The 72,089-nt window shown below is 37.9% G+C and overlaps 2 protein-coding genes and 1 pseudogene across 2 annotated transcripts; 2 read left to right on the top strand and 1 right to left on the bottom strand.

The window, feature by feature from the left end:
* The first annotated feature begins 21,222 nt into the window (after positions 1–21,222).
* CABS1 (calcium binding protein, spermatid associated 1) lies at positions 21,223–22,395 on the top strand. Its single transcript, XM_016207087.2, has one exon. The coding sequence runs from the start codon at positions 21,226–21,228 to the stop codon at positions 22,393–22,395; it is 1,170 nt and encodes a 389-aa protein (XP_016062573.1). The 5' UTR covers positions 21,223–21,225.
* A 12,654-nt stretch (positions 22,396–35,049) lies between these two features.
* LOC107532642 (large ribosomal subunit protein uL4 pseudogene) lies at positions 35,050–39,661 on the bottom strand (annotated as a pseudogene).
* Positions 39,662–51,455: 11,794 nt separating this feature from the next.
* On the top strand, positions 51,456–57,416 carry LOC148094476 (uncharacterized). Its single transcript, XM_087826671.1, has 2 exons — positions 51,456–51,509; positions 56,799–57,416. The coding sequence occupies exons 1-2, from the start codon at positions 51,456–51,458 to the stop codon at positions 57,414–57,416; spliced, it is 672 nt and encodes a 223-aa protein (XP_087682797.1).
* The last annotated feature ends 14,673 nt before the right edge of the window (positions 57,417–72,089 follow it).

The raw sequence follows: 72,089 nt of genomic DNA, 5'->3' as shown, positions 1-72,089 counted from the left end.
CCCACTAACATAATCTAAAATGTCCTTCCCATTTTACCTACTGTTAAGATCATGGAAAAAATATATTAAATTTTTGATACTGAGAAATTTTGAAGTATAATAAATATACTTTTAAATCTATAGCTGACTTTGGAAGGAAATAATACTAAGGGAAAACCACACAATACAAAATGGAAGTGAAATTGAGGGAGAAGATGTGGATGGACTCTAAGGCTTCCCTGAAGGACGCGGTTGCTCTTGGTAAATCAGGAGCTTGAATTTTAAAACCCAGGTGAGGAAAAAACAATGGGCGTTGAACTTATTGCAGAAAAATAATTTTGACTGAGCCTCTCCGCATAAACCTAGGACTCGCAGAAAGCCACATCCTTGAAATGGATACAAAAAATTTTGATCACCCATAAAGGGAGGTGAAAAACAATGTGCTGTACTCACTTGAGTCTGAAAGATGAAAGAAATTTAATGGTAATATTATATACAGCATAAGGAATCAATGACATCATAATAACTATGTACGGTGACAGAAGGTTACTAGACTTATTATGTTGATCACTCCGTGAAGTATCTTATAAATGTTGAATTACTACCTTAAAGTTAACAGGCACTCAATTAATACTAGGATGAAGAAATAAACAAATGGACATGGTTACCTGTACATTCCTTTCTTCCTAAAATAGATTATAGATTCTCTGAGAATAAGTGTTATATCTCTCTTCTGCTTCTGTTTTTCCACCAGTGCCTTTCACAGACACTCCATAAGTACCTGTTGAACCAACATATCCTCACCCATTAAATATACGGTACTAATAAACTTGGAGATTCCACAAAACAAAACAAGCATTCTGTAAAAATAAATTAGGGCTACGCCTTTAGGCTTCACTTCTGCCATGTGAGAATCACAGCTGCATGTGGAAACGAATAACCTGTTTTCTAATCTGTAGCTCCTGCTTCAATGTGATTATTTTTGTATACAGAAAAGCACTGGTGTTAGCCTACTTACTCATTATAGAGAATGAATTTCAGAAATAGTGAGTAGGTCACTAACTGGAAAGCGTGTGAAAAAATAAATGAACTATTCACCTGGAAGAAGAGGGACAATGGATTAGGACTTCTTGGAATACAGAAAAAGAATTTCAAAGATGAATTTTCTTAACAAACAAAGCTTTGATCCCATTGCTCCAGGTTCAGCCTTTAAAACTATGAGGCAGACAGCAATCTTAGATCTTATGAAGAGGAATTAGTGCCAACCAGGGATTCTGAATCTGAGTCTGGAGGCTTACTTGAAATGAAAAGACCTTCAAATATCAACTTTAACTAAGGAGTCCATCCTTAAGTCTGTAGTATTGCACAATCTTTCCAACAATTACGTACTTCATTTCACTTAAAGAGAGATATTCAGTGTCATGGGAATGGTATTTCCAAGCTACTAACGTGATAACATTATAATTGTTCAACTCATGGTACATTGCTTTTGATCTGAAGGTAATTTATAATGTACGTAGATGCTTTGTACATCAATACTCTGCCTATCAAAAGAACAATTCAGTGACAGTCTTGGACATAACTTTGGAAATTCAGTGTTTGTTCCAATGCATAATAAAAGAATGTCAACTACAGAAAAGTATTAGGATGAGGCCAGATAATTGGGAAATTAAGGAAACCTGAAGAACTAAAAACTGTAAGAACTGTGACTTTGTCTTTCTATCTAGTAAGACCTATTAAAACCCATATATCACAACCACTATTGAATTTTAAGGTTACATGATATGAAAAAAACAAGCAGGTGAAAAAAAGTTGTAATTGTCAGTAAGTAAATTTTTAGGTGTCTTCTGTGAAAAGTGATAGCAAGCCAATTAAGTTCAGAAGGACTCTATATTGTTTTATAGAGGTATTATTGCACCTGCCTTGCATAACATAAACTGGAAGTCAATAACAATTTAAGTTCAGATTTTTTATGGGTTTTGAATACAGTGTATACCACTACATTACCTTAGCAAGTGATACAGTAGGGATAATGTATTTTTGTGGATTCCACATAAATAGAAAATTAGCCTCAGAAACTGGAATTAACAGCTCTATTAACCAGTGTTGAGTTTACCAAAGGAAGCAGAGGCCTGAGGGGTCAGGGATCTATATAAATCATGCAGGAAAGATGGGAAAAAAGGTTGTTATAAACCTGTTATTTTTAAGTGTTTTATTTTTTTACTTTATTTTTATTGTTGACACTATTACAGATGTCCCCACCCCTCCTTTTCTCACCTCCACTCAGCTCCTGCCACAATCCCATCTGACCATCTCCACACTGTTTGTGTCCGTGGGTTATGCACATATGGTCATTAGCTAAACCCTTCACCTTCTTTCATTCAGTCCCTCCCTCTCCCTCTACCTCTGACAGTTGTCAGTCTGTTTCATCTATCCATGTCTCTGTTTCTGTTTAGTTCATCAGTTTATTTTGTCCATTAGATTCCACATATAAGTGAGATCATATTTGTCTTTCTCTGACTGGCTTCTTTCACTTAGCATAATATTCTCCAGGTCCATCCATGCTGTTGCAAAGGGTAAAATTTCCTTATTTTTTATGGCAGAGTAGTATTCCGTGGTGTAAATGTCCCACAGTTTTTTATCCACTCATCTACTGATGGGCAGTTGGGCTGTTTCCAAATCTTGGCTATTGTAAATAACGCTGCCATGAATTTTGGGGTGCATATATCCTAATTGGTATTTCGGGATTCTTAGGATATATTCCCAGAAGTAGGATTACTGGGTCAAAAGGCAGCTCCATTTTTAATTTTTTGAGGAAATGCCACACTCTTTCCCACAGCGGATACAATAGTCTACATTCCCACCAACAGTACAGTAGGGTCCCTTTTCTCCACATCCCTGCCAGCATTTAGTCTTTGTTGACTTATTGATGTCAGCCATTCTCGCAAGTGTGAGGTCATATCTCATTTTTGTTTTAATTTGCATCTTCTGATGATTAGTGACATTGACTATAAGCCTGTTGTTTTTTAAAATGTATTCTTCTGTATTATAAACATAATTTTCAGACACTCAACCAAATATAATACTGTCCTTACAAAAACCACAACCTTGCAAGGTGAATCCCAATGTAAACTAATAAATGGCAATACATGTTAAATGATATAATTAATCAAATTTTTGTGGTGGAAGCAAAGGAAGGAGCAATTTAAAAAACAACAGGGAAATAGGGAGGACATGGTACTAGAAGCTAGAGAGTTAATTTATAAAAGGCAGCTTCATAATATTTAAAACACGAGCCTTTCCCCTTTAAGTAGATAAGCTAATAGGGTCACTGTGTGCCTGAGAGATGCTTGTACAAAAGCCAACAACCACATCCTCACCTTTCTTTTGTTTTGGGATTAGGTCAGAAGCAATCCCTTATATGTGAAGCTTTTTCTCTCCCCATTGAAATAAAAAAGGTGGAAGAATGAGCAGCTTGTATTGCTTAGATTTAGACTTTCTGAGCAAGGATTTCATCTCCATGTATTGCTGAACCAGGCTGATTTGGTCAAGCATTAAAGCTAGAAGGCAGCTGAAAGGAAAGACTCGTGTGCAAGGTAAATGTTTTAATAAATCAGGTTTGGAGCCATTCTTTCCTCAAACTCCTATTCTTCCTTATAACCTTTTGTTTAAGGAATGTATGTACTTAGATGGATTTAAAACTCTGGCTGAGTATAGATTCAATAAATTAACTTTTGTCTAAATGGTCCTAAAAATGCAACAAATAGATAATTACTAACATGAGAACAAGGGTGAATTTATATGATGAAGTCCTCCCTGAAGTACTCTAACTAAATTTACTAGTTAGCTTGTTTACGCCTTGATTCTCTATAAGTTATAGAAAATAGCCAAAATTCTTCTAATTCACACTGATTGGTTTCAATAGTATTGGCCTTCGCAATTAGAATATTCTATCCCACATGTTATCATTTGTAATAAAGCATTAGAATTACTTGGGCACTGTGTTTATCTTATTAAGTAAGCCAGCATTTTAGTTAATGTCAGTAATATTAAAATAAAACAGAGATTAATTTTGATGTTTTTAAAATTGTCATTTATGTCAATGTGTTAATGTAACATAGGGCAATCTTGCACCTTAGTTGCAGGGAGTAGCAAGACAAGATGAAGATCCTAGTTCTGACTGTGACCACCTTGAATTTTGTGGCTTGCTTCCCGGTAAGTTTCAGTATTTTGGATAACAGTATCCTTGTGGAACTAAAAATTAGATGGAGGGAAAGAATGCAAGAATATTTTGCTAAACGAAATGTAATTATATATTTAAAATTCTATTTTCTATTTATAAATTTCCTTCTTTAAGATTAATCACATACATAATGAAGTAAAGATAACAGAAGATAAATGCACCATAGTATAGGATAGAAGTAAAGATAATGCACTATAGTATAGGATTTGAGTGGGGCTTTCTCTATATTTTTTATACTGTAAGAAATTTCTTACTGAATGTTTGCCATGGGATGCCTGGCTTTATATTTAAAGAGAGCACTAAACCCTAACATACTAGCTGTTCCTTTTTACATTGGTATTGGGTATTTCCAACTTGGCTAACTTAACAACCAATGGATAAAGAAGAAAGCAGAGACCTTCTGAATGCTTTATTGGGTCAATTTAATACAATAACTATTAATTTTAGGTTTTTAATGAAATATAATTTGCAAGGGGAACATCACAAAAATGTTTCACTTCTTTCCCTTTAGTATAATGGGAGTCAGGAAATACACAGACAAATCAGTGTTGGAAGAAATCTCTACACTCATAGATGATTTAAATAGCTACTCTGAGTCTACTGATAGAGTGCTGAGGTTCTCTGGATCTTTTTCAAAGACAATCTGCTCAGAGACTCTTCAAGCTAGCATATATAACTTTCCCCAGTTTGGGATTATGCACCAAGTAACCTTACAGCTAACCATATTTCAGCCAACTTTGCTTCTGCTGAGGGTATAAAAGGCTCCAAAGAGCAATGCTTCCCTTCATCTGCTGCCATGCAGGATACTTCTGCTGTCAGTACCCCAATTTCCATATTTGCACCCAACTCCAGAATAACACAGAGCAGAATAACTGTTTCTGGAGACAATAGCATCTCAGCTCCTGTATCCACGACCACCCACCAGTGTAAGTCTGATTCCATTGCAATTCCCCCTTTACAGAGAGACTCCAAAGCAGCTCAGAGCCTTGAACCATTCTTTCTATCCTCTGGAAGATCTAAACCATTTTTTGCCTCTAATCCTGCTGCATACATCCCTGCTTCTGCAGATGACAGTACCATTACCATGTCAAATGCAAACAATGTCCTTGAAACTTACACTACTACCCATGAGGAAGAAGCAGAGCCAGAAGAGCTATCCTTTATGGGTACCACAACCCTTACAAAAGAAGGCAATACAGAAAAAACTGATGCCACAGATATTCTAGAAAATGACACAACTCTGCTTGATGTTCCCGACATGAAGGACAAGGGCATAGTTAAGATTTATACTACTTATCTGGAAAGATATGGAAGGACTGAAAGCAATATTCCTGATCTTCCACAGAAAGACAATTCTACTGTAGTTGATGCTACAGACATGAAGAATGATGAAAGAACTACAGGTACTGAAACACCTAGCATTTCCTCTGCAAAAATTAGTAATGACTTTGAATCTATTCCTATTCTGAGTACTTACAACAAGGCTGATACCAAATCTATCATGATTGCCACTGACATTGATGAAGATATTTCCAGTATCAACCTTATTAATACTATTTCTAATATCAATCACATAAATCCAGTTCTTAATTATAGAATGTATAAGAAAAGCAATAATTTTATTAGTAATCCTGATGATACCAAAACAATGTTAGATATAGCTAAAAATATGATGCATGTGGGGGACTTAATTATTTTCAAAAGAAATGACATCACTTCTACAAAGCATCATGCTAACTCTGACCCCACAAAGCCATTGGCAAACACCAATATTAACTTCAAAATAACTTGGCCTTCAAAGAATGGTACAATAATAGAGGGCAGAGACACTGTTCAGATAGAAAACATCACAACACCAAACAATAACAATATTGCTGAAGCAACTGGATTTAAACTAGATGATTCAATAACTAAGTACCATTCTAATATTCCTGCCAATGCATATCTCAAAACTAATAGGAACAATTTTAAGTCTATGAACACTGATGAAACTGAGATTGTTATTCCTGTGGCCCAAAAAATTGCAAATACAGACCAAGCTGATGAAGTTATAGAGAACGTCATCTTCATTCACCCAGAAACTTCCACAACAGAAATTCAAAGAAAAGTTTACTCTCCTAACCCTGATGCAGATTATACCCAAATAGCAGGAAACAAAATGTTCATCCTTTCTGACATCCTTGGTATGTCCAATCCCTTATTCAAATATGAAGTAAAGCCCTTTGCAATGAGTAGTACAAGCCTCATGGACAACAGAGATGACCGCAGAACATCTACCACAATTATTACCAATGAAGCCAAAGCCGAAATGGATGTTGAAGGAACTACTGTGTTTAAAACAGCCAATTCCCAGAGCAATATCATCCCTATGGTTTCCATCAATCACCCTGGAACTGCTGACTCTGTTGACTTTAGAGAAGACAATGTAGCTGACATGGTCTCAACTTCAAAGTTCAGTATCACCCCTTCAAATAAATCTACTGACTCTGTGGATGAAACCATTAGTCTCTCTACTAATAACAACCACGCTGATGGTAGTCCTGGTCCTAACCCTAAAACAGACTTTCCTATGCACAAAGGACACACTCTTCTGTCACTAGCAGAATCACCTGTCCTAATGCCTAATGCTAGAAATGATCTAGCTCAAAATTCCATGCTAATTAAAGATGATTCCTTGACTGGTGCTTGGATTTCAGATCCTGTGACTAAAAATCTCCATCTCATTAATGATACCATTATACAAAAATGGAAAATCAATAAATTATCAGTAAATCCTTTGAACCTTCCACTGGAGTCTACTTTCGTTACAGCTGATTTCATTTCTCCCAGCTATTTATACAATGTCATTTCCAGGGCAAGTAAGCAAACCACAAATACAATTGACAGCTCTAATGTGATGATTAATAAGGCCACCATGCCAGAAGGAAGGCCCACTGCAACCACTACCTCTCTGTCTGCAAGGACAGCTGGTATTCTTACACCAAGAGAAAGATTTGGATATCTGATAGACAGAGAAATGGCTGATGAAGAAGAGTCAATTCCCTATGTGGAAGTAAAACCAGTAGTGGAAGATGATGCTGTTTTTCAGGTAAAAGAAGACCTTCCACCTGCACATAATTTCAAGTACTTTGAATCAGGAGACAGTGGCTTTGAAAGGAGTGGATCTGTGGCTGTTGATACCATAAACTCTCTTTCCCAATTAAATAGCATTATACCTATTGCTGAAGTAACACGTGAGAGAGACTTTACCACTTCTGGGGAAGAAAATGTTGATGTTCTTTATGATGTAACTAAACCTGCAAATGACAAAATACGTTTTAAGACAATGGCTACCAAAACAATAGTTAATGGTTGGGGTGAAAGTACAACTGCAAGACAGAATGTGAAAGCAGCAGAGGGCACTGAATTCCTTGCACCCAGTAATTCTGTCCTCCAAACTGGGAGAAAGGATCGCCATGTACTCCCTAATTTATACTACAATGTAATCATGGGTAATCCACTTACTATCACCAAAGAGAACCGAAATCTTGCTCAGAGCATCATGAATCATAAACTATCAGTCTCCACAATGGACAATGCCCACCTTATTGATTACAGGGATGGCTATCAAAGCCCTGCTGCTATCACTTCAAGCAATGGTAAGAAACTGGCCAACAAAGACAAAATGTCTCAGACTGAAATTACAAATAGCCCTCTTGGCATTGCCATTGTACCTGATGATATTCCCTATGTAGATAAAAACACTGAAGCTATAACAGATGTGGCTTCAATAGCTGCCATCTCACCAATAAAGAAAAGCATTCTGACCATGAATAAAGTTAATACATTTAACAATAAACCTAATAAACTAGGAGATGAATTTACCATTTCCAGAGAAGATTTCAATGTGCCTAGAGATGATGGCACTCTATTAACAGCTTATTCCTCTACCTTTATCACATCTGTGGCCCCTCCTCAAGCAACAAACCCTGTAAAAAAGACCTCTTTGGCAGATATTACAATACCAAAAACTTTTGATAGTATGTCTACCCAAGCAGCTTTGAGTGTAGCTGACACTACTGCTTCTCAAGGAGATGTTAACACCATGTTTTATATTCCAATATATGAACCTGAAAATTCTTTCAAGGAAGATATGACATTGAACTATGAAGCAGATCTTCCAAATGACATAGATATTAGGGCAGAGGAAGAAGATATACTTAAAGAAGAAAATGTGAGGGATCATATTTATGTTATACCTATTGCAGGTGGTAATGTCCCTAAAGGCAACAACTTGGCAGCTAAAGATTATTCTCTTAACTCTGATGTATATAACTCTATCAGATTCAAAAGAACAACCAAAACCACAGCTGACAAACTCAAATTTGAGAATCCTGCATCATCTTATATGGCTGAAACCTTAAAACCTCTACTTGGGAAATTTACTCCTAAATTTCGGGAAAATGTGGTTATAAGAAACAGTGATAGTGGTGCTGAGCATGATGCATTCTTTGGTGTTGATATTCTTGATCCAGTGATGAAAGAAAATGTCCCAAAAGGATATAGCTTTTCCCCTAAAAGAAGATCTACCTTTACAACATCAGATTTTAAGATTCCTATGAAAGATAATATAAACCCTACTCTGGAGAACACTCTGTTATTAGGTAAAGGAACTTTTAGCAAAAATTATGCATTCTATACTGATGAGCAAACTGATCCAGGAACAGAAAAAGACCAAACTGCTACAGGTAGCATAACAAATTTTCATACCTTCTCCACACCTGTCTCCTCTAAAGACATAAATATGGAAAGTTATTACCAGATATCTGAAACAGGTGCTCCTCTATCACTGAGATATGCAAATACACTGAGGGATGATTTCTTTATTCATAGGCCAGTCACCACTCTGGCAAAGGAAAACAAGGGAGATGCTATGGATTTGATCACCATTGAACCTGATAAAAGTGATTCTGAATATATTTTAAATAAGCACACCACTGACCCAGAGAGGAAAGAAAATGATTCTATTAAAAAATCTATTCAATTTACCAATGAACCCAATAGATTTGTATCTCATATACCCTTTTCTAAAGGTGAGACCTCAAAGAGTTTTTTGTATAGAATAACTCACCCTGAGTTTAAAAGTGAAGAAAAATATCAAACTATTCTCCAAGAAGAAAATTCTGACTTTGATATCCTTGCAAATTATTTCAAAGATTACACCAAAAACATCAACACTCAGCATCTGAAAATTATGGCGCTTTCTCTAACTGATGCAGATGAGACTTTTTCCCCTGAGCTTCAAGATAAATCATCTGCAGAAAAGGGCATGCTAAGTGAAAATGATGTCATCATTCTCCCTGAAGTTTCTGATTTGGAAAATAAAAAAATGAAGTATTTCTTTGTACCACACACAGAAACAAGTACCATGCGAAAGAGCAGAACATTTAACGGTGTTCCCCTTGACCATGCTGTGATCTCCATTCCCATAAAAAGGCAAGGCCATTTCTACAGGAAAGGCATTTCATCTGATATTCATAACACAGCTGGCCCAGAATTGGCAGGCTCCATCACATCAGAAAAATCAAAAGTCAATGAAAATAAAATGGACTTCTCTGAAGTAATGCCTTCTGAGGATTACATTAATCCCTTGGCTCAGGACATTGACTCCCAAGTTGAGAATATCTTCTATGTTGGTGAAGATACTAAAGGTATGATAAAAACAGCTTCAATACTTTCTCTAAATCCTGTTAATGCTAATAAAATGACAACAAATGCCACCACTATTTCACATAGTTCTTCTGCCTCTGACTCAAAGGAGACCAATAAAAATGGTGAATTCACAATGCCTGAAGTAGATGGTATCCTGTCCATAAAATTAAAATCTTTATTAATTCCCAATCAGAAAAGACCTAGAATTGCAACTGCTTTTAGTGAAAATGATGATTTTTTATCTGATAAAATAGTGGCACTCAAGGTATCACAGCCATTGGGTGAAGACTCTACTATTATTGACCAAGATAGGGAAGTTACCAGGTGGCAAAGTGACACTCAGCCCTTCTCTATGGTCTCCTTTGTTCCTCTGGAAGATCCTACTACTTTTTCAGAGAATCCTACGAATGAAGTCACTGGCATACCTACCAATGAAAATGTGGGCATTAATGATAAAACTGAGACTATGGACTTTGCACCTAATATAGCCCTTCAACCTATAATCCACAAAAAAGGGCAGATAAATAAAATTTCTGACCATGTTGTAAGTCACCATCTAGAAAAAGCAGTTATCAATCCATCTGCAGAAGAAATCACTACCTCAGAAACTGAGGTCAATGTGTTCCTCAGGAATGATACAGATATTTTAGAGAATAAATCTCATATTTCTGAAGCCAAAATTCCTGTGAACTTGGAAAACATAAATTCAGTGAACATCAATCCTTTCATTCTTAAGCCTGATGTTGCTGCTGCAGAACAGAAAGCACTTGGAACTTTAAAAGAAATATTTTTCCCTGATTCCACAATGAGCACAGCAAAGCTGAGAAAGGCCAGGGCTAGGAGTTCATCTTCTCTTGATAATGATAACTTAGAGATGTCTATTACAAACTCTTATAATAACTTATATCACATACCTTTGAAATCAACTCTTCCTCCTACTGATTTTGTTGCTGATTTTATTAAAATCAATCATTCTGAACTTAATCCAGCACTCAATATGAGAGAGAGCAACATAAAAATGACTGACGAGTCTATTATATCTAATGATGTAATTGTCCTACCTGATAAAGAAATCATTTCACCTGGCAATATTATCTTTATGGATGACATAAGAAATATTATAAATGAAAAAACATATGTAGAATCTACAGAAAAAGATAATGTAACTCAATACGAAGGCTCTTCAGCAGAGTCAGATGTGGTTTTTCTAGCAGGGGGAAAGAATCCAAATAATATGAATCCATTGACTGTTGGCCTTGATGACAGTATTTTTAAGTATGTGTCAGAGGAAAATACCTTTTATGCTGAAGAAGAAGGAAAAAGCCCCACAACACCTACTTTTATTCAAGAGCTTCATATATTTGAATCTCATGTTCCCTTCCCCACTGCACATGTCACTGAGAGTCTATCGAATGGAAATCCTACCGAACTCAAAACTAAACAAAAATACCGAACTCTTATCTCCAGAAAAGAAAACTCTGATTCTGACAAAGACGGCCACTTTCTCAAAGATTATACTGCCAAGTTCAAAAGTAAGTCACTTAGAACCATGACTCACTCCCCAACAGATGCAAATAAAAAAATCTTTCCCAAGTTTCCAAATGATTTAACTCTGGGAAGTAGTACTGTACATGGAAATGACATCGCCAACATTCTTTCAAAAGGCAAATGGATTGAGAAAATCAATGCTCCAGAGATAGAATCAGTGGAAACTGTAGGAGAAAGCAGGTCATTCTCAAATGAAATCACTGATCTCACCATAAGTACAACTCCAGTAATATGGAAAGGCCAGCTCTATAGGATATATGTCCCATATACTGCTTTTTATGACCAAAGGAAATCCACTATTTCACCCAAGTCAGAATATAATCAAGACAAAACTTTCAAGGCAGAAAATTACCATTCACAAGATGCCACTGCCCCTTTAGTTACATTCAATGTCAACCTTGATAATGAACTTCCCTTTGTTGATGAAGATTCTGAGAATACAAAAAACAGGCCTTCAATTTCTTCTGCTACTGCGAAGACAGCTCATACTATGGCTGATATCCCTGTCCCTTCCCTTCAGAACAGTTATGAAGGGGATGATTCTATGCAACCTCATGAAAATAATGCTAGGTCTAGAGAATTCACATTTCTACCACCAGCTGAAAGTGTCATTCTCATGCCTAACGTCTTAAATGAGGATTCTGTACTAATGAGTGATAACTCCTTAACTGACTCCTCAAAGTCAGTATCAGGAGTATCAGAGACAGTGACTGAATACCTTGATCTTATTCATGGAGCTGATATTTCAGAAAATCAGGACATTGAAATTCAAACAAACCTTCAGCCCCACTCCGTGGACTACATTATTTCTCCTATTGATTCAGTAACTTTTACCAGTAGTTCCACAGATGATGAGGCTGATTCAGCATCTACTGTGGAGAGAGACACTGTTAATTTTAAAGTTAAGGCAGATGCTCAACCTCTGAGCACAATAATGAGAGTCCTTTCACATAGTCAAAGAAGCCCTTTCCCTTCTGAAATAAGGAAAGTGGTTAAACTCTCTGCTGAGGAAGATACAGCTGCTAAACTCAATTCAGATCCCATTACAAATGCAACAGTACTCATTCCAACTTTGGAAAAAACACTTCTCTCAGACCCTGATCCTACTGCTCTCTACAAGAGTAATAACAACCAGGAGGAGGACCTCAGTATTTCTGGAGCAGGCAATTTTGTTTTAGGAGATTCAAGGACATTGAAAAATAATTTTTTAATTGATAAATTTAATATTTCTGCTAGACTTCAAGCTCCTCCCAATATAAAAAGAATATATTCAGCTGATTCCACCATGATTCTGGAAAAGACTGTAAAGTTTAAGGGTAAAAACTCTGCTTCTTCTGATGAAGATGCAGGCACAGCAGGCTTGCTTCATAATGTTCCCACTGGAACATATGAACTAAAATGGAAATCAACTCTTTCTCCTGATTTCACAACTTCTGTGAGTTCATCTAAATATTCTGAACTTGATCCAGTTGTCAAAATGAAAAAATATACTACAACAAAGACTAATAAGGAAAGACAGACTCCATCTCAGAGAGCCATTATTTCACCAAGTACCAATACTTTAACAAAAGACATGTTGAACACTATTCTTAATAAAAGATTTGTGCACAGATATTTTGTAGGGAAAGATATAATCTCTGAATATGAAGTGATTTCTATTACAGAAAACATTTCAGACATTACTTTAGATGGTGAAAATATTCCAAATAATGAATATGTAATAAGCACTGTTCTTGATGACAGAGTTCCTGAGTATGTTGCAAATGAATATGTCCTTGAACCACAGAAGGGAAAAAATAATCCTGTTATTAAAAGAACTACTGCCAATTATGGCCCCCAAAAAGTTGGGTCACATCCATTCTACTCCAGTGTTGATTCTTCTGAATATGTATCCCAAGGTACCCCAACTGAGATAAAAACTAAAGAAAGACTGCAAAATTTAATAACTAGAAAGGACCTTACCAGTTCTGAACTTGATGCTGTTGTTTCCAAAAGTTCCACTGACAATTTGAATTCTAGAGATCCCAAATCCATGAGTTACCCTTTAACTCATACAAGTGAGAATTTTCACAAATTTTTAGGTAAAACAACTCTGAAAAGTGACATTCTAGGAGAAAATGACACCATCATCATTCTCCCTGAAGACAGAAAGACAGACTCAGAAATAACAGTAACCATGGTAGAGGGAAGGATGTTCCCAGATGAACCCATTGATCCTATTGTAATTACCTCTCCATTGAAAAATAAGAATCAATTTTACAGGAAAGACATTTCATCTTCTATTAATAACACTGATGCCCAAGGTAAAGCAGAAAACATCTCATTATCAAGAGTAGAGAATGTTAAAGGTAAAACTAATATGGCAGAGACACAACACACATGGAATAGCATTATTCCTTTGGTTGACTTCAGTGTCATCCCTGATGGTAAATTTCCTTTTATCAATGAAGATACTAAAATTTTAAACAACAGGGCTTCAATTTCTTTCTCACCAATGAATACAGTCCACACTGTATATGATATCACTACTCTCTCCACTGATAGTAGCTATGAAGGGGGTGATTCTATGCTGTTAGATGAAAATAGTAAATTGAGAGGATTTCTAGCTCTACAAATCCCAGAAAAGCCCATATTCATTCCTTATGCCTTAACTAAAGATCTTGAAATCTCTGACCCAGTGACAAGTAACTTCCTGGCTAATTCTTCAATTGTATGGTCAAACAAGTTTGAATCAACAATTGAAGACCCTAATTCTATTCATGATGATGATAGTCCCATCAAAAATAAGACTGACCTCAAGCCTTATTCCTTGACCTCAACTGAATTTCCCATTGGTTCCACTACTTTTTCAGACAGTTCCACAAACAGTGAGTTTCATTCATTGTCCTTTGTAAACAGAGAAACTACTGATCTTTCTAAAATTGATACAGATCAAACATATTCTGAACCTCAGAGAACAATCATGAAAATTTTTTCTCCTACAAAAGTCTCTCAACATAGGGTTTACGAAGAAAGAAAAATAGCTAATTTTTCTGATCAAGATCTAGCTACTAAATTTGACTTAAGGCACAAAATAAATGCAACTGTTCTTAGTCCAGCTATGGAGAAAATATTTCCCTCAGTAACCAAACCTAATACTTTGTCCCAAAGTGACAACAGTGTGGAAGAAGTTCATATTTCTGAAGCAGGCAATTTTTTTCCAAAAGATGCAAGCTCATTGAAAGATAATTCTTTGACTCTTAAATTTGGTACTACTTTTACTAAATCTCAAGCACCCCTCAATTTAAAAGGAATATTTTCAATTGATTTCACATTAAGTCTTCCAGAAGCATCTAGGTCAAATGATCAAAGCTCTTCTCTTGAAGTCACTACTGGAGAAGGGACCATTGCAAGCGCTCCCGCTGGGACTTATGGCCTGCCACCATGGAAATCAACTCTTCTTTCTTCTGATTTCACAACATTCAGTTCATCTGAGTCTTCTGAACTTGATCCAGTTATCAAAATGGAAAAAGACACCACAACAAAGACTAATAATATTATTCCATCTGGAGAAAGAAATATTCCATCTGACAAAGCCATTATTTTACCTACTATCATTATTTCAACAAAAAATATGAAAAACATTATTAATATGATTAATAACAATAAATTTGGAGATAAGACTTTCATAAAGAAAGATATATCCCCTGAAGAAATTCCTTTTATAAAAACTATTTCAGAAGATGTACATAACATCTTTTTAGCAGGTGAAAGTATTCCAAACAATGAGGATATAATAACTATTATGCCCATTGACAATGCACTTGAATATGTTGAAAATAACTATGTTTTTGAAGTAGTGAAGGAAGAAAATGGTTCCCTTATAGAAAAGATCACATTCACTAATGACTCTAATGTATTTGAGTCTCATGCACCCTATGCCAGTGCTGCAATCTTAGGACATTCATCACAAGGGTCACCAATTGATATCAAAACTACCAAAAAACACCAAAGCTTAGTCCCCAAAGAAGAAAATCCTAATTCTGACACTGATGCTACTCTTCTAAAAGGTTCTGCTATCAATTTTAATACTGAGGCTCCCAGATCCATGATTTATTCTCTAACTGATTCAAGTTGGATTTTTTTACCTGAGTTTCTAGATGAAAAAATTATGGAACATAGTTCTCCAGTTGGAGACAACACAGTCACTATTCTCCCTAAAGACAAAAGAATTAAGTACCCATATATTCCAGACCCAGAATTAATAACAGGAATGGGAAAGAGTAGGATATTCATAACTGATCCCATTGATCCTGCTGTGATCAGCAGTCCTATCAAATTTGAAGACCAATTCAACAGGAAAGATGTCTCATTTGCTTTTTATAATAATGCTGTCCCAGATGAAGCAAAAATCACTGTATCAGCCAGATTTGATGCAATGAAACATAAGCCAAACTTGGCAGATATGCCCCATTCACAGAACAGTATTCCTTTGGCTGAGTTCAGTGTTATTACTGATGATCTTCCCTTCATTGGTAAAAATACTAAAGAAGAAAACAACATAGCTTCAATCTTTTCATCTATGAATAAGGCAGCCAGCACTATGAGTGATCCCATCATCCTTTCCACTGAAGGTAGTTATGAAGGTGGTGATTCTGTGTTACCTGGAGAAGATAATGTTAAATCTAGAAGATTCCCATCTCCACTAACATCTGCCATGCTTATTCCTAACTCCTTAACTGAAAATCCTGAAACCTCTGGCCTAATTACAGATAACTCTATGTCTGAATCTTTCATAACCAGGTCAGAAGTGTTAGAGAGGGCAACTGAATATGCTGATGCCATTAATGTGGGTGATGTCCTAGAGGGACAAATCATAATGAACCAAGCTGACATTAATTCCTATCCATTGGCCTGGAATGTTCCTCCAACTGGATCAACTTTTTCAGGTAGTACCAAAGATGGTGAAGTTGATTCATTTTTCTCTATGAGTAGAGATACTCCTGACAATTATAAGGCTAAGACTGACAAAATGTATTCCAAATCTGAAAAAGCGATGATGAAAGCCTTTTCCCCTAGAGAAGATTCTCAAAATAGTGTCTACAAGAGAAGAAAAATAGCTGTTTTCAATCAAGAAGATCCAGTTACTAAACTGGAACTAAGTCATTTTACAGATACATTAGTTTTCATCCCACCTACAGGGAAAATCCTTTCATCAACATCTGAGTCTAATCCTCTCTCCGAGGGTGACAACAATATGAACAATTATTTCACTGTTAAATTTGATACTAGTTCCTTCAGACCTCAAATACCTTCCAATTTAAAAAGGATCTTTTTAGCTGATTCCACATTAACTCTTCCAAAAACATCTAAGCCTGCCTCTCACGGTGAAGTCACTAATATAGGAGGGTCCATCACAAACACTCCAACTGGTTTTAATGGCCTACAAGGGAGGTTAATTTTTATTCCTTCTGATTTCAATACATCCATGGGAACTTCAAAACATTCTGTACTTTTTCCTGTTTCTATTATGGGAAAAGATACCACAAAAAAGATTGATTATAATATTCCACTTGAGAAAATAATTATTCTATCTGATAAAGTTATCCTTTCACCTATTATCATTTTCTCTGAAAAAGACATGGCAAGTACTTTTAAAAGGAGTATATGTGACCACAAATATCTAAGAGAAAGAAAGACAGTTGCTGAATAGGAAATCATTTATTTTACAGAAGACATTTCAGAAAGGGTAGATGACAATTATTCTGCAGGTGAAATCACCCCAGTATATGCGGACTATATAATTATTATGTCTGACAACAGTGGTTCTGAATAGATCTCAGATAAGCAAGCCTTTGAATTAGAGAACAGATCAAATAATTCCTTTTTTAAATGAATGTATTTTTATATGCCTCTAAGAACATGTGTGTCTCATGCACAATATGCCACAGTTTCTGCTTCAGACAATCTATCTAAAAAGGCACCCCCAAACTTTAAAGTTAAAGAAAATTGCCAAGATGTGATTCCTAGGCAGGAAAACAAGAATTCTGACACCAATGCTATTGCTCTCAATTTTTTTGATGCTAATGCCAATGCCCGAACACAGATCCCAACTCACTTCCTAGTTGATGCCAGTAATGATTTTCCTTCTAGTTTTTCTGACAAAATATCTGTGGGGGAAAAAGCACCATAAATGGTGATGATGACAACACAATTCTCTCTGAAGTCCTTGACTTAGGAAATAAAGTAATTGAGTATTCCCTTTTTGAAGACACAAAACCCATAGTTGATAGCAGGATATTAATTATACTTTTAAAAAACAGTGATAATATCCCCAGGAAAAATATATCACATACCATTTATAAGACATTTATACCCAGGAGAGTAAACACTACCATATCTAGTATATCTGATTTTACTAAAGATAAAACATGTATAGCTGCAGTAAATTTTTGTTTAGCTCAGCTTTCCAGTGATGACATCTCAATGTGAGTGAAAACACAGAAAGTGCAATCAACACAACTCTTACTTTCTTTTATCCTTTGAAAAAGATGTCTGCCAATATGTCAAATGCTCCTGTCATCTCCACTAAGAACAAAAATAACGTTGGCCATTATAGCCTTCCATCATCAGAGAGTGTCATGCCTCTAAGACATATCTATGGAACTACTTCAAACTCTTGTCCTAACTTCTAGTGCCCCTAGTAAAGAAACTGCAGCCCCAGACTTGTAAAAGGTACAAACCTATATTACCCAACAGTATTAATATTAGCAGCATCAAAGCCTGTGCCTACAGACTCACCTTACTTCAGTGAAGGAATTGTCTCAGAAGGGCAAAGTACTAAAAGTCAAAAGGGTCAAAGGCTCTCTGCCTTAGTCTATACTGTTTCCCAAGCTGATTCCATTTGTTCTTCAGACAATGTGGCCAATGTCAAACTTAAAACATCGGCTACTGTTGTCACCAAGAACAATTTTTTTTTATATTGATGCCTCTGGTAATCAAAATTTAGAACCCAAGGAAAGAACCATGAAGTTCTCTACACTTTTTCCTAATGAATATAGTAAACCAAATTTGTATTACACAAAGGAAATGACCAAAGCCTCTACAGTCAAAAACATAGCTACTGAATTCGAAATGAATCACCTTACAGATGTAAATGTAATAATAATGTTATCCAGGTAGAAACAAACTCTCCAAAAGATGTTGTCCTAAAGCCATATCTTGTAAAGAGAAATGTCATTGCTGATAATAAATCAATCAATAAAAATTATAACAGTGTCTTGTAACAGTTTATTCAACCTTTCACATACACAAGGATTCCCTCCCAGATGGATCTGTTCAGCCACTTTATGGCTGGAAACTCAAACTTGCTTAAAGAAGTAATCACCATTATTCCTACTGATGAAAAAGACTTCATCTTACATGGAGCTCATTTCTGTAGTAGAAGGAAATTCTTTGAAATTTAATGTAGCCAATCTCAGAGCAATAGATACCGAATTTCAAACTTCAGAAAGCACAAATGCTCCACATGAGTCCATTGTTGAGATAAAAAAAAATTACCAAGGTTTCAATAAATTTCTTTCATACCATAAGCTAGCAAGGAGGCTGAAGTCAGCCCATTCTTTAGGCCGGTATTCCTCAGTCACAGATAGAAAGAGTTACACCAAAGGATATCCCTGAGGAGCTTACCAACCACAAAGCAGGCATGAAGGTCATGACAGACCTGGCCATAAATGCCATCTTCCCTGAAAACAAAGAAGTCCTGACCCCAAAGGCCAACACATTCTTCAATGACAATCTCCTTACCCATGTACCCAGTATCCCAATCACCGAAGGGGAAGAAGACAAAAATGGGGATGTTGGTAGAACCATTTCTCAAACTGCAATTGCTCCTCTTACTTCCTTGGCTGTTTCTGAAGGTGGGAATTCTTTTGTGAATGAAGATACCAAACCTGAAACTTCCTCAGCAACTGCATTCCACTAGCAATCACAATCACTTCAATGAATGTTAATAACTGTTTTCTTCAATAAATTTGCAAAATCCAAAGCTATATAGACTCTTTCTAAAATAAGAATTCCAGTGTCCATAGGAGAAGATGATATCATTTCAACTGACACTTGTAAGCTGGGATTAAGTGCTCAAAAGATGAATGTTTTATTCCTTATTCTAGTTCTATTCAACATAAATATCAAGTATTCCAAGGTAACTTCTGGCAGCTATACATACAGCTAACACCTCCATCTTTTTCTCTTTTGTACAGAGAAAAATATTCCCTCTATAGGACAACAAGTCTTCTTTTCACATCATGCCTTATCCTGAAGTAAGATTTATAAACATGAGATGAGAAAAAAAAAATAGAAGTTAAAGAACCTGCCATTAAGTTAGTCGACCCAGATAATGCCTTTATTTTGAGATTTTCTTTACTACAGCCAGAACTAACAGTATTTCTATTTAGCAATAAAGAATCTGTGCCTATCATTAACTGGAGACCTCCCTATCCTGATGCTGACATCATTTCCTATATCAATAAAGATATTGGAGCCCTCAATAGTGACATCCCCTTGAAGCAAAAATATTTCTGGAGAAGTTGCCCATATCTTTAAAATGAAAAATGTCTATATTAAAATCTATCTGATATTACTACAGAGACTGGTAATATAGCTATAGGTGACCAATAACTAAGAGAAGACACTGTACATTTTGAGGCTGAGTTCATATCTAAGAAGAAAAAGCATTTGCCTTTGAGATGCAAAATCCACTACTCTCGGCTGATGTTGCTGTCCTTTTTCAGATTTAGTTGTGTCCAAGTCTAAAAACTCTCTATTCTAATGACACTGGGGGTAAAATAACACTAGACTACAATCTCCTTTCATCTAATTAGCTAAACAGTAAGGATGATAGTGAAACAAAATGATAATGACTGATATAACTAACATCATTAGAGAAAACCCTCCCTCTGAAATTGAGGATATAACTCCCAAGGCCAATACACTCATTCCAAATACTGATCTGTTTCTGGGTGATTTTTTACATACAATGCCAACTCTCTGCCAGAAAATTCTTTTGGGGTTGAAATAACACTCTAAAGAGAAACATTCCTAAAGAAATTAAAACTACAAACCCTGACATTCTCTCTGTTATTCAAGAAAAAGTAAGAATTACAATGAAGAAAAATCTTATTTTTTATTATCCCTACTGTAAAAGTGAGAATTCCCTCTCTGAAGAAGAGAACTGAAATTTCACTACCTAATTACCTCTGCACTTCACTCACTGCTAAACTGCCATTAATTTTTTAGACATTTAAATACATAAATCGCAAGAGAAGATGCTTCACCTCAAAAGACCCTTTTACTTACTTGAAAGAAAGGCAACTTGAAGCTCATGCTGACAATCTTGGGACTCCCAGAGTTGCCCCCATTTGATGCTAAACCCACAAAATACCTGGCAGACTCTGCGATGTCTGTTTCAAGTGACATTAACTCCGCATTGGAAGGCACACCCTTTCTAAGGGAAACTGTGAGTTCCTTGCTATTGAAATACTGGGCTGTGAACAAGGATTCCATAATCAGAGAGGACTCTGTCTTTTTATCTAATATCAATACTAGGTGCCCAATCAGAGCACAAAAACAACCTCCAAGGGAAGCCAGTGCCATTGGCCCTGTGGTTGATGCAACAATCCCTGTGATGACCAATGCTTCAGTCACTATAGTGAATACCACTCTCCTGCCTAGGGATACCTCTGGGCCCAGAGAAAGACCTGTGAGTGTGCATGTCACTTTGTCCCATGGCTGAAGATGGTTTGCCAAAAATTTATTCTCACCCTCCAACAGAAAGCAGTAAAACAGCTGAAGCAACCATTCTCTTTGGGACTGACAACACTATATCTAAATCAGAAACAACTATTACTTCAGAAGGAGACCACATTACTTCAGTAAGTGACTATCTGCTTGAATGTGATTTTTCAACGATAGACAACAACCTTCCATCTCCAAAGGAAAGACTAAATTCAGAAGATGATACAAAGCCCCATATTATTAAGTCATCAGACCAACTGGAAAAAGAAATTACCACTCTGACCGATGCTACAAACTCCATGGTTTATGACTCTATTACTGAAGATTTCCTTCCAGTGAAAATTAGTAATCTCTCATCACCAGTCACTTCTGTTTCTTTAATAGATTTTTCCACTGATTTGGCAAAAGAAGATATTCTCTTGGATACCATCGACCCAGGAGATAAAGATGTCTCTGGCTCACTAAAGAAAAGCACTGCCAGTGTTACTGGCACTCCAGCCCTTCCAGATAAGAAGGAAGAACCTGATAACAATTATAGCTCCGCAGTTAAATCCAACACCAGTCCTGATGAGGCTTTCCAGATCACTGACTCCTCTATTCCTGAGACTGAAATCTCTCCCCCTGCTGAAAAAACCTTCACCACTGTTCCAGACATAACTGCCCTTACAGAAGAGCAAATAGCTAAAATTGACTTAGTTCTTCCAGAAAATGACCCCAGTGCTGTGTCTAAACTGACTGACTCTGATGAGGAAAAGTTCATCACTGTGTTTGAACTTACTACCACTGCCAAAAGAGGCAAAGATAATCCAGAAGATATTCTGCTAACTGATGAAGAGTCTGTGGGTGGAGTTGATATTTGGGTGGAGAGAGGTTTTACCAATGAGGTAGAGAACCCTCCTGTTTTGCTTACTGCTATTGAATCCAGATATGACTTCGTTGTTTCTAAACCAGTAGCTATGAACCTCATGGAAGATTCATCTCCTACAGCAAAAGAAGATTTGACTGAAAATAATAGAATGGAATCTGTAACTAAGGCTACTGAGGAATCTTCCAAAACCACCCCTGATCCAGATGACCCAAGCCAAAAAGAAAACACTTTTACAACTGATATGGGTGTCTTTAAACTACTGAAAGAAGAACCAGATGAGTTCCTGATTTGAAAGCAATAGCCTAGACAGCCAGTTTAAATTTAAGAAGTTTGTCCAGCAAGCTAAAATCTTAATGAAAACAAGAATGTGGGCATTTAAGGCAAGTATTGGACTTAGAAAGTGCAGACGCTTAGGAATAGAGGTGATGCAGCAAAATATGTTTTTGGAAACTTGCAAAACTCGGCAGTACAAGAGTTCCCCTAGTATCACAAAGTTTAATTGAGTTATCCAATAATTAATTATTTTAATATAAAATCTTTAATCCTGGCCTTCAGGGGTATGAAGAAAGAGCAATGAAGAAAGCTCACTTTCTGCTTCATTTAATGATTTATGTCATTTTAGTTACTCCTCAATTGCATAATTTACTGTGACTTAGAGATGAAGAGAGTAGTATTAAAAGATCAAAAATGCCTATTCTAAACAGATTTTTTCATTAGTATGCAACCAATGATTGCTGTTTATTAAAAATAATAACAAAAATCCTCACTCATCTAAGAACTGAGGCTCTTCAGTAACTGTTTTGTACCCACGTGTAAGAAACATAACTATTGAAGGTTTCTAGAGTCTTGCTGTATGCAAATTACAGAAAAATGATATTTTGCAAATACGTACACTTGTCAAAAATACTATTGTATATAAATGTAGGAATCAATTTAATTTTCTTTCTTTAAAATGTCTTCCCTGAATTTTGTCAATTTTTTTCAGGTCTTACGCACTGATAGCACATTCTTCTCATGCTTTGGTTAGCAATTCAAGGACACATATCTTCACCCTTTTCTGACATAGACTTCTGAAAGTCTGTTTTCACTTTGCTAATTCTTCAATAAATCTTGGCAGCAACTGATTTACTGTGTGTAGGTGTGTTTTATATTCTAATACAGGATTCTCAAGTTAGGAGGGATGTAAGTAAGATGAAAATCTCCTGTTTGTTGAAAAAATAACCTAGCTTGGGACACCAAGAATAGAATTATTCTATACAGATTCATAATTTTATTGTATATTAAAAAAGCAAAATAAAAAATGCTGGGTAAATAGTAAATGGTACATATGGGGTAGTTGGGAGAGGCAAGGATTTACACCATTAGGAAGACTATAAACTAGAATAATTATAATAGTATGTTACAATGCAGAAACATTTTAACAAAAATTTAGTTATATGGTAAAGTGGACTTCAGAACCATGGGATAATGTAGTTAATTAATCTTGCTTTGACAATTGAGTATTAGGGAGGGGGGGCATCAAGCTAGAGTGCTATTTAAAACCATACTCTAAAATAAATTTTATATGAATCAAAAGCTTAAAAATAAAGCATACAAAAAGTTAGAAGGAAACCTATGTGTATACTTATCCAAGTGGAGTTGAGAAATCTAAGCACATAAGAAATGACCAAAAATATTAATAGATTTGACATCACAGTTAAAATTCTATACAAAAGAAAATTTATATAAAATTAAAAATTAAATGATAACTAGGGGGAAATAATTTCGTTATACAGGGCAGGGAAGTTGTCTCTGAGAAAGTGAGATTTGAGCTCAAGATTGGAAAATGCAGAGCTGGGAACACAACATATCCAAAGCCCCAAGGTTAAAAATGGCTCCTGAGTCACAAGATAACTCTACTCATAGTTCCCTCTAATACAAGATACCTCTGTCCAAAGTTCCCCTCTGTCCTAATGTAACCTAGTGTAATGCTCTCAGCCCACACTGTATCCCTTACCCACAACTACTCCTATGTTGACACATAAAACTCTCTTCCTAACTTAAGGAATACCTGATGTCAATATGAAAGAGAGGGAGAGGGAAAGGGAGGGAAAGGGAGCAAGAGAGCGAGAGAGAGAGGAGAGAGGAGAGAGACTGAGTGAAGTTTCAAGACAAAAGGACTCAAGAACACAAAGACAGTGTGTGGTATATGGGCATTGCTTAATTCTTCTACCTATTGCACATTGAAATAAATGATACATGAATTAAAATTTGAGTCCGCAGTCCATTTCCACAACACTACTGGTATGTTCTTTTGGATTTCTCACATATACCCCAAAGATAACAGAAGTCTTAAATGAAATTGGCACCCCCTTCACTAAACTTTCTTCTTTTCTAGTATTTTCCATCTTAGCAAAAGATACCATCTGCACAGTTGTTCAAGCAGAAACTGGTATTCTTCCTTTACACTTTTCTCTCATTCCCTACACCCAATGAAAACAAAGTTTTCACCTATGGGCCCTCAGGAATCCACTTGCCTCCATTCCCACTGCCCCTTCTTTATCCCAACTTTTATCAAGCAAGAGTCACATTTTATAGCAAAAACTAACCATGCCACTCCCATCTCCATACTCAAAATTCTCAGTGACTGTACCAACTTTAGGATAAAGTACAAAATCTTCATATTTGTCAGATTCTCCACAGTGGGGACACTGCTTACCTATAAAGTCTTAGGATATGCTGCTTCTGGTCATTTTTCACTCTTAAATCCCAACTATATAGATCTTTGTGTGTGTGTTTTTAAAGTATCAAGCTGTCTTCTCTCAGGATCATTAAACGTGCTATACTCTCCCTGAGTCATCCCCCTAAATGTCACTTCCTCCAACCATGTAGTCCCCTGTATTGTCTGTCCCATCACAATGCCCCGGGGAACACAATATCTTGGTGTTTTTTTTTCAAAATTGTCTGTTGTGGGGGGTATGGAGGGATTGAGCAAAAAAGAGAGTGAACTCATATACATGGACAGCAGTGTGGTGACTGCAGGGGTGGGGGGTGGAGGCAGTAGAGGGCATAGAGGGGATAAAAGGTGATGGGAAAAATTAAATTAAATTAAATTTTTTTTTAATTTGTCTCATATTAATTTCCTAGGACTAAGTTAACAATTACTACAAACTAGATGGCTTAAAACAATATAAATTGATTCTCTTTATAGTTCTGAAAGATGTAAGTCTGAAATTACAGTGTCAGTAGGGCCTTGTGCTCTTTGAAGTTTTGAGGAGAAGTCTTTCCTGGCTTCGCTCTACCTTCTAGTGGTTGCTGACAATCCTTGACATTCTTTGGTTTATAGACTCATCACCAAAATCTCTGCCTCCCTCATCACATGATGTTCTCTTTGTGTGTCTCTGTGTGCAAATTGCTCTCAATTTATAAGGACACCAGTTATGGTACATGGCCTCTTAATCCAGTATGATTTCTTTTTAACTTGGGTATATTGGCAAAGACCCATATCTGAATAAGGTCACATTCACAGGTTCTGGGAGTTGGGACTCTAATATGTTTTGGGGGTGATGGAAAAGATATAACTCAACCCATAACATCTGTTGAATACTTATCTTCCCTACTATATTTTATGTTTGGATAGTTAAGAAGATCCCATAATTTATCATCAAAACCAGAACACTTTTCAGACTAAAAAGAGGCACTATTAATAACAACTCTAAAACAACAGGAATAAAATAGGATGGCCTGAGTAAACATAGCTAATCATTTCATTCCAAGGGAAGGGATCATATTCCCCTTGTCCACTGCTCAACCCTGAGAGCTTTGAACATAGCAGATATTCAATAAGCATGTTAAATGAATGAATAAATGAAACTGAATAATGATTTTATTTATTAGGCTACAAATGCTCTCAGAGGAAGGATGGTATAAACTGGATACGTAAAGATAAATATGAGTTTACCAGGACAAGAAGGGGATAACTGGTTTCAAGCAGAGGGAAGAGAAGGGGCAAAGACCCAGAACATAAAAGTACTTGGTGTGCTCAGTATTGCCATAAGGTTGGAGCACAATGGGTCTGAGAGACAGTAGCAACAGATATATCAAATTGTGACTGACACTATAACCTTACAAAAGCAAAAACCCAATTGTGTCCGACCATGTGTATTAGTCAGGATTCTCTGGGGGGAGGGAAGAAAGGGGGGTCAATGATATAGATGATACATAGATAGATGGATGATAGATAGATGATAGATAGATATAGATAGATGATATAGATATAGATAGATAGATGATAGATAGATAGATGATAGATATAGATAGATGATGATAGATAGATGATAGATGATAGATGATAGATGATGATAGATAGATAGATAGATAGATAGATAGATAGATAGATAGATAGATGATAGATGATAGATAGATAGATGATAGATAGATAGATGATAGATAGATGATAGATAGATAGATAGATAGATAGATAGATAGATAGATAGATAGATGATAGATAGATGATAGATATAGATAGATGATAGATAGATGATAGATAGATGATAGATAGATAGATAGATGATATAGATAGATGATACATAAATAGATTATATAGATAGATGATAGATAGAAAAATATAGATATAGATATAGATTAGATAGATAGATGATAGATGATAGATGATAGATAGATGATAGATAGATGATAGATGATGATAGATAGATAGATGATAGATGATAGATAGATAGATGATAGATAGATAGATAGATAGATAGATGATAGATAGATGATAGATAGATAGATGATAGATAGATAGATAGATAGATAGATAGATAGATGATAGATAGATGATAGATGATAGATAGATAGATAGATGATAGATAGATAGATAGATAGATAGATAGATAGATAGATAGATAGATAGATAGATAGATAGATTAGATAGATAGATGATAGATAGATAGATAGATAGATGATAGATAGATAGATAGATAGATAGATAGATAGATAGATAGATGATAGATAGATAGATGATAGATAGATGATAGATGATAGATAGATAGATAGATAGATAGATAGATAGATAGATAGATAGATAGATAGATAGATGATAGATAGATGATAGATAGATAGATAGATAGATAGATGATAGATAGATAGATAGATAGATAGATAGATAGATAGATAGATAGATAGATAGATGATAGATAGATGATAGATGATAGATAGATGATAGATAGATAGATAGATAGATAGATAGATAGATAGATAGATAGATAGATAGATAGATAGATGATAGATGATAGATAGATAGATAGATAGATATAGATAGATAGATGAGAGAGAGAGAGAGAGAGAGAGAGAGAGAGAGAGAGAGAGAGATGATAGATAGAAATAGATATAGAGAGGTTTTCTTAAGAAATGGGCTCATGTACTTGGACAGACTGGCAAGCTCAAAATCCATATTCCAGGTTGGTTAGGCTAGAAATTCAGGTAAGAGTCAATATTGCAGCCTTAAATCCAAAATCCACAGGGCAAATCAGTAGGCTTAAAACTTAGACAGGGTTTCTATCCTCTTTTATAGAAAACTTCAGTCTTTGTTCTTAAGGCCTTCAACTGGCCATCATCCACATAATGAAAAGTAATCTGCTTTATGTAAAATCAACTGATTGTAAATGTAATCACGGGGAGGAATAAGCTGGCAGCCGTAGGTAGCAGCTGCACCCACCACCTCCCACAACCACATCAAAATCACAACTAAATACAGAACCACCGTCACTCAGAGCCTCCTGAGATCTGGCTGCACAGAAGCCCCACAGCCAGGGAGCTGAGGAAGCACCGAGACCAGTGGGAAGCGGGCAGGTCAGGGCTGAATCCCGGAGATGTGGCCTGGGGCCCACACCCAGTGCCACGGGTTAAACCCCGGAGGGAATCTCGGCGGCGGTGGGGGTTTCCCAGAGGGAGGGGTCCCAGCCCCACATCGGCCCCCATCCCAGGGCTCCAGGGCCGGGAAGAGACGTCCCCACAACTCCGGGCTGTGAAACCAGCGGGGACTGTCCCTGAGGGTCGCGGAGGCCGCGGGAGCCCCAGCAGCTCCTCTAAAGGGCCCGGCACGGACTCACTCGGACGCTCCCTCTGAGCCCAGCGCCGGGCAGCAGCCTGAAAGGACCCGGGACACTCGGGGGGGAACTAACCTGCCTGAGATCCGGGCGAGAGGCGGAGGGGCAGCTTCCTCCCAGGCAGAAGGGCTGGTGGAGGCCATGGCTCCTGTGGCGAGTCCTCCCCGCACACAGCCGGCAGGCAGGCGCCATGTTTGAGTCGCCAGCACCTGACTCCCACCTTCGGCCCCGCCCCCTGATTCCCGGAGGCCCCGCCCCTCCCCACCTGCAGCTCATCCGGGCCATTTCCAGGGGCTTTTCTGTGCAAGGGGCCTCTCGAGCCTCAAGCTTAGAACTTTCCTAAAATCTCTCAAACAAGCAGCAGCTGCCCCATGCGGCTTGATAAGTGGCCCCAGGCCTGACACTAGCGGCAGCTGCATTGGCTCATAGCTGGGCCTCTCCTGGGCACCTCCAAGCCCAGCACAAGGAGCAGCCAACTACGGTTTGCGTGTAGCTCATGCTGGGGGGCCCTGGGCAAGGCACTGGCACAGGGTGACTTTGCACCTCCCGGGAGGCCCCAGAGACAGTGCACCTGGTGGTCAGACTCGACCACGCTGGATTACAGCCCTGCCACATCCAGGAGTGACACACTCAAGGGGCACACTTGGTGAACACCAAAGCCCCACTGAAGTAAATCCTGCTCCACCGGGGTGTCTCCAGCACAGCAGCTCTCTGGCTGTAGCTGCAGCTGGTCCTCGTAGGTCATTGGCCTGGGGGTCAATTCCTCCCAGTGATGTCAACAGCAACCAAGTCTCAGCTACAACAGGACAACACACAGCCCACACAGGGGAGCACCTGGAAGGCCCAGCTCAGGTGACTGGGGAGGCTGAGCCACTGGGCCCTACAGGACACCTACTACACAAAGCCACTCTACCAGTCCCAGGAGACATAGCAGCTCTACCTAATACATAGAAACAAACACCTGGAAGCAGCCAAAATGTGGAGGCAAAGAAATATGTCACAAAGAAAAAAACAGAAGAAATTTCCAGAAAAGGAACTAAATGAAATAGAACCAAGCAAGCTAACTGATACAGAGTTCAGAATTTTGTTTATAAGGATGCTCAAGGATCTTAATAAGACTATTATGAAAACAAGTGAGACCGTGGCTGACCTAATAAGATACTTATCAGAAACGAAGGCTACACGAACTGAAATGAAGAATAATTTACAGGGAATCAACAGTAGAGGAGAGGATGCTGAGAATCAAATCAATTTGAACATGAGGAAACAAAAAACACCCAACCAGAAGAGCAAAATAAAAAAAAAAGAATCCAGAAATATGAAGATAGTATAAGGAGTCTCTGGGACAACCTCAAGCGGCCCAACATTTGTATTATTGGGGTACCAGAAGGGCAAGAAAGCAAGAAAAAATAATGACAGAAAACTTCCCCTACCTGGGGGAAGAAATATACTTACAAGTCCAGGAAGCACAGAGAGTCCCAACCAAGAGGAACCCAAAGAGGCCCACAGCAAGACACATCATAATTAAAATGCCAAAGGTTAAAGACAAAGAGAGAATCTTAAAAGCAGCAAGAGAAAAGTAATTAGTCACCTGCAAGGGAGCACCCATACGACTGTCAGCTGATTTCTCAACAGAAACTTTGCAGACCAGAAGGGAGTGGCAAGGAATATTCAAAGTGATGAAAAACAAGAACGTACAACCAAGATTACTCTACCCCGCAAAGCTATCATTTAGAACTGAAGGTCAAATAAAGAGCTTCTCAGACAAGGAAAAGCTAAAGGGGCTCATCACCATCAGACCAGTACTATGTGAAATGTTGAAGGGTCTTCTTTAAGAAGAAGCTAATGAACAAAAGAATCTGACAAACTAAGTGGATCCAGAGACATTGATGCATGCAACAGACGGTCATTTTTTTTTTTTTTAATATATCTTTATTGATTTCAGAGAGAGGAAAGGAGAGGGAGAGAGAGAGATAGAAACATCAATGATGAGAGAGTCATTGATTGAGCCCACAACCCAGGCATGTGCCCTGACTGGGAATCGAACCCCAATCGCCTGGATCCTAGGTTGATGCTCAACCGTTGAGCCACGCCCAGCTGGTCCAGATGGTCATATTTCAGAAGGAAGAGAGAAGGGGGTAGAGGGTGGGAGGAGATTGACCAAAGAAGTTATATGCATATGTGCATAACCCATGGACATGGACAATGATGGGGTGAAAGTCTGGGGAAGGGGTGGGAGCAAAGTGGAGGGGGTCAACTTGAGGGGGGGGGGAATAGGACACCTGTAGTGCTTTCAACAATAAAGATAAATTAAAAACAAAAACAAAACAAAAATAGTTATTCCTTTGCCCGGATGGTATGGCTCAGTGGACTGAGCATCATCCCATGCACCAAGAGTCACTGGTTCGATTCCCTGAGGGCACATGCCCAGGCTGCAGGCGCAATCCCCAGTCGGGGGTGTGCAGGAGGCAGCCCATTGATGTGACATCAATGTTTCTCTGTCCCTCTCCCTTCCTCTCAATAAAAATCTATAAAAACCTTTTTTTAAAAAAAATAAAAATAATGTTAATCACATCTACAGCAATATCTAAACTAGTGTCTGACCAAACAGCTAGGTACCATAACCTGGCCAAGTTAACGCAAAAAATTAGCCATCATCCATGTGTAGTAATTTGGGTTAAAATTTTGCCTAACAGCTCATATTTCCTCGCCTAGTTTCACACTTTTTTGTTTGTTTGGTTGGTTTGTTGTTATTTGTTGTTGTAGTTGTTTGAAGAAACTAAAAAGAATGTGAGGGAAAAATGCTTTGATAAAATGTTGGGATAAATTTTCTGGAATCTTCGAATGACAATATACATATAAAGTGTTCATGGAGTTCCGGGAACTCTAGGTACTAATGCTCTGGGTAACAAAAGTTTTAGGCAAGGGGTAAATATATTAATTGTGGCTTAGAAAGATTATTTTGATTAAAAAAAGTAAAAGTTGAATTGGGAAGGTAGAGAAAGTAAGGGGCAGAGAAACAAGAAACTAGTAGGAACCAATAAGAATAATTATCAATAGATTCCAATACTTATCAGTGTATTATATTTATACTATTAACTAGAATGAAAATAAAATAGGCACAAGCTCAGCTACATAGCCTCCTTAACAGGAAAATTTATGTAGAAATTTGAAAGTTCACATATCAACCCAATTCGTCATTGTTCCTAGCCAAGTTGGCTGCCTTTCTTTAATGAGAGGGAGCATCTTGTGATTAGGAATTCTCACATTTTCTCTCATTCTATAGAATTTTGGATTAGATTTAATTTACAACAAAGTCCGAAAAGGAAAGGAAGCTCATATATATTCACTTGGTCAAAAGCATTATTTTTCGCCTAAATTTATGCCAGGAAATCTAGTTGATAGGGACACAAAACTACCTAAGACAGAGTCTGTCTTCTTCACTATAATAATAAAAAATTCTCTTAACATAAGTTAAACATCCTTTAAAATATCTTGATCCAATGGAAAGGAAAAACTGGAGATAAATTTTGGTTAAAATGCTGGCTCTTGAAACTGTGAGCTAATTACTTATTTTCTCAAGTCTCATTCTCTTCATGTACAAAATTTCTTTGTATGTGAAAGCACACAGATCTAGGTCTGCAACTTAATCTAGATTTTAGGTTGTTTTCTTAAAAAATGTTTTAAAAAGAATATGAACAAACTGAAAAACAATAACCAAGGAGACACTGTGTCCAGTGCCCTCAAATTCACCTTCAGGATAAAAAATCTAGAGATCCTCATCTGATCTTCAATTCATCACCAAGTAAATTAATGCCAACATACATCACAGTTAACAGCTAACTGAAAGAAAAGCATCACAAATCCCGATTACCCACCTGTAGACCTTCCATATGTAAATACACAATGCTTTCCCATCTTGCTGGTGATAACATTTTCATGAAAAGTAAAACTTAATTAACATCAAAGTAAGTGTCAAACTACTACAATGCTCACATTTTGTATTGTTCAATAACTAACACACTTCTCCTGAGCAAGGTAATTACTGTGGTGCATAACATACCTTCTCTTACAATTTAAAGAGTTATTATTGGTCTAATGGTAACAAGCATATGAAAGGGGTCAAAATGGTTCATTAGTCATCTTTTTCCCATTTTTGTCTCGAAAAGTCAAGAAAGAATGCAACTTTTGCAGCTGCCTTCCAACTACTAATGTTTAAGTTGAGCTGATTTTATAATCTCTAAAATCTAATATTCAGGAATGAAGTAAAGTACTTCACCTTAAAAAGCTAAAAGTGAACACAAAAGAAGCTACCATCTTCAAATAGTTTCTGCCAGCATAGTCTACAACGTTCATACATACCAGCAAGGCAAATATAAACAGCAGTCTTAATTATGAAAATGTTCAATAGACCTAGAGTTTGTAGTCAAGTTTCACTAATTATTACTTTGTTAGTAAAATGTCAAGTTAGCCAAATGTTAAGTAATAAGCCTTCTCTTTTTCTGATGCACAGATAATTAGCCTTGATGTTTCTGAGAAAAATGAATGAACAAATGTCAATTCTTGAAGATTATACCACACCTTGTTTGTTTCAGGAAAGAGATGAATTAGCTCAGACTCAAATGCTAAAATAATAATAATATTTTGTTTAACAACAGGAACAACCTAGGATAAAGGAGAGGGGGGAAATCCTTTTATAAGGCGTGAATCACCTGTACTCGTCCAGGTTTCAGAAGCTGAGGCAAAGCAGACATTCCTGGACAAGCAGAGAGAGGATCCCAGTTATGGTATCATTTTTTAAATTTCAAAGACTTAAACCAATTTTCTTTAGACTTTGATTAAATCCAGTTTCTAATCAGTGTAATTACTATGACATCTCAATCTCTGTTTTCCACAGAGTTCTCAGACAATGCATTTGAAAGGAAATATACACTTAAAAAAATGGAAATGCTTTAACAAAGTCATCAGTCTTTGAGCTTTATCCACTTTTGTTAGTAAAATGTTAATAATTTCAGTAATCATAATAATAATAAAAATAGCTTGTACTCTGGAATACCAAATAGCTTTAAAGTGAACCTTTTAAATATAAATCAGTATTTTAGTTTTGTGATTATAAAAATGAAAATTTTTCAGCAGTAGAAACATCTATTGTACTAAATTATACAAGAAATAGGGCCTAATATTTTAATTAATCAATGTTTCCATTTAATGTATCTCTTTTATTACAAAGGGAAAGGCATATAAATATATAACTGTGTCTTATATTTTGCTTGAGATTATGACTGTTTCACATGATGAAAGAAATATTCTTCAAGCATTGGGGTGTGACAATTTCATCAAATAAATTAATCACTTAATTTTAAAATTAGAAAAATGGACCTCAGATAGGTTAAGTAATGTGATCAGAGTTTGACAACTGAATGAGGGTCAACTTTATGACTATTGATACAGTCTTTTTTTCTCTTAAAATCAAAAGGTGTCCTATTCAATAAAGGAATTGTTAAAACATAGTAATTCCCCATCAATTATGATGTGGTTATCACGTTTTTAATATTGTAACACAACGATTGGAAAAGCGGACACATTTGAAGTTGATATTTTATAAGTATAAATAACTAGCTATTAATTCCTCTACTTAGCTAGTTTTCTTGTTAGAGAGAGAAATTAGTTGAGTGAATAGTGGCCAAAAATATGGATTCATTACTGAAGTGTGATATATAAATGCAAAATTATGAATAAAAAATAATTGTATAATAACTGCAATTGAAGAGATTTAGGTTTGGTTTGGTTGGGTTTTTTCTCATTTCCTTTGGGTAAGAGAATTCAGCAATAATGATCATATCAAAAATGTTTAGCAGAAATTTCAAATTTCTAAAAGTTACTCATAAATAATAAAAATAATACTGATGACAAGATTAATAAAATATTTCGTCTAACTATACTCATTTTAAGTTATGTTAATATTTAAATTTCCTGTCTAGCGTATTTCCTTTATGTGTTGAAATTATAAAATCAACAAAACATCATTAAAAGGTATGCTTTTTTTCATGTTTCTCACTGCCTTTGATCAGGTTTTTATTCAAAATTAAAATCCAAAGTGATTTGGCCCTTACGAATAAACGAATTTAAGTTCATGCCACAGGCTTCTTTTCCTCTGTGGCTTCTTTTCCTCGGGCTCCTCAGCTGCCGGCTTCCTGGCAGCTGCAGCCCTTTGTCCCCCAGGGGCGCCTGCCTCACAAAGCAGCGCCTCTTTCCCTGCCCCGGGCTCCCGGCCCGGAGCCCCCCCATCTGATGTGGCCTCTGGCCCGCTGCTGCTTCAGCCCCGAGCCCCCCCCATCTGCTGTGGCCTCTGGCCCGCTGCTGCTTCAGCCCCGAGCCCCCCCCATCTGCTGTGGCCTCTGGCCCGCTGCTGCTTCAGCCCGGAGCCCCCCTCATCTGATGTGGCCTCTGGCCCGCTGCTGCTTCAGCCCGGAGCCCCCCCCCATCTGCTGTGGCCTCTGGCCCGCTGCTGCTTCAGCCCCGAGCCCCCACCATCTGCTGTGGCCTCTGGCCCGCTGCTGCTTCAGCCCCGAGCCCCCCCCATCTGCTGTGGCCTCTGGCCCGCTGCTGCTTCAGCCCCGAGCCCCCCCCATCTGCTGTGGCCTCTGGCCCGCTGCTGCTTCAGCCCCGAGCCCCCTCCATCTGATGTGGCCTCTGGCCCGCTGCTGCTTCAGCCCCGAGCCCCCCCCCATCTGCTGTGGCCTCTGGCCCGCTGCTGCTTCAGCCCCGAGCCCCCCCCATCTGCTGTGGCCTCTGGCCCGCTGCTGCTTCAGCCCCGAGCCCCCCCCATCTGCTGTGGCCTCTGGCCCGCTGCTGCTTCAGCCCCGAGCCCCCCCCATCTGCTGTGGCCTCTGGCCCGCTGCTGCTTCAGCCCCGAGCCGGTGGCCCTCGGCTGGGAACGGCGCTCCAGTTCTTGGTCTCGGCCTCCGGTTTAGCTTCACCACGGTTCTCAGGTTCTCCAGTGGACCCTTCTTCAGGACTCTGCGATGAACTGTCTCGTGTGGTGCTTGGAAGTCTCTGGATCTCTGGGCCTTTCAAGATTCTGCGAAGGTCTGTACTGAGCATCTTGTGCATGGGGAGGTTGTGGTTACTCTTGAGGGAGGCAGCTTCAGGCCAAGTGCCACACAGCTCCTCCAACTTGCAGAAAACCTTCAGTCCAAATGCGGCGCGGCCCCCGTGCCCACCGGGAGCTAGCTCCGAAACGTCCAGTTTGCTCGCATTAAGCAGAGCAACTCCGGGGATGTCTCGAAGGCTTTGATGATACCAGTGTCCTCATTGTAGTGATGCCAGGTCCCTGCGCTGGATACAGGACGGTCTCTCATTTTGCCCCTGCCAGCTCTCATCCACTGAGAGGCATGACCATACCGAGGCCATTCCAGGCCTCACGTTTCTTGAGGAGCAGAAGAGCCTCCTTGGCTTTCTCATACCCTTCAGCTTTAGCTTCAGCCTCTAAGGGGAGCTCAGGGACTTCCTCAGCACGATGACCTTAGACGTGACCGTGCCGTAAGGCGAGACAGCCAGGGCAGCGCCCATGGCGCGTCACCTCTGTGTTATGCTCAGTCTGCGGCGCCCATGGGACCAGGTTTCGGCTGGTGCGAACACGCGGCCCCACAGCATGTTCCCAAAGGCGCCTGGGCCGGAACCGTGAGCCCCACGGCCTCAGACTCTGGCCGTCGGGCCGCAGCTCTGCAAGACCCAGCGCTGGTTGGATGACCTGCCGGTTCATTGACAGGGTAGGATTATTTACTGTTTTTGAGCACGTTGGTGTGAACAAAGTTCACAGTGTCTGCTCACATGGGAGCCTTGAACACAGCAGACAAAGTGACATTTTTGCCAGGTGATCCCCCTTCTGGAGTACACTATGTCAGTGGATGAGCGCAGCCACGGCTTGGAGAGAAAGGCACGCTCCTCTCAGCCCGGTGGTTCCCACAGGAAAAGCCACAGAAATTTTAGTAACAGAAAATCCACACGTAAATTAAAACATCGTACCACACATTTTAACCTTTGCTTATGTTTTTCTGTTCTTATCTATTTGGGTCATTTAGATACAGTGTGGTATTAAACTTTCTTATTATAACACAAGCATTTTTCAAATTATCAGTATCCACATTTTTCATTTTAAATGTTTTTCCTTTGGTTAAAATTCAGCAAATACAAAATGGTATTTCTTTTATTTTCCCACACTAGTGAAGCACCTCCTGTTGCCTACTTCTAAGGTAAGACCCTAAGACAAGATGAAGGCTCTGATTGTACTTGCGATCATTTTGACTTTCACTACCTGCTTCTTGGTAAATATCATATATCTTACAAATATTTATTTTCGCATTTAGTTCTTAATCATAAAATGTACAACTATTTCATTGTTTTATGTAAACAAAGGTTTATACTGCACACATGTTATTTTAATTTGATTTTTGCCAAAGACCTTAATTTAACTTTCTCCGAGATCTTGTTTTGACCTTGGGATTCAAGCAATAATTTTCCCCCCACATATTGAAAGTCTCTAGAATTCGCAACATTTGTAAATGGGACACTGTAATGTCATGATTTTAAATTGTATGTTCTGATTCTATCTGTGCAGTAGTATTTCTGTTTAGTATTTAGTCTTTATTAGGCTCTCCCTAAAGAAAGATATGTGAAGAAAATAGATTATAAGGAACACTATAAAATACACTTGAAACCATATAAAGGATTTAACATAGATAAAATTAATTAAGAAATTATGAATCTGATCTATAACTTCCAGTCAAGAGCACGTGCTTGGCATCCTCTAACATTTTTTTACTTGTTTACCTAACACTTGCACCTAAATTACATTATCTAAGGGGTAAATTACGTTGACTAAGGTTTATTGCTACAAACATAATCCGGTATCATTTTGTGAACTGGCAATGTCTTACAGGCTCTGCTAACTATGGAAATTGCCTCTTCCCCTGTTCTCCCATGCTAAAATATAGCAAGGAGGGTTTTTATCCATTGAAAATCCCTGTTCTAGAGCTCTTTGGATCGCCGATTTTTCTCTCCCACAAAAGGCAGTCTGGTTTCTCCTTACACCAATTTATAAAGATGTTGGTTCCAAGTGGTCTCCAGGCTTGGCACCTGAGGGAACAGTAGTTATTATGATACAAGAAGCCAAATCTAGCACTACCTGGAAACTGGAGACTAGCTCAGCATACCCATGAGGGTGAGGGAGAGAAACCCTTCTGCTGAAAGATCTCCAGTAAAAACTGATCACCATCACCCCTTGCACTATGTACACTGTAAACTGACAGAAGTTCACTCCCATTTAATGGTGACACTCACAATTCTAAAACTGTGTTCAATTTCACTCATCCCAACCCAACCACATTTTATTCTCATAAGTAATTTATAAACAGTGTCCTTAAAATGCCAAATATGCTCTGAGTCTAATTTTTTAACATATATGTATTCTTCATCTCATTTTAGTCAGCTGTTCCATGTAAGAGAAAATTCCTCGGAGAAGTAAGTTTTATCTATATTTCTGGTGATCTTTTTACATTTTCATTCATAATCAAAAGTTATTTATTTCTGAAGAGTTGATAAGGTACAATATCTGTATTTTATTTGTTTTTATTCCCAACCTAAGAAAATGTTGAGGGAGCCAGGGTCACCCAATGGGAATAGCTCTGTTAGCACCAAAACCTTGCCTTCCGTTGCCTGCCTCTTAGATATGTATTAATCCACAATGGGAATAGGAGAGCTTAGCACATGAAAAGCAAAGTTTGCCCAGTCTTCAAAACTATCTACATTTGTTCAATGTAAATGTCTTTTGTTTTATAAATGTTAATGGCTTTTTAATAAGGATTGTTTCCTATGGTCTCACAAGATGTAAAAATTAGTTTCTTTTCTCAAAATGAATGCCTTTTAATAGAAAAGGAAAATTTCAGAATCATCTGGACTTTTCAAAATTACAAATCTCTATTTCCACTCTGCCATTTCCAATCGCCATGTCACAGTGGAGGCGGGGCGCACAGTAGGAGGTGCTGCCTGAAATGCTTGCGTACCATCCTGTTACATCCCCTGCTCTCTCTTTTCCCCATCCACGTACTAAAAATGAATCCTGAAGAACAAAACAAAAAAACGTACCCTGCTTCTTGTTGTTGTTGTTCTACCATTATCCTGCTTCTAATACAGGGGAATAGACATTGTGTAGGTGTAGTGACCCAAATTGTGCTGATATTTAGGGGGAAAAAAAATAATTCCAAACGTACCTTGAAAGTTTATGAAAATTTCAGCAACTTATTTCTGCTTCATTTTAAAGTCAGGTATCTGACTGTTTCTAGACTTTTTCACTTTGAGAACTAATGTTTCATAAAAAGGCGGGAAGAGTATCCTATTTAAAATCCCAGGATTAACTTCTGCCAGGAAAGATAAAATGAGAGGTCAGGGCCCAAATGGAAATTCTAATGGGATGTCATGTTGAAAATCTAAGTAACTAAAGCAAATTAAAGTTGCCCGTGGCGTTGCTGAAATGTCTTTCAAGGGGCAGATATGCAATGACTGATACAGGGTGCCACGTGGATTTATGGAATGCGCTGCCAATCTCATATTTAGGGGTCTATGAAAGAGAGCAATGCAAAACTTCTATACTCTCCTTTAACTCTCTTTATTGAGAGAAGTAAAGTGCATTATGCTCTTTTCCAGGATGGAAATTAGGACAGTATGTCCCAAAAAGTTCTTCGTGATACAGTGAAACACTAGTATGAAGAAATGCTACACAAACACACACGCATGCACACACTCACACACACACACATTTCCTTGGTGAAGTTTGGGAAATATTACATATCCTTTGGATATGCTAAAATATTCACTGGCATATTAACAACTCTAGTAAGTGCTGGAGTAAAAAAAATGTTTATTTTATCCAAATATTTTCCATAGTTGTTTGAGTACCAAATTTTTTTTCAATATTGTGCATGTATTTATAGAACACATTTTGGGAAAATCTATAATAAAATAATTAGGCTTTGAGAATAGCAGAGATAAAGCTTACTTCATATTTCCCTAAATGTCATAATTCAAAGCCCTCTACTTGGTGGGTACAGCCTTTAAATTACTTACGGATGAAGTTGGAATATTTGCACAAATTTAAGTGATAATATAGACATATATTTAAAGACTGACTGCAGGCTAGTTTATGCCTCTCATCTGTATACAAACAATTGTTTTATTTTGTCTCTCTTAAGCTTAGTGAAAGTTTCAAAGAGCATTTTAATTTATTTAAAGAAAAACTTTCTAAGAAATTACGAAGCTACTTTGAAAAAATTGGACCATCTCCTGGGACTCCAGCCGGTCACCGTGGCTGTCCCGAATCCCACAGGGGCCTGACAGCCGCCGGCCCCGCTCGCTGCTGTAGCCCTCAGCTCTGGGCACCCCAGCCGCCTGCAGTGCTTCTCCAGCGGTCATTCCCAGCACCCCGGCCCCCGCACCCCCAGCCTGCGCGCCCGGCACCGCCCCGGGGGCACCGACTGCTGCTGACCGCAGCCAGCGCTGCAGTAAACCCACGGCTCTGTGGCTGCACGTGTCCCAGCCACAAGGGACAAAGGCAAAGCAAGGTAAACAATATTTTCCAAAATACTTTCTGACTGAGTGAGTGACTAGGAGAAGTGTCTAAGCACTGCAAGGCCAGGTGGTGGTTTTTTGCCTCACCAAAGAGAAAGATAAGCTAATAGTTTCTAACTCTGCCAAAGGAATGATAAGCCCTCACTTCTCTTTTATTTCAAGAACTAAATTTGGTCTCCTTGAGTGGACAGGTTCTACCTATAAAGCCAATGTTGACAGATTCTTACAAAAGAAAGAAACAGTTGAAAGGTTCACCAAATGTGTGTGTATTTTGACCTTAAGTTCCCAATGCTGAAATGTGTTTTATTTTCCTGAAATAATCACTCTTAATTAAGGTCTTAGTAAATAAAAGTTAGTTTATACTTAAAAGTTTATTAAATCCCAGAAAGTGTGCATTTGAAATAGAAAAATGCTCCCCTCACTCTTTCAGGACTTATCACCTCTAATAAGGCAGAAAAGGAAAATTTTTTTGCAAATGTTACAATGAGACTTGAGAATAGAGATATAAGCTAAATCGCAACCCATAGAGGAGCTCTCTTGCTATAAACACTAACTGAAGCACACACATCATGATTATCACATGATCCTCAAGAAAGAATATTGAACAGAAGAATATCAAATATTTGTTCCTATTTCTGAATATTCTCTCACCTTTTCAGTTATTCCTAATTATGACTAAATGAGAACAGTTACTCTAATTATATATAATATAAAGATCACAGTGGAATCCTTAGGAAGGTTCTGATGCTGATATTGTGCTAAATCTCATCCTGTACTGAATCTCACTTAATATCCACAGCAACCCTGTAAAGCAGATATCATTGCCTCCTTTCTAAAGATGAGGAAACTGAGGTTATGAGAATTTGTTTGGCATTCCAAAAGACCACAAAGTATAAACGACAGGCCAGTCTTCATACTCACATCTATTAACTTCAAGGTTCCAGCTCCTCATGTCCTACCCAGCATTTTGCCATTTTTAAACAATTGAGAAGGAAGAGACCATGTATTCTTAATTAATGCTTTGTGGTGTTTTGTTTTGTTTTGTTCATGAAAAACAATATTGATGTGTTTGTGATCACCTTCCCTCAGCATTTTAGTTTTAACAAAAATATTTAAAAAGATACAAAAATAAAGGGATGCGGGTTCTTGCTGATTCTTCTTTAGCTTTGCTATACTGTAAAGAATTTAAAAGATAATTTATGCATTTGATCACATGTATACTGGTCTCTTGATTTCTCTGTAGACTGATGGCAATATTACCAGCACCTTTACTCTTTCAGATGACTCTGTAACACACAAAGTACTTGGGGGGGGAAGTAAGTGCTTCCAAAGCAAAAACACCAAAATTGTTTGAAGTCACCCCATATAACATGATATTAAAATATTACAAATATTGGAAATGAATTTTTTGTTTTAATATAAAGTACATTTAGTCATAACCAAATAATTACATATATATGATTTTTATAAAGTGTAAATCTATATATACAGATATGTATAAATAAAATTGCCAACATGATAAAAGTTACAAAGAAGAGGTACCAATACACTCCTATCTTCAAAGAGATCATAGTCAAGTAGGACACATTTTCAAAAAACATAGAAAGAATTAAAAAGTTTAGTTTCTACACATCTACATATATTTACTTCCTGAACCTCAAACGCTATGCTTTTAAATGAAGAAGTACATTCTCTAGAAATTATTCCACTGAAAGTTTGTACCATTTTCATGAATCACTGTATCCAAATATATATTAGATCAATTTCTAGTTGATAAATTCATCCAAGTGATTCAGAAAAAAAAATTACCTAGATCTAGAACAGGGAACAGAACAATACAAATATAAGAAACTCAAATGCTATTCCTCAAAGATTCAAGTAGCAAAGATAAAAACAAGACAATTAACTAAACAACTAAGGAACACGTAGTAAATATCACATGCAAGGCACAAACAATAATAAGCAAACAAGGGAGAAAGATATTTATTCCACTTTAGGGGGAGCAAACACAGAAAACTGTAAGGGATAAACTAGTGTAGGAGACAGAGATCATCACATCTTGGTGCAGGTGGGTTGACAGTGAACTCACTACCTAAAGAGACACAACCTAGTCCAGAAAAAATAAGAATTAAAGGTCAAGGATGCACATAACCATGATGAGGGCCATAAAAAAATGATCCCCAGTATGTGACTTTCACTATGCAACTTCAAAGAGGAGATAAAAAAACAAAGAAGGGAGTGATGTCAACAGGCAGCAAATTGGTAGGAGGCCCACTGCCAGATAAAAGCACAGCAAATGCACGGAGCGAGGAGAGCACTTGGCACTCATACCCACACCCCCTATGTTGCATGAAGAGTACACAACAAGCCAGGACTGCAATTCTGGGAATATAAAGTGCATAAACTACACACCTCACTTTCAAGTTGCTCTTAATCCCATGAAACAGAAGTTGTCCATGAATATCAGACATACCTAGAAAACTGGATATGAGAACAGGAGGTTCGAATCATATTAACAAGGACCAGGATTAAGAGTTTGGATCACTTCTATAGGAAGGGAAAATCAATAAAGGTCTTACCACACGAGGTTATTATAGAAACTATACCTTCAAAATAATAAAAACATTTGATTTCTTACATGTGCCAAACTCTGTTCTAAGAGCTTCACATATAACTATTCAGCACTCACCATCCCCTGTAAGGTAATTCCCATCATTATTCACACTCTCGAGATCACAGGAAACCTGAGGCCCGTGAGGTTAATCAGCTACCCAAGGAGATAAAGGAAGAGCAGGCATTTAGCCTGGCTGGTGTAGCCCATGCTACTTACTCGCTGACTTTTCCCTCCAAAAGTGCCTAGGACATCTAGCCTCTAAGGACAAACTGGGAATTGTGCTGGCCCCGTCAGCCTGTGTTCTGCTTGCCCCGGAGTGTCCTAGGGAAAGCTTTGGCTCAGCTAGGACACCACGAACTGCACGTTAATGGAATTCACATGGTCTTTATCATTAGGTGCCGTCAGGAGCACATTTCTCCTAGAAACACAAGTTCTCCTGTATGTTTACTGTGTAGAGTGAAGAGAGAAAAGGGGGAAAGCGGGGAGAGAACTGGGGCTCGGAGCAGAACTGGAGGGAGGCGCAGGGGGAGGAGAGTGAGAAAGGTGGGGTCATGAGGGGAACCCTCTCCTTTCTTCCATCCCCACTGGCTCTGGGCTCCCTTCCACCCCCACCCTCCCCCTTCCCCCTGCAGCCACCTCTCTGCTGTCCAGCGCTGTGAGTTCCCTCTTTTATCTTTTTCTCAATCCAGCCCCCAAGGTCCCCCGAACAGAGCTGTGCCCATTCTTAGGCCAGAAGAAAGAAAAGACAGAAAAGCAGGTAGAAAAGGAACAAGCAGAGGTGAGAGAGCCAAGAAACTTTCCCCAAAATTCAAGAATAGAAAAAGATTTTAAAATGTTTCAACACTTTTAAAAAGAGAGAAAAGAAGAAAATAAGAAAAACAAGCAGCACATGAATGACACAATGTTCTGAAACAAGCAGCTCAATAATTGTCCACATTATAAAAAGCTAAGGGTGGAAAGTGAGAGAGCAACAGAAGGGGTCTAGGCCAGAGACCAAACCAGACAGGCTGCTGGCTCGCAAGGTGGTGCAACCGAGCACGACTTTGTTTCAGGAAACGTGACTTAGGAATCACATTCAGTTGAAAATGAGAATTGAATATTTAGTTTTTAAAAGCGGTTGATTAATAAAAGGGCACCCCAGAGAAAGCAGAGGGAATTAGACTTTCAAAGAAGAAGATCGCTTCTTTACAAGAAATAAATGGACCCTCTGAGGTGGAAGCTGTTGATTCTTTCTCAGCACTTTCAGAGAATGAGGCGGATTTGTCACCCTCTTGGCTGCCGCTTCCCACCTGTGGTAGATGGTGCTCATGCTCCCATTCGTTCACCTCTATGGCCCCTATAAAAAGAGGATTTTAGGTTTTCACTTGTTGCCATAGCCTGCAGGGCATCCCACCCTCTCTAGATTATCCCGCCCTGTCTTGTTGACAGTGTGGCAGCCTGACTTGCTTTGGCCTTCAAATGTGAGCTGAAGTCACCATAGGCAACTCCAGGCGGGAACCCCGTCACTCCTGCCCTCAGTACTACAAGAGCTGCAGGTCCCAGAGAGCCTGTTTCTTCAGCCAGGGCCTGGAATGAGAAACACACACAACAAACTGCAAAAACTGCAGAAACAGACTGCCCCTGGCTGCCAACACATGATAGGAGAGAAATAAATGTTTGCTTCTGTTAGTCACTCACATTGTTGTTGATGTTACTGCGAAAAGGTCAAGTAGCAGAGTGACCATCACTCTCCCGATCTTCTAAAAAACGCTTCCCTCTTCAGTGAGGCCTGTGACACTTAGCCACCCCCTTCTTCCCTTCTCTGTTGCTGCCATCAATCGATACTGCAGATAGTCGGTCGTTCTAATTTGTATTCTTTGTCTTATAGTCAACTCCCAAACTTATATAAGCTTTAGGCACCCCAAACCTACATCTGCCTCTAATGGGAACAAAAGGGAGCTTTTCCATTTAACTTTCCATTTCACAAAGGAAGAAAATGAAGCCCTGAGAGGGTAATGAAATGTCCCCCAAGGCCATGCTATTCACAGGTGGCAAGGTCAATTCTGAACTGAGGTCTTTTCATTTCCATTCCAGAGAACAATACCTTTTTTTCCCAAAATACTATATAAAGTTGTTATTTGAGGTATTTGTACTAGCTTTTAAGGAATGAACCAAGCCTTCATATTTGAAAATAGACTTTATTTCTTAGGGTTCTTCCTTATTTTTTAAGTAACAAATTCTTACCAGTAGACTATGAGTAAATTTTTAGAAATAAACCTTATTAAACATGCTTGAAATAGTCTTAGTACTAACTCTACCCCTCTCTTTTTCTGTTTTAAAAACTAGGACATTGCCTGGCCAATAAGACTCAGTGGTTGAGCATTGACCCATGTACCAGGAGGTCACCAGCTCCATTCCCAGTCAGGGCACATTCCCTGGGTTTTGGGCTCGAGCTCCAGCTGGGGGCATGCAGGAGGCAGCTGACCAATACTGATGTTTCTCTCTTATCCATGTTTTTCTCTCTCCCTCTCCCTCCCTCTCTCTCTAAAAAAAAAATCAATGAAAAATACATCCTTTAAAAAACTAGGATGTTAATTTCTCCCTGACTATATCTTAGAGTTATTTTACATATTAAATAAGAGGATAAATATAACATAATTCACCAACTAACAAATAAATTACATTTACATTTAAAATTTTTTAAAGTATTGGATCTAGTTTACAGAGAAAACTTGTTGTGTACAGCCAGATTTTTTAGCATATAAAGTAAAGTTGTGACAAAGAAAATACATTTTGAGTAATAAGATGAAGCCAGGAGTATTTCTCAAGAGAGATCTTGAAAGAGAACTGAAATTCTTTGGTTACCTATTAGAGTTATCTAACAAAATTTTGATTAAAAGGCAATTGCATACTTATTTTCATTCACAGGCTGGAGCCAAATACATAATCCAGAAGAAATACATTCATATGCTTTCCGTGGGCCCAAAGAAACAGAGTTATACTGTTGGTAACAGGGCAGCAGACTGCAAATACGTTGCTGTGACTGAGTTTAATTCTGTTAAATATAATTATTCATGAAAATATTTTTACATCTGTTGTATAAGTCTCCGAACTAACAGTAGTGTGACTCCACTGTCACCTTGAACCTTCTGTGACTACAAACATTAGTTTATTCCAGAAAGTATTCATTCAAGATCTTTTAAAGCCATGAATTAAAGATTAGTAAGTGACTTTTTCTTTCTTAACAGATATGTGCTTCCGTTGGTGTATGTTGCTCTAAATCCTTTGTTGGTCACAAGTCACTCAGAAATTATCTTTCAGTTCTGCCAGTGTTCATCCCAAGTCCTTCAGAGTCAGTGATCCATTACAATGGAGATCATACCTGGATTCAAAACACTTGGCTGGAAAATATGTTGGCATCAAAACAAGAAAGAAGAGATACTCCTCTTTTGACAACCTGAATTATTCTCAGAGAAGAGAGTGGTTTATTGAATTTTTCATGTTAACTTAGAATCATCTTCACTGTTAGGGCATGTAATTGTTCAGTAACTAATTGGGGCCTAATGTTAGCAGATTAGTCAAACAATTTATTACACTTGATTATGTCATCAGAATATTTTTATTTTTTTTATTTTTATTTTTTTAATATATCTTTATTGATTTCAGAGAGAGGAAAGGAGAGGGAGAGAGAGAGATAGAAACATCCATGATGAGAGAGCCCACATCCCGGGCATGTGGCCCAACTGGGAATGGAACCCTGATCGCCTGGATCCTAGGTCAACGCTCAACAGTTGAGCCACGCCCAGCCGGGCCAGAATATTTTTAAGGAAACAAAATGAGACAAAGCAAATGAAATTAGGTATAGTAACTTAAAACTAAGATCAATTCTCAAAACGTGGCTTCTTTGTTCTACACCACCTATGACTCCCAAAAGATTTTTGACGCACCAAACATTTAATTATTCTGTGACTTTGACAACTAGCACTGTATCTGATACCCAGTAGGAATTAAATATACGTCGAATGAGTGAATGAATGAATGATGGAATAGCTAAACCCCAGGGGCACAATGAGTTAAAATAGCTTGTCTGATATCAAGCAGCAAATAAATGTTGGTATTGGGCTTTTTTTTTAATTATGTTTTTATTGATTTCAGAGAGAGGAAGGGAGAGGGAGAGGGAGAGAGAGAGAAACATCAATGATGAGAGAGAGTCACTGATCGGCTGCCTCCTGCACGGCCCCTACTACGGATCAAGCCCGAAACCCAGGCATGTGCCCTGACCGGGAATTGAACTGTGATCTCCTGGTTCATGGGTTGATGCTCAACAACTGAGCCACACTGGCCAGGTGGTATTGGGCTTTGAACAAAATAACCTAACTATAAATTCACTTGATTAATCTCTGTTAGTTAAATTTATGAAGGTTATTTAGATTTAGGAGGCAGCATGGAATACTGGTTAATTCAGTATTAAGGCCTTGAAGTGAACAGACTTAGTTTCATTAGTATCTCTGTGAAAGACAGAAATGATGATAGAACTCATTTCTTCTTGCCATGTGGTATATGGTAAAAGCTTTTTAAATAGCAATTATTATATAATAATTACTCAAAACTGGAGATTATAGAATCATCTAGAATAAGGAAACCCTCAAAGCCTGGGTTTATCAAAAATATAAAACTGTGATTTTCCCATAGATATCCACTCAAAGTAAAAATATATCCATATAATGTGCCCATAATTGTTTAATTAAATTTCTCAAGTTAATTACAGCAAATGGCACGTGACATCTAAAACATAATCTCAAACCACTGTTTTAGTTCTGCACTGGCAAAAGAAAATTTCCTTTAAAAATGTCCATTTGAGTCTCTTTTAAATAATCTAAATATCTTGAAAAAATCACAGACACAGAGAATTCAAATATAATTAAGATAAAGAAACTGCATCAATTTTCTTGGGGCCTTCTCTGTCTAACATTTGGTTTTTCCAAAATTTAGGTCAAAATCTTAACCCAAGCACTTGTTTTTATCAAAAATCCTTCGAAAACATTTACGCAACTATGCCAATGTTACATAAATGGGAGAAATAGTACGTAGATGATCAGATATGTAGAAATACATAAGAATAAAATAGTAAAACAATTTCATTATTTCAACTGAAAAAAAGAGTAGAAACATGAAACCCAAAAGATATAGAACAGTGGTCCAAAACTTAAGCAACATACGTGAGATACTCTGCATATAACTGGACATGGCATCCTGTGCGTGGTATTTAGCAACACTGATTTAATAATGATTTCTAATTTTAATTATAGGTTTTAGCCCCACAAATTACCTCTATATTGTGTTTGAGTTCAATTTAAAAATAATTTGACCTTTTAATTTCCCACGTAAGGTAGTTAACTTTTAGATAAAATAGAAAATATGGTGATAGTAACATACAACAAAAGAGCACCATTAAAATTACTTGAAATAGAACATCTTGAGCTTTTTCTTTAAAATAATGACGCAATGGTGCACCAGAAGCTCCCAATTACTTTACTGAGACAAAAGGACACTATGATTCATTGTATAATATATGTTTCCTCTGGAAACACCAAATATTGAATGGGTCAAAGCTCCTCAGAAATGGAAAAAAAAAAAAAAAAAACTACAGGAAAAGATTGCCAAATTGGCAAAGATACTTTTCTATCTTTGTTTAAAGAACATCAACCTAGAAGTTTATGTCTTCCAACTACCTTTCCTTATTATCACTCGATATTCACTGCAAAGTATATAAGAGCTGAGATTTCCTGTTCTTTCTCACTTTCATTTGGCATCTTTGGAAAGTAACTGGCCTGAGACATTTTGACCAGCAGAACACTCAGCCCTCAAAAGGATCCTCACACAAAGGTAGAGCTTAGAAACATAAACTGAAGAATTTTTACTTTAAATACTAATTTTCGGAGACTTTCATTGTTTTAAATTTTTATTGACTTTATTGGGGTAACATTGGTTAACACAATCAGTTTGGTTTCAGGTATACAATTCTATAATATATCATCTGTATATTGTGTGTTCACCACCCAAAGTCAAGTCTCCTTCTGTCACCATTTATCTCCCCTTTCCCTCTTCTACCTCCTCCCATCCCCCTTTTCCTCTGGTCATCACCATACTGTTATCTGTGTCTATGTGTTGTGTTTTGTTTTTCACGGGATTGCTTTTCCTTAGTCCCTTTACTTTTTCACCCAGTCCCACAAAGCCCTCCCTCTGACAGCTGTCAGTCTGTCCTCTGTATCTATGAGTCTGTTCCTATTTTGTTTGTTAGCTTATTTTGTTCATTAGATTCCACATATAAGTGGTACATATTTGTCTTTCTCTGACTGGCTTCTTTCACTTAGAATAATACTCTCCAAGTCCACCCATGCTGTTACAAAAAGTAAGATTTCCTTCTTTTTTACAGCTGAGTAGTATTCCATGGTGCAAATACCACAGCTTTCTGATCCATTCATTTACTAATGGGCAGTTGGGCTGCTCCCAAATCTTGCTATTGTAAATAATGCTGCAGTGAGCATAGGGGTGCATGTATTCTTTCATATCAGTGTTTCTGGTTTCTTTGGATATATTCCCAGAAGTGGAATCCCTGGGTCATAAGGTAGTTCCATTTTTAATTTTTTGAGGAAATTCCATACTGTTTTCCACAGTGGCTGCACAAATCTGCATTCCCACCAACAGTGCATGAGGGCTTCCTTTTCTCCACACCCTCGCCAACACTTGTTTTTGTTGATTTATTGATGGCAGCCACTCTGACAGGTGTAAGGTGATATCTCACTGTGGTTTTAATTTGCATTTCTCTGATTAGTGGCGTTGAGCACCTTTTTATGTGTCTATTGACCATCTGTATGTCCTCTTTGGAGAAGGGCTTATTCAGGTCGTTTGCCCATTTTTAATTGTATTGTTAGTTTTGTTGGTGTTGAGTTGTATACGTTCCTTATAAATTTTGGATATTGACCCCTTACAGATGTATCATTGGTGAATATGTTCTCCCATTCAGTGGGTTGTCTTTTCATTTTGTTAAGTGTTTTGTTTGCTGTGGAAAAACTTTTTAGTTAGATGTAGTGCCATTTGTTTATTTTTTTCTTTTGTTTCCTAAGGAGATATATCAGAAAAAATACTGCCTCGAGAAATGTTAAAGATCTTACTGCCTATGTTTTCTTCTAGGATTTTTGTGGTTTTGAGTTTTATAGTAAGTCTTTAATCTATTTTGACTTTAATCTTGTGTATGGTGTAAGAAAGTGGTCTAATTTCATTTTTTTGCATGTATCTGTGCTATTTTCCCAATAAAATTTAATAAATAGACTATCTTTACACTATTGTATGTTCTTGCCTCCTTATGTCAAATATTAACTGACATAAAGGTATTTCTGAACTCTCTGTTCTGTTTCATTGATCTATATGTCTGTTTTCATGCCGGTACCATGCTGTTTCATTACAAGACTTTAAGGTATTATTTTCATGGACTTTTTAGAAAACATTCATTTTTACTAAAAGAATAATATGTGCCTTATATGAAATTTGGTAAGCCATAAAATGTATTAAATTTTGTGAAATTCTATATGTTACAGAAAAGCATTCATGTTGGGCACTTGGGACAATTAATCCATCCAATTACACAATCAATCAAATTTTCCCCCCTGATGTACTTTAACATTTTTTGAGCTTCATTGTGACCAGAACACTATCAAATGTATTCTAAGAGAACTGAATTATTCTACAGTATATTTTTATTATTAGTTTTTTTTCTTTGTTTTTTAAAGCTTTTCCATAAGAATGTGTCATAGGAAAAGTGATACTTAAATAACCATATGCATATATAATTGAATATTCTGTGAAATTTGCCCTTAAGATTCTTTCAAGACTTCGATTGCTCAGCCAACACATACAACTGATGGGTAGAGCTGACTATTAGAAAGCTAGTCCACACAGAGGTGCATGCACTGCTTTCCCACAATTCGGGCCATCCCGTACTTGAAATATAGTGTAGTAAATTTGAAGCCAATTGAGAGTAAAAGACCTGAGCATGTCTCTTTTCCCTGCCATGGTCTTTGATGTACATTATATGGATTTTTGCAAGTAGTTTGAGACCACTTATCATGGAATAAAATAACTTAGTAGAATGTTGTTAAAACTAGGACAAGGTGACACTTTTTCTTTAAACTGGTGTTGACCCTTGAACAATGTAGGGGTTAGAGGAACTGACCCCCCACAGTCAAAAACCTAAGTACAACTTTTGACTCACAAGTCATCCTTCAGTATCCATAGGGGAACTGGTTCCAGGACACCCAGGGATACCCAAACCTGTGGATGCTAAAATCCCTTACACGTAATGGTATAGAACAGCGTGTACAGTCGGGCCTCTGCACCTGCAGATTCCCAATGGGAGGGTCAAATATAGTTTTCAATCTGCAGTTGGTTGAATCTGTGGATGCAAAACCTGGGGACATGGAAAAAATCTGTATAGAAGTGAACACTTACAATTCCAAACTGTTTTGTTCAAGGGTCGACTGTCCTTTGAAATGGACACATTTGGGTTTGAACACCTTGATATTTTATAATAGCAATCATATTGCTTTATAGAGTTCTACAGATTTGTATTTGATATATTACTATGATAACTAAATCATATGTTTTAAATTGTACTTCTTGGGACATCTCAATAATAAGAAAAAGAAAAGAATCAGCTTACTAGATATAGTAGTTGCTTCTGAAAGCAAAAACCTTACTCATAAAAGCTTCTATCACATAAAATATTTATGAACAACTCTCTGCCATTAGCTCTAGTGTTAACTCACAAGTCAAAAGTAAAAACTAGTTTCATCATTTTATAGTTACATGTCATAAGCCTAACAGTATTGCTCCATATTAATACTGCGCCCAAAATAAAATTAGACGAATTTCTTCAAATGCTTCAGTACTATTCCTACACAACATCAAATACCAGTGGTTGAGACACTTTCAAAAAAAAGGAATATTAATCAACTGGTGTGCTTATTTTCAGGAGTAACCATCAAGATGAAACCACTGTGCTTAATCTTGGGCCTTTTGGCCCTTGAAGCCTGTTTCTCGGTAAGTCTCATTAATCATCTATTCACATTTTTCTCAGAATGAACAGTCAGATTTTTCACATTAATGATCTTACTCCTCCTTACATATTAGTAGCTATTAATCATTGATGAAATGAAACTCTGTCCTACTGCTTTTATTTGAATTTAAATTATAAATCAAATTTAATTTAAATTGCCACACATGGCTCATGGCTACCATATTGGACTGTTTAAATCTATAATATCACACTGCATTATACAGACATGTATAAATGTGGATTCTCATATATTTGCAATTTCACAAGTAGGTAAATAAATTTATTGCAAATTTTTGATCCAATACACTTAATGACACTTTTTGAATATACTTGAACATGTTCTTTAATTTTATTGGGACTCTATTTCCTCATCTATATAATAGGATGGTTAAAATAGAACAGTTTTTATCAACATAGGATTCATGGATCACCTACATCAAAGTAATCTGACTCACTTATTAAAAATGGACACAGACGATAGTGTGGAGAAGACCTGGGAAGTGGGAGGGCAGGAGAGGATCAAGGGGGGCGGGATACCTGTAATACTTTCAACAGTGAAAATAAATTTTAAAAAATAGTAAGCCAAGCCTCATCCCAGAATGAATGAGTATCTGAGAATAGGACCTGGGAATATGCATTTTGCCAAGGACTCAGACAACTTTTGATTAACTATAAATATTTATATCAATATCAACACCTACCATGTGTAAAAGGACTGGGTTAAGTACCACAGAAGCTTCTGAATATTCAAAGTTTCAAAGGATTAAAAAAACAAACAAAAATTTTTGTGTTTTATTTTATGTAATGGAATAATAATCAGATTCAAAGTAGGGATAGGTTAATTCCAGGTTTGGAAGATGGAGATTGATTCCAGAGTAATTTCTACCAAAGAGCTGTAAAATCTATTATATCAAGTGAAAAAAGATAAAAACTATTTTTGAGAAGAGACTAGGACTTACACAAAACAGGCAACATAAAATTATATCATTCTGAAATATAAAATAATTCTATCTACTCTCAGAAACTTGAATAAAAGAAGGCCATTTGATAGGTCTCTCAAGCAGCCAGGCCTTGGCCATATTACTAAGTACATTAAAGATGTGATATAATTTTTGATAAATCAATAAAACATATTGACATGTTTAAAAGGTCATATTATATCTTACTTATCTGATCTTAAAGCTGATATTCAATATTTTTATGTTCTCAGAATATAAGAGAAAAACACTTTCTTAAAGAATCAGTTATTGATTACATAAACGATTTTTTTTTTTACAAAATAAATTTGAGAATTCCAATAATATAAGCAGTTTAACTAGAAATAAGACTTTCCTCAATTATATGAAATTCATGATGACTAATAGTTAATAATATAGAGAGGTAAGTAGTACTAATGATCTAGTCATCTTTTAAGTGTTCATTCTGTTATAGGTAATTTTCTGAATGCTTTACAGACATCTAATTTAATCCTCAAAGAAAACCAGAAATGACTACTATTAATCCCATTAAAACATAAATAAATTTATATTCTAAGTATCCATATCTTAACTGGATTGTTCCTAAACCAAGTGATGCAGGAGATTAGTTCCAATTATAGCCCACTGAGAAGATAATTTTTATTTCTAACATAGTATTTTCATCATTTTTACCAAGTTCATTACCACTGTTCAGCTGTGGGAAGGAAGCTAAGCACTGTGGTTGGGTTAAGAGATTAGGCAAAGAACAAATATTTGGTATGAAGATTTTTTCCTTAGACACAACTTTTAGATCACTATCAGGCCATCCTTAGCAGGCAAGAGTACCTTCAGTGAATTCATGGTCTCAACAATGAAAATAATGTGAAATATTTTCGCACACTAAAGATTTGTTTTCTTGACAATTAAAAATCAAGTCCTGAACTTTTCAAACACCTTGACCTAGCCTTTGGATTGTCAGCCCGTGGGTCCAATGGCCTCCGTAATTCAATAAGCTACTGCTAGCTAAAGAGGGCCATACTGAAGACAAGTTCCACCGCTGTGACTTGGCATTTTTGTTTCCTTGGTGACACCAAGCAAAGTGTTTTGCTGGCATACTGGGTGAAGAAGCCAGGTTGGAGAGTGGCTAGCATGCGAGAAGTGGGGTTAGTCTCATCAAATCTCCTCTACCCTTTCAGAGAGCTTTGCTGCAAAGGCGAGAGGGGAGAGAGTGAAAGAGTGATAACAAGGAAACGCATGGCCGAGGTGGACTTGTTTAAAAGTCTAGCATCGGTGATAGTCATTTTCTAAGAAAAACAGGCCTGTTAAAAGGCACATATTAAAGTTCAGGAATAAAAAGGAAAAACTGACAGAGCCCTGAGGAAACACCTGTAAAGAAAAAAGAAATATCCAGGTGTCTATGAGTTACAGTATGTGGCCAGTAAGTCGGTAAAGCTCATTTCTAATTGCCTGCGTTACCTTGGAGGAACTGGAGAGAACTCACCGTGGCGGGGTGGATGAAGGCCAAAGAAGGGCGAGAGGACTCTAGTGAAACTGCCATTAACTTAGAAAATCAGAGCTCTGGAGGATGGGGCGGCATAAATTGAAGGCACTTGAAAGGAGTGCAGGGCAGTGCTGGAGGACCGTGCATTTGTAATGGAACAGGGCTTTTGGCGTGTGCCCCACTGCTTAAGGACCTGCAGGTAGGAATCAAGAAAAGGGATGATTTAGGGGGATCCCACCGTTTGGAACTGGCAATGTCAGAAAAAATAGGTGAAGGACCTGAGAACAGCGCGAAGGGAATGTAGTTGTGTGTCCTATAGAAATCCTCAGGAGGTGGCTTGTGCTTTCCTACCCTGGAGCATTTACATCATTTCCCTCCATTTGTCATGCCCTCTCCACCGTTTATATTATTTAAGCCTCCTTTCTTTCTTCCTTTATTTTTTAAATTTATCTTTATTGTTGAAAGTATTACAGATGTTCCCTTTTAGCCCCATGGATCCCCTCCACCCAGCATCTGCCCCCCCAGGCCTTCCCCACACCATGGTCTGTGTCCATGGGTTACACATATATGCATATAAGTTCCTTGGTTAATCTCTCCCCCACACACACTCCTCCACCACCACCTTCCCTCTGAGATTCGTCAGTCTGTTCCATGGTCCTGTGTCTCTTGATCTATTTTGTTCATCAGTTTACTTTGGACCCCACATAGGAGTGAGATCATGTGGTACTTGCCTTTCTCTGACTGGTATTTAAGCCTCCTCTCAAAGGCTGCCTTCTCAGTGAGAGTCTTTCCTCTACCCAAAACTAATAACTCTAAATCTCTAATGTATTTGTTTCCTGCACTATTTTTCAACTAGTTTTATTTCCAAAAATTGTATTTCCAAAAATTGCAGCCACTCTCCTAGGTGTTAACATCACAAATGGTAGCACGGAACATTCATTGAGCACTGCACCTAATCAAAGCGCTGTCTTAAGCACTTTACTAACAATATTTCACAACAAATCTGACAATGACCCTATGACATGGGTACTTTTATGAATGTTATTTCCCAGATGAGGTAAGAGAGTATCTCAAAAAGGATTTCACATTCACACAACCTAAGTAGCAGAGGCAGAAAACTTCAAAAACTATCATTCTGCCTCCCATTGGACCAGTTTTGTACCTTCTAGTATTGTGGCTACTTGATCTGCATACACACAAGCGGCATGTTTGTACCCCCATAGCTCCTACTTCAGCACATTGCACAAAGTAGATGCTCAATAATATGCTTGCCAATTTATTAGTTTTCAAAGTCTGAAACAATCCTGAACTCTAAAGTGAGATATGAGACATTTTCCCCATTTGAAATTTATTCCAGTGACAGGCTCTACTATAAGCAAAGGATATGATTTCTGATTAGTGTTTCAGGATTCTTAAGATATATTCCTAGAACTGGAATCACTGGGTCATAAGGCAGTTCCATATTTAATTTTTTGAAGAAACTCCATACTGTTTTCCACTGTGGCTACATCAGTCTGCATGCCCACCAACAGAGTATAGGGTTCCCTTTTCTCCACATCTTCGCCAGGACTTGATGTTTGATTTATTGATGGCAGCCATTCTGACAGGTGTGAGGTGATGACTCATTGTTTTAATTTGCATTTCTCTGATGATTAGTGGCTTTGAGCATCTTTTTGTATGTCTATTGGCCATCTGTGGCCAAAGTGAAAGAAGGATCTCTTTCACTTTGAGTCAGCATGGAGGGACCTGGAGAGTATTATGCTAAGTTAAATAAGCCAGACAGAGAAAGACAGTATCATATGATCTCACTCATATGTGGAATCTAATGAACAAAATAATCTAATAAACAAACTAGATAAGAGATATGGAGGCATGAAACAGACTGACAAATCTCAGAGGCAAGGCGGGAGGGGGGGCAAGAAGAGATTAGTCAAAGAATTTATGTGCATATATGCATAACACATGTACACAGACAATAGTGCAGCGAAGGCCTGGGGGGAAGGGGCAAGAGGAGAGTCACTGGGGAAAAAAGGGAGACATCTGTAATACTTTCAACAATAAAGATAAATTTAAAAAAATAAAAGAGCCAGCCGAGTAAAACAAAACAAAACAAGGATATGATTTTACCCACATCTTCTTTTCCATTCAATACTATCTCAGCTTTCACTGAGAGCCTAGGCATTCAGAGGGCAAAAGAGAAACTCTTCCTCTGCTCTGACATAGACTTTCAGAACATGTGACTTAGAGACATATAATAGTTTTCTCTTGTTGCATAACAAATTTCTACAATTTAGTAGCTTTAAAAATCTGTTTATTATCTCACAGATTCTTTGGTCAGAATTCTGACCTTGGCTTGAATTCTCGGCTCAGGGTCTGACAAAGCTGAAAAAGTGTTGCCAGGACTGTGTTCTTTCTGGAACCCAGGATCCTCTTTCAAGCTTGATGATTGTTGGCAGAATTGGGTCCCTTGTTTTGGGGACTGAGGTCCTTATTTTCTTTCTGGCTAGTAGCCAGGTGACATTCCCAGCTCCTCCTGCCCATCTACCTTTTACTTTCATGTAGTCCTTTCCACAACATTGCTCTGAAGCCAAGAGAAGACCATTTGCTGCAGCTTCAAATCTCCCTGACTTCTTCTGCCTCTGACCTGTAGAACTTATTTTAAAGGGCTCACCTGATATGGTCAGACCAGCATGTGCCAGCAGAAAACAGGAATCTTGGGAGCCATCTCAGAATTCTGCTTGCCCCAGAAAGTATAAGTTCTTATGCTTGACACTGAAATATTTAACTTAAAATTGTCTACTTCTTTTTCCCCACAGCCTGGTGAGAGTCAAAGAGGCCCCAGGGGGCCATATCCGCCATATCCGCCATATCCACAGTTGCCACCTCCTTTTCCTCCACAACCTTTTGACCCAAGATTTGTTCCACCACCACCCCCACCTCCCCCTTATGGCCCAGGGAGAATGCCACCACCCCCACCTCCCCCTTATGGCCCAGGGAGAATGCCACCCCCCCCTCCTCTCCCTTATGGCCCAGGGAGAATGCCACCACCCCCACCTCCCCCTTATGGCCCAGGGAGAATGCCACCCCCCCCTCCTCTCCCTTATGGCCCAGGGAGAATTCCACCACCTCCTCCCCCTCCTTATGATCCACGTTATCCATATCCACCTTTCCAACCAAGACCGGATGGGTCTGAGCCTGTAGTGTTCCCTGGATACCCTCCAATATATCCTCCATACTATACCCCTGCACCCCAAATACAAGCTGATACAACGAGCTCCACCACGGCCACAGAAAAGCCCACCACCACAGCTACAACGAGCTCTACCACGACGGCGGAAAAGCCCACCACCACCAAAGCAGGCTCCACCAGCCCTAAAATTACTGCTTCTACTCCCAAGGGATTTTTCAATAAAGTTGCAGGCCTATGGGGATAAAGATGCGATTTCCCATAGCTCTGAGCTGAGGGGAGAAATAACCTTAGACAGAAACCAAAGCAACCCACATAAACATTAGGCAAACAAAATGAAAATAAAGAATTGAGCAATAAATATGCAGTCTCCAGTGTTGTCATGAGAGTCACCAGTTTCCTTCTGGTATGCCACCCACATGAAGATTAGTGCTGCCAGAAGCCTAGCCTTGTACCATGAGGTCAAAGATGTAATTAGGGAAGATAAAGTGAGACATACGAACTTCTAGGGGTGAAGCTAGGAGAGCAGGAAGCAGGATGCCCTCTTTACTACCACAGCCCATTATACAAGTACAAAACATGGTATAACATGTTAATAAGTAATAAAATTAAGCTCTCCCCACAGCATGTTTCCTGTGCATTTCCTGAGAACCACCTAATCATTACTTACAAATTGGCTTTCATATAATGTGTTTAACTCCAGAGCAAAAATGCCTTTCTGGCCAATGTAAATATGTAAATGAGATATGAAGCACAAGTCTTGGGATGTGATATGAAAAATCATTTTCTAAACTAAGGAAGAGATAGACGATGGCCTCAGACATTAATAATTAGAGACTGATGGCTGTGGTTTCCAAGTTTCCATTGCTTTCACCTACTAGTTAACATTTTAATCTAACGTATTATGATGTGTCTGTTTCAGAAGTGGGCTCATTATATCACGAGAGCTATATTTTTCATACACTTTAGACTCTTAAAGTACAGCACCACATTTTTCTTTCAGGACACTTTACTACCCACATTGTTGCAAAATATTTATGAATCAAAACTTTTCAAAGATACCTCAAGTAAGTCTAAATTTGTTTATATGTGCTTGATGCTATCTTTAACTGCAGAGATAGATACTTGTTGAGAATCTACCTTGGGACTGTTGCAGTAGTTGAGCAATCAGCAATTATGAAGGCCGTGACTTTCACTGCCTTCATTGAGCTCACATTCTAGTGTGTCAAAAAAAAGTAGACGTATAAATGTAATTTAGCCCGGCCGGGTGTGGCTCAGCGGTTGAGCGTAGACAGAGGATCCAGGCAATCGGGGTTGGATTCCCGGTCAGGGCACATGCCCGGGTTGCGGGGTCCAACTCCAGTCAGTGGCGTGCAGCAGGCAGCCGATCAATGACTCTCTCATCATTGATGTTTCTATCTCTCCCTCTCCTTTCCTCTCTCTGAAATCAATAATTTTTTTTTTTAATGTAATTTAAGAAGTGGGAGTGCTTTCAAAAATAATGGCGAAGGGTGAGGAGATACAAAATGGTGGTGATTGGCTGTTTTGAGATGGTAATCAGGGACTTCTGATGAAGTGATACTTAAGCAAATACTTGAAGAATGGTAAGAAGTAAAGTATTAAAAGATCTAAAGAAAGAATATTCAAGGCAAAAAGATTCAAGATTGTAAAGGCCTGAAGCAGCACTGAATCCGGTGTGCAAGAGGAACAAACGAATACTAACGTGGCTCACTCTTAGTGAGGAAGGAGACTGAAAGGAGGTGTCGAGAAGGCAGAGACAGACCCAGCGTCGCGGACCTAGGAACTGAATTTTATTCTAAATGTATGAGAGGCCACTGGAACTTTAAATAGGGGCATGACATTATCTGACTAACATTTTGAAAATTTCATCTCTCTGGCTGGTCTCTGAACACTATTAGGAGAACAAGAATGGAGCCTATTTCAAGAATCACTGTGAGGGAGGTGGTGGCTTAGACTGGGTGGGATCTATGGGGAAGGGGAGAAGTTGTCTGATATAGACGCAGGTGGAAAACATTCCGAAGTATTTGGTGAAATGTTAGGTCTGGGTTTTAAAGGAAAAGAAATCACCTGGAAATAATTCTATTTTGGAGCCCAAGCAACTGTGTGAATAATGGTGTTATTTAGTAAAAAACGAAAGACTGAGTGTGTAGGGATTTGAAATATCCTAAATTCTGCATTGGATATGTTAAATCTGAGATCTCTATTTAACTTCATTATTATTTTTATTACCGCAAATTTAGCATCTTAACACAAGTTCATTATCTCACAGTTCTACGAATCAGAAGTTCACACAATAGTATGGCTCAGCTAGTTCCTCTGCTTAGGGTCACACAAGGCTGAAATCAAGGTATTGGCCGGACTACATTCTTTTTTGGAGGCCCTAGGGAAGAACATTTTAAGACTCATTCATTTCTCCTACACACCTCTTCTGCCTGACTCTTCTTCTGCCACATCTCTCTGAATCCAGACAAATTTATCTACTTTTAAGAGCACAGGTGATGAGATTGAAGCCTACCAAAATAATCCAGGACACTGTTTAATTATCTATATTTAATAACATCTGGGAAGTCCCTTTGCAGAAATAGCTAGATTAATGTTTGATTAGGTAACCATGGGATGGAATTCTTGAGGGGCACATCCTTAGAAATTTTGAAGAAAGACCACTTTTAAGTAGAGGTACTGAGTAGGCAGGATATATGCAAGAACAGAATAAATGGAAGGACTGGGTTTAACCAGGATTCTAATTTTGCCAGGAAAGAATGACAGAAAAATAGATGGGAAAGAGGAGCCACTCTAGGAATTGTGGTTGTATATGACCTAAACCATACCACAAAGGCTGGTGAAAGTTTACAAATTGTTTCTTTTTTCTGCTTTTATTTTTATTAGCACTTATTTTATGCTGAATTTACTCATGGGCCATAAGTTTTTGTTTCTTCTGGGATATCTTTTTCTTCTGCACAACCTCCGCTTCTGGTTTAGGAGCCATCTGCTCTTTTTCAGTAGGATCCTCTCAGTGTGGCAGAGAGAGCTCGTGTATACGTTAATTCACCCATGAGCTCTGAAAATTCTGTGCTGCTTCTTGGGAGTTTTGCTCACCTGGATGTGCTCAGTGACCAGAGAATCTCCATCTGAACCCTTAAGTTCAGCATTGCTCTCTGCATTTTTAAGCACATGCAGCAAAAATTCAACACTCTTTTTTTTTTTTTTAATATATCTTTATTGATTTCAGAGAGAGGAAAGGAGAGGGAGAGAGAGAGAGATAGAAACATCAATGATGAGAGTCATTGATCAAGCCCACAACCCGGGCATGTGCCGTGACCAGGAATAGAACCCCAATCACTTGGATCCTAGGTCGACGCTCAACCGCTGAGCCACGCCCAGCCGGGCTCAACACTCATTTTTAAACCATCAACTCTGTGTCCAGCCCCGCTGTTTGGCCTGGGCTCACCTACCAAGTCTACCGTTGTAATGACAGAATGGCACACATTGCTTCTATAAAGTGTCATCCTTCAGATACTTGGTGGCTTTTTGGATTTGCATACCATCCCAGATGGCCTGGGAAGTATCACTAGCATTCTTAAAGCAACCATTAAGATGTGAACCTCTTGATTTGCATGATTTTGTGGGGTATTCTGGGTCAAGTTAATAGCGAACCATTTTCAGAGGCCACCTCAGGCTGCTTACAAGAAGAATACAAATTGTTTCTAATGACAACTCAGACTTGGCTGAGAATACTTTGATCTTGGGGAATTATCAAACATGTGAACAAGCAGGGAAGACAAAATGCAGATATCAAGAAAACATGGTGTGAGCGAATAAGTGGTGTGGCTTCCTGGTACTCCCCTGTCTCATATAGGCACACCCAGATTTTGGAGATCTCGACAGCCAATGTAGAGTAAAGAGTCCACCCAATCACAAAACCCAAAACTGACCTTTGAACTGTTTTTGACATGGGGGAAAAGGTGCATTAGCACTGAAAGTTCTACTGTATTGTCTTTTAAGGAGTTTCATGCTGAGCCAGTTATTTGGCCTATTTTCCATATTTTATTTCTTAGTGTGGCACCGTGTCTAATCAAGGTTTCTAAGCACTAAGCATGGGCCTGGTCTATGAGAACATGCAAGAAAAGCTTATAGAAGTAGACTATATAATCTCAGCTGAATGACAACACACACAAAAAGACAAAGGCATAAGAAATGTATTTAATATGCTTTATTGCTATTTGGCTTTAATTTCCAATAATTTTTATGTAAGCTCATGAATGTCAGAAGAGGAAAAACTAAAAATTATATTTTCAAGACACAGCTAGTATCCTGAATGTGATTGGGTTCACATTCAAGCCAGTGGAATACATTCACATGAGATTCAGAAGCAGGAATAAGGCAGAAACCATTTTCTTGCTGCTTTGGCTGACTATTGCTCCATGGGCGTAGGCGATTTGCCTGCAGTGGCGGCAGCAGCAGTTTGTACTCTCTGAATCACAGTCATAACCATACAACTTTAAGGCCAATAGGCAGTGGGAGCCCCTACCTTCCATTCCTTCAATCATTCTTCCCAATGTTTTGTAAGCACATGGTGTTCTCCTGCACTCCCTCTCTACTTGAAAGAAAGGTTTCTTTTCTTGAATAGAATCCTGATCCTCACAAAAGAAAAATAGGAAGCAGGGAATAGGTGACAGAGTCAACAGGTAGCAGTCCACTATCTAATACTAGACCAGCCCCTTACACCATGTCAATAGAGTTTCTATTACGAGCAAGTCTCCTTCTGTCTTGGGGTTTTCCCTTGAATCATAAACTATGACCTCTTCACAGTAGCACACACAACCTTTCCTCTAAAAACTACTCTTTACCTCACTCACTAAAACCTGCATATCTCCAGTACATTTTGCCTGCTCCTCTCAGCCACATCCAGATCCTTCTGCTTTTGTCTTTAATCATTTCTCCAATTAACATTCATGTATCACCTCCGTTTTCTCACATAAGCCAGAAACCAACCTCTAGGACATACTCCCAGCTTCCTCAGTTAGTTTTAGACTCTGCTCCACTTTCTTCCTCCCTGCTCCGCCTCAGACAAATCCTGCACCACGTTAGCCCCCTTGTTTTCACTCATTGATTTCCTGGTCTTATACTTGCCACTTTGCATGACCCACCAACGTTACTAATGCCAGTCACCAGAAGACCATTCCCTTAAAATACCTTCATCTCAAATCTAGGACTTTAGAACTCTCTTCCTAGGCCTAGCTTTCTTTCTAAATTCCCCTTATCCCCCCATCTATCAAATATCCTCATTAATCTCACTAGGCTTTTTAAGTCCTCCTGGTTTCTCAATATATGATTATCATTTGGAGCTCACTTCTTTCCATTTTTTTGCCTGGATCTTAATGTTGAAAAAATTATATAATTATATAATTATATAATTACACATGGTATCAGTAAATATTTTTGAGTTAATAATAAACTGACTACAACATTTAATAGCAACCACTAAGTATTATAACCTACTATATGCTTGAAACTGATCATGAAATATAGATAGCAAAAGATAGATGATAAGAGATAGCTACAGATAGATAATATAGATAGATGATAGATGATGATATAGATAGATGATAGATAGATGATAGATGATAGATAGATGATAGATAGATGATGATAGATAGATAAGGATAGATGATAGATGATGATAGATAAATGATAGATAGATGATAGATAGATAGATGATAGATAGATAGATAGATAGATAGATAGATAGATGATAGATAGATAGATAGATAGATGATAGATGATGATAGATAGATGATAGATAGATAGATAGATAGATAGATAGATAGATAGATAGATAGATAGATAGATGATAGATGGATAGATAGGTGATAGATGATAGATAGATAGATAGATAGATAGATAGATAGATAGATAGATAGATAGATGATAGATAGATAGATAGATAGATAGATAGATAGATAGATAGATAGATAGATAGATAGATATAGATAGATAGATGATAGATAGATGATAGATAGATAGATAGATAGATAGATAGATAGATAGATAGATGATAGATAGATAGATAGATAGATGATAGATAGATAGATAGATAGATGATAGATGATAGATAGATGATGATAGATAGATAGATAGATAGATAGATAGATAGATAGATGATAGATAGATAGATGATAGATGATAGATAGATAGACGATAGATAGACGATAGATAGATAGATAGATAGATAGATAGATAGATAGATAGATAGATGATAGATAGATAGATAGATAGATAGATAGATAGATAGATAGATGATAGATAGATAGATAGATAGATGATAGATGATAGATAGATAGATAGATAGATAGATAGATAGATAGATAGATAGATGATAGATAGATGATAGATGATGATGATTGATAGATGATAGATAGATGATAGATAGATGATAGATGATAGATAGATGATAGATAGATAGATAGATAGATAGATAGATAGATAGATAGATAGATAGATAGATAGATAGATGATAGATAGATATAGATTCTGAGATACATGCATATATAGGGTAGGGCAAAAGGAGGTTTACAGTTGTCCGTATGGAAAATAATACAATAATTAATTAATAATACAAGAACAAACTGTGAGTTTTGTGTACTCACAACTGTAAACCTACTTTTGCCCCACCCTTTATTATTTTCTGAATCCTCCTTGGCATTAGTAGATAGTCATAACTAAAGAAATAATTAAAAATTGATTATTTTACTTTCTGCACACTAAAGATTATGAGGGGGTCTAAAACTAAATTGGGTAAGAATTTACAGAACTCTAAGGGAAAACTGGATGCATAAAACTGCTCCTCTTTACACAGATTCTAAATCTAATGTTGGAGTCCACCATGCTGTTGCACAATTTGGGATCCCATGGGCACCTAACTTCTGGGGTACTCCTGCAACTGCAGAACCAGTCTGAACAGCCCAGTCCTGCCTCTAAATGAGATACTGGCTTGTGTTTTTTTCAGATAACAGGACAAGGTAGCAAATCATGCAGTCTGACAGTCTGACGTGCACTAGAGAAAAAGATCACTCTGGAGTAAACTTTCAGGTCACTTGGTCAAAATCTACTGCAAACTGCACAGTAACACACACAAACACACACCCCACCCCCGAATTCAAACATGTGGCCCATGAAAAGCCGAGTTCCCCTAGCACTTGCTCACCAAGCTCTCATTATGCTGAAATAATGTAACTGCTGAGTGTGCATAACTTTCCCAGTTGTTCCTTTAAATGTAACCCAAAAACTTCCAGTTGGGAGGCAGATTGGAGCCTCACTTCCTATCTCCTTGCTGGTCAATTAGGAATCACAGCGTTTTCTTTTATCAAGTGCTGATGTCACAGCATTGGCCTCTACACATGTCAGGCCCTTGCTCAGTGACAAGCAAACTAGATTATCTAATTAAGGATAAAGATGGCCAGACCTAGTTTTTAAAAATTATATATTGTCTACAAGAGATTTCTCCTTAAACAAAAAAACTCTGACTGCTTGGCAGAAGTGGGGAAGGAGAGGGGGAAGGATACCATGCAAAACACTACCCAAAAGGAATCTAGTGCAGCTAGATTAATAGCAGACAAAACAGATTTAAAGACAAGAAGCATAACCAGAGACAAGGCATGTTTCCTAATGCAAAAGGATCTATTCAACAATAAGTTAACAATTTCAAGTTGTTTTAAAACATAGCCTCTAAGCATATAATGCAAGAACTGACAGATCTAAAGGAAAAAAAGAGCTATTGTAACAGGAGAGCAAACATAAATCACTGACTTTAATTCTGCTAGATAGAAATTTCTTTAGAAAAAAATTTATCTATTAGACTCATAGATTCAGGGAACAGACTGATGGTTGTCAGAGCAGACGGGAGTTGAGGGTTTGGATAAAATATGTGAATGGATTAAGAAACACAAATTGGTAGTTACAAAATAGTCATGGGGATGTAAAGTACAGCATAGGGAATACAGTCAATAATATTGTAATAACTATATATGGTGCCAGGTGGGTACATGAAATATGGGGGAAATCAAATTGTAAAGTATAGGATTGTCCAACTACTTTTCTCTACACCTGAAAATTAGACAAAGTAATATTGAATATAAACTATAATTGAAATTTGTTTTAAAATTTTTATTTATTAAATAATTTCATTCACTAACAAGAATGAGACCCCACGAGCAACCTGAATTTTCTGTCATAAAAGATAATTGCCACTTTAGGTATTGTTCTAAAAAGTACCTAGTCAAGACCTCTTAAGGTCAAGTTTTAATTAAAATTTTACTTGAGTAAAGGTTTTTGTTTTTCAAAGAAGTATGCTTCCGCCTGTCTGGGACACTCTAATTCTTTATTGGCTATGACCCATGCAGAGATGGTTTCAGTTCTGACAATGTTCATTCTAAATTTTTAACAGTCAATGTTCCATGACAACTAGAAATCACATCATGTATTTAAAACACTTGACTGAAAGTGTGTCTTGGCATGGAAACAATTTATAGCACCAGAGAGAAAGAAAAGTCATTTTTTTCACAAAGTGAATATGGAACTAGAAAAGATAACAATTCATGAAGTACTCTGCATTAACTTAGAAGATTTACTGGATCACACAAATGTATAGCAACAGAATGTGTCAAACATAATTAGCAACTAATAAATCCTATATGAGTTCCAGTTGTCAATCACATGAAATCATTAGCAAAGAAACCTGGGTAGTTTAAGACCAATTTTAACTCAATTCCCCCATCACCACCAAAAGCTTTTAAATCACCTGTAAAATTTAAATATACATTACACCACAAATATTAGAGACTCATTAGGATATTTTTAACATCGAATGATGTAAATAAGAAATACCTATTGAATTTTTAACTAACATTTACTGATAAATGGGTCAGACTTATATGTCCAATATTATTTACCAATATTATTTAATCTTCAGAACATTCTATGAATTTTCCTTTTTTGTAGTTTACCTTTGTTTACATTCTGGTTTGTTAGTAAATATAACAATAGTAGTCATACTCATAAATCTTTAGTGCTGGTTACAGTATGATATAATCTACGCCTAAAGAAAGATAAATGATGAGGAATGTGGGCTCTTACTGCTTCTTCTTTAGCTTGGCTAAACTATAAAGACTTTAAAAGATAACTTGACTTATGCATCTGGTCACATGTGTATTGGCCTCTTTACTTCTCTGCAGACTGATAGCAATATTACCAGCACCTTTACTCTTTAGATGTAAGTAACAGATGTATAGTAACAGGATGTGTAGCAACAGAATGTGTTAAACATAATTAACATAATTTTTTCCAGGAAAAAAAAGTAAATGTTCACAAGCCAAAAAAAATTGTTTGAAGTTATCCAATATAACATCATGTTAAATTACTATATTTCTAAATAACTATTTTTGTGACACACCAGTGCATTTAGTCATAACCAAAAAATTACATCTAAATGATTTACATAAAATGTAATTCTATATATACAAATATGTGTATATATAATTCCAACCATGATAAAAGCTACAAAGAAGAGGTACAAACACTACCTACCTCCAGAGAGATCATACACTAGTAGGATACAGCTTAAAAAAGAATACAGAGATAGGTACTGCAATAAATTTCTACAGATCCACAGATATTATTTCTCTAACTATCTCAAACATTATTTCTTCACCAAAGAGGAATTTTCTCCAAATATTATTTAACTGAAACTTTGTACCATTTCATGAATCACTTCATTCAAAAATAATAGATCAATTTCTAGTTGATAAAATAATTGACCCAGGGATTTACTAATAATTACCTAGATCTAGAACAAGGAACAGAAAAATACAAATATAAAAAACTCAATCACTGTTCCTAAAAGATTCAAGTGGCAAAGATAAAACAAGATGATTAACTAAATAACTATCTAAGGAATCTGTAGCAAATACAGGATGGGGCAAAAGTAAGTGCATAGTTGTGAATACGGGGAGCAGAGCTTATTCTTGTATTATTATTTATTAATTGTTGTAATTTTTCATATGAACAGCTATAGGCCTATTATTGCTCCACCCTGTATTATATGCAAGGCACAAGCAATAATGACTCTGAAGAGAAGGGAGATATTTATTCCTCCTTAGGGAAAGCAAACACTTACAGAAAGCTATAATGGTAAACTGGTATAGGAGACAGGGATCCTCACAAAATCTTGCTACGGAGGGTTGACCGTGAATTCAATAGCTAATGAGACACAACCTGAGGAAATAAAAATTAAAGGTCAAGAATGAACAAAACTATGATGAGGGCCATAAAAAAATCGTCCTTAATATGTGCTATGGAATTTCACTGAAGAGACAGGAAAAAAATGCTTTTGTGTAACAGGTGAAAAGGGAAGGAACTATGTCAACAGGCAGCAAATTGGTAGGAGGCCCACTGCCAGATAAAAGCACAGCAAATGCACGGAGCGAGGAGAGCACTTGGCACTCATACCCACACCCCCTATGTTGCATGAAGAGTACACAACAGGCCAGGACTGCAATTCTGGGAATATAAAGTGCATAAACTACACACCTCACTTTCAAGTTGCTCTTAATCCCATGAAACAGAAGTTGTCCGTGAATATCAGACATACCTAGAAAACTGGATATGAGAACAGGAGGTTCGAATCATATTAACAAGGACCAGGATTAAGAGTTTGGATCACTTCTATAGGAAGGGAAAATCAATAAAGGTCTTACCACACGAGGTTATTATAGAAACTATACCTTCAAAATAATAAAAACATTTGATTTCTTACATGTGCCAAACTCTGTTCTAAGAGCTTCACATATAACTATTCAGCACTCACCATCCCCTGTAAGGTAATTCCCATCATTATTCACACTCTCGAGATCACAGGAAACCTGAGGCCCGTGAGGTTAATCAGCTACCCAAGGAGATAAAGGAAGAGCAGGCATTTAGCCTGGCTGGTGTAGCCCATGCTACTTACTCGCTGACTTTTCCCTCCAAAAGTGCCTAGGACATCTAGCCTCTAAGGACAAACTGGGAATTGTGCTGGCCCCGTCAGCCTGTGTTCTGCTTGCCCCGGAGTGTCCTAGGGAAAGCTTTGGCTCAGCTAGGACACCACGAACTGCACGTTAATGGAATTCACATGGTCTTTATCATTAGGTGCCGTCAGGAGCACATTTCTCCTAGAAACACAAGTTCTCCTGTATGTTTACTGTGTAGAGTGAAGAGAGAAAAGGGGGAAAGCGGGGAGAGAACTGGGGCTCGGAGCAGAACTGGAGGGAGGCGCAGGGGGAGGAGAGTGAGAAAGGTGGGGTCATGAGGGGAACCCTCTCCTTTCTTCCATCCCCACTGGCTCTGGGCTCCCTTCCACCCCCACCCTCCCCCTTCCCCCTGCAGCCACCTCTCTGCTGTCCAGCGCTGTGAGTTCCCTCTTTTATCTTTTTCTCAATCCAGCCCCCAAGGTCCCCCGAACAGAGCTGTGCCCATTCTTAGGCCAGAAGAAAGAAAAGACAGAAAAGCAGGTAGAAAAGGAACAAGCAGAGGTGAGAGAGCCAAGAAACTTTCCCCAAAATTCAAGAATAGAAAAAGATTTTAAAATGTTTCAACACTTTTAAAAAGAGAGAAAAGAAGAAAATAAGAAAAACAAGCAGCACATGAATGACACAATGTTCTGAAACAAGCAGCTCAATAATTGTCCACATTATAAAAAGCTAAGGGTGGAAAGTGAGAGAGCAACAGAAGGGGTCTAGGCCAGAGACCAAACCAGACAGGCTGCTGGCTCGCAAGGTGGTGCAACCGAGCACGACTTTGTTTCAGGAAACGTGACTTAGGAATCACATTCAGTTGAAAATGAGAATTGAATATTTAGTTTTTAAAAGCGGTTGATTAATAAAAGGGCACCCCAGAGAAAGCAGAGGGAATTAGACTTTCAAAGAAGAAGATCGCTTCTTTACAAGAAATAAATGGACCCTCTGAGGTGGAAGCTGTTGATTCTTTCTCAGCACTTTCAGAGAATGAGGCGGATTTGTCACCCTCTTGGCTGCCGCTTCCCACCTGTGGTAGATGGTGCTCATGCTCCCATTCGTTCACCTCCATGGCCCCTATAAAAAGAGGATTTTAGGTTTTCACTTGTTGCCATAGCCTGCAGGGCATCCCGCCCTCTCTAGATTATCCCGCCCTGTCTTGTTGACAGTGTGGCAGCCTGACTTGCTTTGGCCTTCAAATGTGAGCTGAAGTCACCATAGGCAACTCCAGGCGGGAACCCCGTCACTCCTGCCCTCAGTACTACAAGAGCTGCAGGTCCCAGAGAGCCTGTTTCTTCAGCCAGGGCCTGGAATGAGAAACACACACAACAAACTGCAAAAACTGCAGAAACAGACTGCCCCTGGCTGCCAACACATGATAGGAGAGAAATAAATGTTTGCTTCTGTTAGTCACTCACATTGTTGTTGATGTTACTGCGAAAAGGTCAAGTAGCAGAGTGACCATCACTCTCCCGATCTTCTAAAAAACGCTTCCCTCTTCAGTGAGGCCTGTGACACTTAGCCACCCCCTTCTTCCCTTCTCTGTTGCTGCCATCAATCGATACTGCAGATAGTCGGTCGTTCTAATTTGTATTCTTTGTCTTATAGTCAACTCCCAAACTTATATAAGCTTTAGGCACCCCCAAACCTACATCTGCCTCTAATGGGAACAAAAGGGAGCTTTTCCATTTAACTTTCCATTTCACAAAGGAAGAAAATAAAGCCCTGAGAGGGTAATGAAATGTCCCCCAAGGCCATGCTATTCACAGGTGGCAAGGTCAATTCTGAACTGAGGTCTTTTCATTTCCATTCCAGAGAAAAATAGCATTTCCCCCCAAAATACTGTATAAAGTTATTTATGGCATTTTACTAGCTTTTAGGTGATAAATGTATAACCTTCATTTTGTTAATAGACTATATTTTCTAGAGCCCTTCCTTATATTTAAGTAACAAATTCTTACCAGAAGACTATGAATAGTTATTTTAGAAAAAAACCTTACTAAGCAAGCCTGGTATGGTCTTACTATGAACTGTACCCCTCAGCTCTTTTTTTGTTTAAAAAAACTAGAAAGTTACTTTTTTTCCTAATTATGTCTTAGAGTTATTTTGCATATTAAATGAAAAAATAAGTATAATATGATCTGTCAACTAACAAATATGTTACATTTACATTTAAAATTTTTTAAAGTATTGGATCTAGTTTACATAGAGAACTTGTATACAACTAGACTTTTTTTAAAAATAAAATGACCTGGCCAATGTGGTTCAGTTGGCTGAAGTGCCATCCTGTACCCCAAAGGTCACAGGTTTAATTTCCTGCCAGGGCACATAGTCAGGTTGCAGGTTTGAGACCCAGAGAGGGCTCATGATGCAGGAGGCAACTGATTTTTTTTTTCTCTCTCTCTCTCTCCCTTCCTCTCTCTCTAAAATCAATAAAAGCATGTCCTCGAGTGAGGATTTTAAAAATAATATTAAATAAAATGAAATTGTGACAAAGGATATATATTTTGGATAATAAGATGAAGCCTAGATAGTCCCCAGAAGAGATCTTGAAAGGGGAACTGAATTTCTTTGGTCACATGATTGGAGCCATCTAGCTAACAAAATTCTAATTAAAAGGCAATTGTACGCTTATTTACATTCACAGGCTAGAGCCATTCAGGTAATACCGTGAAGATTACTTTTATGTTTACTATAGAAAAATACTCTACCTACTTTAAAACAAATGAGAAATGTTACCATGGTACTGAGTAGATGGAAATGTACTTGTCTTTAAGCAACTACTATGATTTTGTTTTATGGACTCTGAGAATTCTTTTTATCAGATTGCATTTTTCTTTTAACTTTATCTTTCTGGAAGGTGGGGGAAAATGTGTAGCCAACTTCCAGAAAGTTTACAAAGCTTTTAGGTCTGGATATCCTGCAGCATCCATGTTGAATAAATCAGAGTTCTAGCATTTCTTCAGCCTAAAAGCCCTGGTAGTAATCCCACCTCATCGTGCTAGACTTCTCCAGTCCACCAGAATATTGGGACTGTTTCTCTCAGTGCCTAATTGTATCAATGACTAAACCCACACAACAAATTTTTCCACACAATTTTTTAAAAGCATCTGTAAATTCAAAGCATGGTACATATTTAAAGTGTTATTAACCCAGAAGCCAAATCATCTACTACTACCTAATGGAGGAGAAACACATTCATATGCTTTCCATGGGTCCAAAAACAGAGTTATTACGATTGCACAACAGTGTAGCAGATTTCAAATATGTTGCTGCACGACTGAGTTCAATTTTGCTAACTCTAATTATATCACAAAAACATTTTCCATCTGTCACATAAGTCTCTGCACTAACAATCATGCACTACTGTCACCTTGAAATTCCTGTGACCAGAGGCATTAGCTCAGTTAGGTACTCTTCTAGAATCTCTTACCACCACAAATTAATTAAAGATTAACTTGAGTGTTTCTTTCTTTTTTAATTTTTAAAATTTTCAATTACAGTTTACATTCAGTATTACTTTGTATAATTTTCAGGTGTACAGCATAGTGGTTGGACAATCAGGCTTTACAAAGTGATGTCCCCGGTATTTCCAGTACCCACCTGGCACTATACATAGTTATTACAACATTCTTGACTATATTCTCCATGCTGTACTTTCCAACCTCATGACTATTTTCTTTTTGTTTTGTTTTGTTTTGGTTAACCCTCACCTGAGGATATTTTTTTCCATTGAATTTTAGAGAGTGGAAGGGAAGGAGGGAGGGGGAGAGAGAGAGAGAGAGAGAGAGAAACATCAATGGGAGATACACATAGTTGGTTGCCTCCTGCCTCCTGCCTCCGGCGAGATTGAA

Source organism: Miniopterus natalensis, chromosome 1 (assembly GCF_054644295.1).
Source record: "Miniopterus natalensis isolate mMinNat1 chromosome 1, mMinNat1.hap1, whole genome shotgun sequence".
Classification (NCBI taxonomy): domain Eukaryota; kingdom Metazoa; phylum Chordata; class Mammalia; order Chiroptera; family Miniopteridae; genus Miniopterus; species Miniopterus natalensis.
The sequence above is the reverse complement of the archived record's forward strand: the minus strand, read 5'-3'. Positions and strand labels throughout refer to the sequence as shown.

What these genes read in the sequence shown, in the direction of transcription:
- CABS1 (XM_016207087.2), top strand. Translation starts at nt 21,226, where the DNA reads ATGGCTGAAGATGGTTTGCCAAAAATTTATTCTCACCCTCCAACAGAA.
- LOC148094476 (XM_087826671.1), top strand. Translation starts at nt 51,456, where the DNA reads ATGAAACCACTGTGCTTAATCTTGGGCCTTTTGGCCCTTGAAGCCTGT. An exon ending in CCCTTGAAGCCTGTTTCTCG is followed by an intron (nt 51,510 to 56,798) that starts GTAAGTCTCATT and finishes TTTTCCCCACAG; the next exon opens with CCTGGTGAGAGTCAAAGAGG.